Genomic DNA, 56,914 nt, shown 5'->3' with positions numbered 1-56,914 from the left:
CAAATCCCGGCCGGTACCCTTCGTGCTGCAAGATGCGGTAGAAAAAGAACTGTCTGACCTTGAGAAGAAAGGTGTAATCGAGCGTGTAACTCAGAGCGACTGGGCAACCCCACTCGTAGTGGTCTTAAGAAAGGAAGGTGACAAAACAAGGTTGTGTGTTGACTTTAAAGTCACGCTCAATCCGGTCCTAAAAGCTGATCACTATCCGTTGCCCCTACCTGAGGATTTGTTCAGTGCAGTTTGTGAGGGAAAAGTGTTTTGTGTACTCGATTTATCATCAGCATATCACCAGGTGATGCTTAGCTCTGAATCCAAAGCGGTTGTTACAAGAAACACACACCGGGGGCTATATCGGTACAACAGACTTCCCTATGGTATAGCAAGAGCTCCGGCTTTGTTCCAATCCTTAATCGATAAAGTCTTGATGAGAATGTAGGTTGCTACATTGACGATGTGACTGTAGCTGGCTGGAAAATAGGTGAGTGTGAAAAAACACTTGATCTAGTTTTATAGCGCCTGAAAGAGTACAAAATTACCGTAATGGCAGAGAAATGCAAGTTCTTCTTATGTTCAGCGTCTTACCTGGGTCACAAGATAAACTCAGAGGGGATACGTAGATACCACTTAAAGCAAGGTGAAAGCAATCACCTATGCTCCTGTGCCTACGAATATCATGGAGTTAAAAGCTTATCTGGGGCTACTGAACTACTATGGCAAATTTTTAGGCAACCTAGCGTCGGTGGCAGAGCCATTGTACAAGCTACTTCGAAAGGGAGAGCGTTGGGTTTGGACGAAGAAATGCAGCGACGTGTTTGAGGCCACGAAACAGCTGCTTATCAGCAGTCGAGCGCTCACGTGCTACGATGTACGCAAGCCGCTGGGGTTGCAATCTGATGCATCAGCGTACGGCGTTGGAGCAGTTATTTTTGATGTGTTGCCGAACAGCGAAGAGCGCCCGATTGCATTTGCTTCGCGTACCTTGACACCTGCAGAAAATAAATATGCGCAGTGCGAAAGAGAGGTCCTAGCTCTCATTTTTGGATTGCAGAAATTCCACAAGTTCTTGTGCGGTAGAAAACTTGAGTTTTACAAGGACCATCAGCCACTACTGGCAATTTTGGGTCAACAAAGCCACGCCATCGCTAGCAGCGGCCAGACTGCAAAGGTGGTCTTTATGTCTTCTTGACAGTTCACATTGAAGTACCGCAAGGGAACTGAAATTGAGGTAACTGATGCTCTGTCAAGATTGCCTAATCCTTGTTCTTCCAAACCAGAAACAGCTGAATGTCTATCTAGCTGTTTTCGAATGCACGCCGCCCACAGCGCGAGATGTGTCAAAACAAGCTACACGAGATGGCACACTTAGCAAAGTTCTCAAGTACGTTAGGACGGGTTGGCCAGCAAACGTCGTGGATGCATTGGAACCCTTCTATGTCCGGCGTCTGGAACTCTCAGCCGAACAGAATTGTCTTACGTGGGGGACAAGAGTAATTGTACCTGAGAACCTCAGGCCCACGGTGCTATCCTTGCTTCACGAGGGTCACCCTGGCTCTAGCCGAATGAAAATGTTGGCAAGAAGTTTTGTGTGGTGGCCCAGTATGGGACAAAGCCGTAGAGGAGTATGTAACGAAGTGCCATGTCTGCCAACTCGTACAACCGGCAGCCCAGCCTATACCTCTCCCCCTGTAGCCATACCCGTCAAGGTGCTGGCAAAGATTGCATGTTGACTATGCGCAAAAGGAAGTCACAACTTTCTTAGTGGATGCATACTCCAAATGGGTTGAAGTTTGGCATATGCCGTCAACTACCACCTCTCAGACTATTGGTAAGTTTCGGCGCCTTTTCACAGCCTACGGTTTTTTTTAAAATTAGGGGGTTTTACGTGCCAAAACCACTTTCTGATTATGAGGCACGCCGTAGTGGAGGACTCCGGAAATTTCGACCACCTGGGGTTCTTTAACGTGCACCTAAATCTAAGTACACGGGTGTTTTCGCATTTCGCCCCCATCGAAATGCGGCCGCCGTGGCCGGGATTCGATCCCGCGACTTCATGCTCAGCAGCCCAACACCATAGCCACTAAGCAACCACGGCGGGTGCCTACGGGTTTCTCGAATAGATTACAAGTGATAACGGCCAACAGTTTGTGTCGCAGGACTTTGCAACATTCTTGTCTTGTAACTGTATCAAACATACCAAGACTCCCTCGTATCACGCAAGCTCCAACGGAGCAGCCCAGCGTCAAGATCAGACAACAAAGAAGGCTCTTTTAAAGAAAATGTTCTCTCTTGCCGAACATGGAAAGCAACAACCCTTGCAGGAAGGATTCGACAGTTTTTTGATGTCTTACAAGAATACCCCCCATTCTGCGACTGGGAAGACCACAGCCGAGCTGTTTCCTAGGCGTCAGCCGCGAGTTGTCATTTCTCAAACCGAGTTTTGTGCAAGACGTGTGATAAACAACGGTGCATTAAGCAGCAAAGAGACAAGGACAAGGGCTGTACATGCGTTCGCCGTAGGTGAAAGAGCGTTTGTGAAGTGCGAGGGCACCGCTTGGGATGACGGCATAGTCGTGGAAGCTGTAAGCCCTGCGACCTATCTCGTACGCGTGTCGGGTCAAGTCCGACTTGTGCACGCCGATCGCCTCCGCCCCTCTTTTGCACGACCAGCCTCGCCTTCGCAGCATGCATCTCCGTCGAGTCAGTAGTCTCTAGAGACATCGACAGGGCCAGTAATGGAGACCGTATGCCAAGAACAGACACCTGCCGGCACAAACGCACCGGTTTCGCCACCTCTTTCGACAGCCGATTCGACTGTGCCACCCGATGCTCCAGAGGATTCGCGGGAGTCTTCACTGCCAGCAAGCGACGCCGTGGTGCCTACACGCCGTAGTCAGCATACGCGTCGGCCACCCGATTGATTCAGACCATCAGACTTCAAGAAATGACAGTATAATGTTGTTTAAAGGTGGATGAGATGTGATAGCGCGAGCGCCTATAGCGAGCCGCTGTTGTGATAGTCATTCCGCTCTCCTATAAGCTGCGCACGGCGCGCTAGCAGTGGGCTATAAGAACACGATGCTCTGTGAAACAGCTTTTCTGCTGGACCTTCGTTGTTGCTCGTCGTTATCACAGTTTGCAAGTACGTCCACTGATGCCTCGACTGCCAGCGCCGAAAGTTGGTCGATAGTTACACTGTCGCACCTTTACAACCGTTTCTTTGTCCATCCCGTCCTTTTTATCTGCTCGGAATCGACCTTTTCCTTGTACCGGTGCTGGAGACCGCTCAATTATCACTACAGTGTTTCACCTCACACCTTATGCAGAAACCGCTGCACTGCCATCTGCAACTACTCAGGACGTTGCATCATTCGTAATGTGACATTTTGTTCTTCGTCACGGAGCCCCCTCGGGAACCAGCGCATTTCTGTCTTAAATCGTGACGTCGCTTCTGAAGGAGTGCCACATTGTCCTCCGGGCCACTAGCGCATACCATCTGCAGACAAACGGGTTGACGGAGTGTTTCAATCGTACTCTAGCGACATGCTCGCCATGTACGTCGGGTCCGACCATTCTAACTGGGACGCTGTGCTTCCGTTCGTCACGTTCTCTTCCGTTCATCAGGCGTGCGATGCGCTTACCAATTGAGCTACCGCGACGCCGTTTTCCCATCCACTTTCTTGGGTATTTATGTTTATCTAATAAAATGAAACATGGGAGTGTTAGCCAGCGCCACCACTGAGAAGCCTTGGCGGAGGATGTAGAACATCCTTTCTGCCGCACACGTCACGTGTACGTGAACCTTTTCGGTGAAGGCCACTGGTCAATAAACTCACACATGCTACCTGAAGGTATCAAAGGTGCTGGATTAGACACCCTCGTTATGTAATGAACAAGAACATGCACGTAAACTTCTAGTAAAAGTTCACGTACGCGTGAATTTCTACTAGAAGTAAAATGCATCACAAAATAAAGTACTTCAAAGGAAAACGCGTCACAAAATTTGTAAAGTACGACTTACACACAACTTGCAGACATGATAGCATCGGATTGTAATTTGAATATACAAGAAAACATAAATATGTCACGCGGAAACTCTAAAAAGCTATTTTCTAGCTGCCGTTTCTTTTTCGGTGAGCAAAGACCGAAAACTTCCCTCAATCTAGTAGCTAACAGCTTCTAGTGAAAAACAATAAATTCGAAAGGGAAAAAAATCCCCGATGAATACGATACACCCTAATGCTAAATTTGAGCGTAGTTCTACACGCGCTTTGGTTTCGTGATATATTGGCTGGAGGGTACAATCTGTCTTGTGCGGCACATTGCAAACAGAGTGAAGTGCGACGTGCCTCGCTCATTGGGAGATCGCGAGAGGCAGCGCGTGGGTGATGCATGGGCCCGATTCACCGCAGCCGGCGCTGACAGACCTCTGCTCATGCAGCGCTTTGTTTCCATATTGGTACCGGTGGACGCGCTCGCCGCATGCCATCGGCGAAGAGACGACGGCGCGCTAATCTCTCCATTCGTAGCGGTCGTCGCCGCAGAAGCTGTCTTGCGCGGCACTACGTTTTCCTCCTCGCGCCCTCCTCGCTATCGCCGTCTTTCATCCTCCGCTGCGCTCCGCGTTGACTATTCCATCCTTCGCTGTGATCGTTCGCTGGGTTATGCCGAGGGACGGCGCCGACGCGAAACGCAGTAACGGGGGCCTAACAGCTGCGCTCTAAAGCGTAGGCGGTGGAGTTTTGAACCGACGACCCCGCGCAGAGACGCTGCGTGTCTTAACCATTGGGCCAAATACCCACGCTTGTAGAAGGTGAATATATCTGAACCATACAAATGCGTTGTACCAGTGTACAAAACAAATGTTATTGGTGAGCAGTTTCTATGAAGGCTTTCTTGAAAGATTTGGTGATGGTGGAAAAAAAGCCGTCTGTAGGACCACATGTAGAGGCGACTTGCAACATTGTAGACATCAGAACAATTCCGATTTTCCGAAAATTTTATGCTGAGCGCGCGACATCCCCAACATGTTTCAGTGGTCGCGGGATACACCTTCCATTGGGGCGTTCGTTCACCGACCGAAATGCCACCGATCTCTAGGAGCTCATGCGCTTCACGTGTCGCAAGGCAGACAGATACGCAGTGAGTTAAAATAGAACGTTTTTGTCGAAAAGGAGAGAACTGCTTGTGTTTATCGTTTGGAATGCTCACCAGAAAAATACAGAACTTTAAGCCACCAGAAGCAAATAACCCGATGTTTCCTGTTTCTCTGCCAGACAAACAAAACCCCTGATTTCTCCCCGGTATTGCTATTTAGATATAATGCCCAATTTTTACCCACCGAATTAAATATAAATAAATAAATAAATAAATAAATAAATAAATAAATAAATAAATAAATAAATAAATATACACGTGTCTATATAAAACACGAAAGTGCAGGACCTTAATTATATTGAATAGCTATCGACCTACTTGATTTTCTGTGAGTTATTCATTAGGTACGTGTAGAGATGTAAGCGATTGAAGAAAAAACAGAAAGTTTTCAAAACTAAAAGTTTTTTTCGTTCTTTTTCGACCAGGACAAAATAAAAAAAGAAGAACAGCGCTTCCTGTAGACTTCGACGTATCCTGCTTCCTGTTCGACGTATATAAAGGTTTGGTGAAAATAAGGAGTTTGGGAGCCTGCGAAGCACCTGGATCCATCCACGTGGTAGCAAGGACTTTCCTTCAACCAATCCTTGAACCCCCTCATCTGTCGCATACAATAAATGTCGCCTCTTTCAGCGGTATGTGAAAGAAACTGGTCCGAGTTTGCAAATGTGCATGCAAAGCTACGCAACAGTCTCGCAGGGGATCGCGTGCAAAAACTTGCGCATGAGCATTCGAACCTCAACGTCAGGTAGGCTTCGTCCACTGAACAGTGAAGCGTTGAGACGTCAAGCGGAAATGAATCGGACACACGTTGATACAAAAGTTGGTCTTGACACTTTGGTATGACATCAGTGCCTTGACGTGAAATCGCGCCTAGATTTTGAACCCGGAAGCTCTGCTGGCACTTCTGCAAGGCAATAATGTAACAATTATGTTCTTTTCAGAGTTTTAGAAATAAATGTCTCAGGTTTTTCATAGCTCTGTGCGCAATCATCCTTCTTTTTCAATTTTCCGTATTTCTCTGAAAAAAAAAACACAAGAAAAGTAAGCTTTTTATCACGCTTCTCAAAATTTCATGAAATTTTACATCTGTGCGCATGTACCACCGCGTGGGTGTGTGCACGTTCTTCGTCAATCCTCCAGAATGTGTATGTGCCACGATGACTAACGATGTACAGAATCCTTAAATGTAGCAACATGTGTGTCTGTTCTTCTCTGCACGTACACTTGCTATCACCGTTATTCCCTCGACAAGCGCCACATCGCCTTCGGCCTCGTAACGTTGTCGCGTTGAAGTCTCTGGGACATGAAGTACAAGGTACTCGATAAATATATCTGAGGTAATAAATACTAAAAAAATTTTACTCAATAGAGCCCTAAATGCCCGAATTTTGAAGGTACCTCCTGTAGAGTACAAAATACCCATAAAAGTATTTCGTTACTTTCAGGGTACCTTCAAAATAGCACACATTGCACAAACAAAAGAATGTCGTGACTCACAGGAGCCTTCTCGTCAAACAAAGCAAGCAGCCGAATTTTCAAAAGATTGGCTCGCCCCTTGAAGAAAGCTGCTTTTAGGAACTTACTGCCTCCTTCGTTTTGGAGATATCACCGCTTTGAAGAAGACAAGTCCACCTGTCGAAACGTTGGCTCCTGCTTTCACCTTGTTCACGTTTTGCTCATCGTCTTGAATTTCCATCTCCCGCATTCCCCGTGTTTTCCCTGGATTCCTATGTTAATGAGCCACTCCATAGGACAGCAGCATTGTGCTTAAGCAAAAGCACCGAAAGGAAGCAGCCACTTCAATACCCCTGTGACTTCTTGGTCTGCACTGTCGTACTAAAATTAGGGACATATTTGTTGTACTACATTTGCATCTTATAGGTCTTGTCCTTGATGACGAGTTGCGGAGGGAAAAGCACTCGTCTTCTGCCCGGTCTCGCTACTCGTTTTCCTTCAATGCAGAGCAAGTCAGCTCCAAAGCAAACCCCGACCCCTCGCCCAAAAGGCGGTATCGAAACGCGGTAGCACACAGCCGTCATAATGATAAACGACGATCAGCCTCTTTTTTCTCTTTTCTTTCTTTCTTTTTTTTTCTTGCACGCTGATTTGTAGCATCAGTCAGAAACTTGGCGCACGATGACCTCGGGGCGATGGCTGTGAAAATGCCAGTGGATGCTCCGAGTCGAAGTACCGAGCCAATCCATTCCTGCATCTGCAACTAGTCAACTTCGGTTGAAGTATCTTGAAGAGTAAACAAAGAGCGTAAGTTAACGCCAAAAAGTATTGAAGTTACGATGCTAAATAAAGCTTTACAAAACTATTTCTCAAGTACCAAAAATACTCACAGAAGTATTTAAAGTACACTATCTTGTGTAGAGTACTTTAAGTACGTACAGGTCTGTGTCTTCTACACTGCGTTCGCCTGATTTGACCTCTTACTTTTTTTCATTTCGGCACAGCTTGTGAGCGGTGCAGTTCGAAAACATAGAAATCACATAACTTTTATGTTGCGATCTCTACGTTGGATAAAAGTGAACGTTGTAAGAGGTTGCCTGCTGCGGATAGGACGAAAGCGAAGGAGTTTGTACGCATCACCGTTAGTGGCGCAAACGGGATTTAATACACACCGCTTAACTGAACCTTCGCTTCTTATGGATTCCACCAGATGCGATGGATCTGCACACGTTTTTAGACCTTTTCATTCGTCCTACCTGGAGAGCCAAGCCCTCGTGACAATGAATCGCCGCGCATCATAGCGGACCCAGATGGTAGCATCGCGGCACACGAGTAATCCAAACTCTTGTGCGCAAGGTGTTCGTACGTCACAACACCGGCCTCCTCCACAGTGTGCCCATCGAGCAGTTTTCAGTGTTGCTGCTGGTTCCCTCGCAAGAAAACGAGATGGCCCAACCGACGAAATTTTACAAAAGCAAGTATTCGTAAACAAAAGCAACGTGTGAAGAGCTGCAAAGGACGCACTGAAAGAGCCTTTCTATCTATAGCGTTTGTGCAATGTTACTAAAGGTTGGGGTAAAGTGACGTAAATGCAATCCATTACATTTTAGTAATAGCTCAAGTACTTGTGTGGGGCATGTAATTAGCGACAGCAATCAATTCCATTTCTGACAAAAAAAAAAAAAAAACATGTCCCTGGAATTTTGATCAGTTACTTTTTCCTTTAGCGTGTACACGTCTGCGTATAGGCAACCCTAACACAGCAACACGAGTACTCTTTCCTTTTTTTTTTTTTTTTTAGCGCGACAGCTTACTTCGGCTCTTCCCTTCACTTGCTGTCTGTCCGTTTTCCACCGCCGTGTGGCCAACACGAATACTAGATGTCACTATTTGTCACGAGAAATAAAATAAATAAAAATGTCCGATGATCGGTTTCGAAGCCATACGTGGCCCGCGCGCCGTACCTTGGAGTTAATCTGCGGTGGGTGAAACAGCATAAGCGCGAGCAGAGATGGCTGATGACTTCACGCATGCTGTCTTCCCGCGCGCTCTGTATCGCGTAATCCATGTTTTGGAGACACTGTGAAGCGAGCGCCAGTATATGAAGCGTTCGCTCGCCACTGCCGACGCTTTTAATTTGAATCGGATTTTATTAATATACACAAGGTTGTTTTTACGAAATGAAATATATATCACACCTGCATTGCGACAGCGAGTGGTCGCGGTCACCAAGTGAGATCTGTTTATGCTGGCCCGTGTGCGTATCAGATGCTTTTTAATTTACGTGATTAGCGAATGTTTACTGAAATATAAACGGCCGATAGAACTACGAACACTGCTTCGCGTATTTGTCGAACACCTTGCTATCGCTGTCAATGCATCACCTTCCGAGCAAAACTGCACCAGACATTTAACATTATGCCATATTGTGCATTGAAGCAGCGAAATCAATGGAGCGTCAAAGTATTTTTTTTGTCTTTTTTTGGGGACACAGATTTCAAAACTGCCCGTGCCATCCTCAAGATGCGTTCCAAGTTGATGTGCCTTGAGGACTCACTGCCTACAAGTCGTAAATTACAGGATGTTGCGCATAGCGCATCCTGCCCATTTGCAGGGTAATCAGCAGGATTCCAGCAATTAGTCGATTACAAATTTCGATTTCTCGTGTAAAAAAAAACGACCGCTGATACGATCTCGACCGGGTAAGGTGGGTCTTCGCCGCAGCAATCAGGAAATGACGTCGAAGCCGCGCATCGTGATGATGAAAAAAAGTAGAAAAGATTGTAATCACTTCATTGGTACATGGTTGCGACACTTATCCGACTCTCGAGCGGTTCTGATTAATACGGGGGCCAGGGCGGCCTTAAATATAACCCATTGCGGTCTTGTGGTCGTCACTGTCTTCTTAGGGAGCCTGTGGAAGTATTAGTGCTTTCGTCAGGCTCTGCCGTCGACGACCTCCTGCTTTTCGGGTTTCCTTCTCTTCATAATTCCCTTTGTGCCAGCTCGGGGATAAAAGGGGAGATGCTGTTTCGGAGAACAGGGCAATTATGTCGATATGGGGACGCCCGCTTGAATGCTTCTGACACTTGACAGGTCGATGTCCAGGCTTATCGTAACGGCCTTTTCTGGGACGAGGCAAATCAGCTTGTCATGGTAACGTACGCCTGAATGTCCCTCACACTTGACAGGCCGATCATAACAGCCCGTCCGCCGCCTCAGGAGGTCTCGAAGGGGTTGCAGTATCCAAGCACCTCGAAGAGACTGGTAGACTTCGTGCCTCTGCTTCGTTTCGCCGATCGTTCCAAGGCCTCCCTGGTGACACCTGGCAATAAACCACGCCAAGCCCAAGGCACAACAAACAGAAAGCACCCAACCACGAGAACTGCCAAGTTCGCACGTTCTTCACATATAACTCTACAAGAATCGTACTTACGGCCCTCGTTCGAGATTTTTGAAACCTAACAAAGCAGAAAACCAGACTTCAGTGCGTATTTCAACCAGCCTAACGTTTTTGTGTTTCCTTTTTCCGAGAAAGCCACGGCTGTCGAGAGACTGAGAACGTATTGAAACCCAGCAATAATGGCGCAATCATAAATTCATAACGAACAAACAAAACGCGTTCGAAGAAAAGCAAAGAAGGAGAAAGGGCCCTTTACAAGAAAAAAGAAACCTATGGATGCGCCTAATTCGACAACCATAACCTCTTAATGTACTCTCGATTGGATCGCTGTCTGAAGGCCTTCGTGCCTCTCCGAAGGCAGCAAAGGGCGCCTGGCACGTATATGCTGCCCTCTGTCGTCTTCTGCCACTTTGTGTGCCCGCGGCTTGCTTTTTCGTCCCTGAAAAGGAGGCCGTAAACGCGGGAAGAATGGCCAGCCTCCTTTTTCCATCACTCTCACGGCGCATTCTAGGGCAGTGATAGTCCGGCTGATCCTGTCAGGCATATCTCCGCCCGGTTTAACCTTCCAGGTGCACCCCTACTGGAAGAGCCGCGTTCTGATTTGTTGTTAGGTGACGCCTTCGTTTTCTCACCTGCTGCAATGAGCCCTTTGAAGTGCTCTGTGATGGACTGTTCTCTTATCTTACGGGCTGAGGTGTGGCGACTTTTCCTATTCTTTGCTGAACCGATACTTGGCTCGCTTGATCTTGCGCTGTTTAACCATTTTTTGCCATGCTAGGCGGTCGTCCCTTAATGCGCCTCAGAAGTTCCCAAGCGTTGGATTCCTGCCCTGATGGATCGCCCTGCCATTCTTCTCTCCTTTGGCGATTACGGAAAGGCGTCCAAGTACGGAGGTACGAAAAGAGTACGCGTTATATGCAGACGATATTACCCTATGGGCAACCAGTGGCTCGTTAGGACAAAAAGAACAAATCCTGCAAGAAGCCGCGGCCGTTGTTGAAACCTTCGCTCGCAGCAGCAGAATGAGCTGCGCTCCCGATAAATCATAATTTATCAGGATCCGAGGTCGAGGCCGTCAAACTCGCGAGCCGGTCAGCCTCTTTCTAGGAGATAGCCAGATAAGGGAAGTCCAGAAAAAGCGTGTCCTCGGACTGTGTCTGCAAAGCAACAAACGAGTAGACCACACCATTAAAACCCTTAGGACTACGGTGAAACAGATCTCCCATATGATTCGTAGAGTAACTTATCTCCGAAAAGGTTTCAAGAAAACAGAGACGATCCAGATCGTTCAGGCTTTTGTGCTAAGTCGTCTCACATATAGTCTCTCTTTCCAGGATACCAACGAAACAGAACTAAAGGCCCTAGATGCGTTGATCAGAACTTCGTACAAAGGGACTCCCGGCCCACCACAGGGAACCTCTACTGAACGCCTGCTGGCCCTCGGGATTCACAATAACTACGAGGAGCCACGGGCAGCGACGCTCATATCTCAACGGGAGAGGCTTAGCTTAACCTCCTCTGGCAGAAAATTACTTTGCCGCGTGGGTTACCCTACTCGTCCACAGTATGCGGGAGAAGAACTCGAATTTCTGCCCAAAGTCCTTCGTGAAAGGATCATAGTAGCCCCAATCCCTATAAGAACGTGAGTCCGAAATACCACCGGGGTCGTAGAAGTGCTCGAGCTCGAAAGGTAATGCAGCGATTCGGTGGAAACCTGGATACACTCTACAAAGATGTCACTCGATGTGGCGCTTACAAGTACGCCTTCGCAGTAGTAGGAGCGGCCGCAGGTCAAGGGCTTGTGACTTGTGCCACGGCTAGAGTTTCATCTGCGAATACCGCAGAAGCTTCAGCCATCGCGCTAGCTATTAAAACTAAGGACGCTCTGGGACAATCGTCGATAACTCTCACAGATTCCCAAGTCGTATGTAGACTCTTCCTCACCGGGAGGCTACCACACAGCACCACTCACCTATTAGGATCCAACCTAACGCAGAAACACATGATCATCTGGTGCCCGGGTCACGCAGGACTCGAGGGCAATGAGAGAGCGGACGGCGCAGCTCGTGCTTTTGTCAACCGAGCGGCCGACCACTCTGACGGAAACCCCTTCTTACCCCGAGACATCCTTGAGCACCAGCGACGCGAGCGAAGATAGAGAGATTCTTGTTTGCGGGAGGAAAAAATTGGGGTAAAGTGCAGCGCAGTAACTGTCTCTCAGTTGAGGACACCTCAACCGCGCTGCACAAGTGGGGGAGGGAATTGAAAGAGGAGTGAAAGAGATGCGGCGGCGGCGGCCCGGACAGCGTGCGTGGGCAAGTTGGTGGCCTTCGCTTATGTGGCGCGGTGACGCGCCTAGTCGTGATGAAGCAGTGCTTCCTGCGCGGCGAGAGCCACGTCGCACATCTGACGTACGTTGCCGTCGATAGCTGGGCATTGGACGAGCAGGGCACGAAGTGCTGCAGCGAGAGCGGCTATCAGCGCGTCTCGGGGGTCGCCGCTCGGAGCGTTTGAAGAACCGAGTGATGGCTCAGCCGCGGCTGTCTGGGTGTTGCGGCCACGCAGGACGTCACTGTAAGATCGGCCCTGCGGGGGGCGAGCAGACGTAGACGGAGCGGCTGTATGCGGCTCGGTCGATGCGGCGTCGGCCAGCTCTAGTGCTTTCTTGCGCGAAAGGGGCCGCTCAGACGGAGAAAGTACAGTCCACCACACGCTGAGCTGTCCAGGCGGGACTCTTATGACTGGCGCCGAATACAGACGCACACATTTGCAAACCTTTATTTGAAACATGCCATTCACCCAACGCTGTACAGCGTTCGCTGTCCTTGAAGCGGAGGCCGGCCAACTCTCGCCCACATGACGTGGGATTGCCAGAACAGGCCACCCAAAATTAATACACCAAAAATGGCCGGCAAGCTTTCCGGATGGGAGCAGTGGGAGACTTGGCTCGCCAGCGAGGATCGGGAGATGCAACTAGCGCTCCTCGACCAGGCACGGCGGACCGCTCAAGCCAGTGGGGCCGTGGACTAGGGGCTGAACCCACTCGCTTTCAGCACTTTTTTTAAATAAACGTTTTGATATATACTTTCTGGCAATTTTAGACACTTTGCATATTTCTATTGATTATTCTAATAACCAGGTCATCTTACTTTGTTGCCATAACTATTTTTTCTCTCGAACGTATACGAATCAAGAACGACTCGGACCGTTGCAAATTTCATTTTATTTTGTTTTTCTCCAGGACTGCAGAAACGGAGCTTGACTGGTTTCCCTGAAGTTGAACAAAAACTTGAGCGAGAAAAGTTCAGCACGACACAAAAATTAACAAAACTCCTCACAGTGCAGGTGTACTTCAAGAAACCTTAAAGCCTAAATTACGCAAGTTCTTGGTCTGACGCAGCGATCATAAGAAGCGCACTCTGATAAGAAGAAATGCGTGACGGCTCGGTAACTCACGATATTAACGCTCACGTGAAGTTAGAGCGTATACAACGTGCTTGAAGTGGCAGCTGCTGGAATAACTATCCTGCCTTTGCTGCATTTAACGAAAAATCAGGGGAAATTAGGAAATGACTGCACGTGCCCGCTTTAACGACCTGCCACAGCTGCGAGAAACACGGGAACGACGCACGCTTGTCATGTACGACGAATGCTACAGCTGCGTTTGCCGGCTTTGTTCTACTTGTCGTTTTAGTTTTGAATAAACTGCTGCATTGGCGTAAGTATAGCGTTTGGAAAAAACACCGGAATATACATATATATATTCCTTCCTGTTTTAACGCGGACGCTCCGTGAAAAAACAACGGCCTTTTGATCAGTTTAGTCATCACTCACTTTCGATATCTCTCGGCGAAGTGTCTGTATTCACTAACATCCTGACCTAACGCACCGTGGGCGTAGCTCGTAGCTGCGTGCATTTTTTCGCTTGGGCTGACATAGCGCCCAACGTAGCAGGGCTCGTTGTGCACGTAGCTGTAGATACTGGGTGTCGCAGAAAATAAGTTCGAAATTTCTGAAATATAAAGAAGCTATGGTTAAACGATTTCTTCGGGATTGCGTTTACCACAGCGGCGAACATTTTGAAATAGCTTGACATAGTAATCACAAAATTGTAAAATTAAATGCAATTAATTTTTTAATCGTAACACTCAGATGATTTACCCTAAGGCAAGTCCGTCGTTAGAGGCGATCGAAACGAATTCCCGATATGAGAAGAAAAAAAAAAGAAAGAAGAAAGTGAAGGAAAAGAAAACAGGAACAGATAGTTTTACCAGCGTAATCATTTCCGACCAGTTCCACGTAAAAAAACGAATCTGATCGGAGCTGTACTACGCAACGACTCTTTCAATTTTCCATTCTTCCCTTACTTCGTCATTGGCTGACAGGATGCCACGCCTACGTTATCATCGGTATCGGTTGCGATTCGTGATAAAAGAAAAGAATAGAATAAATGAAAAAAAAAAGCATCCTTAGATAGGATGTCGTAGCTAACGTTAGTCAATCTGTTCAATGAAAACATAAATATTTAGAAAACATGGTGCAATGTGCGATGTTGAGACCCACGGCGTTAATTATGCGCGTGCGCCTCGTCAGACTTCTGACGACCGAACACCGTAGGCCTTACAACCGTTTCTCGCATCGTGATTTCTGATCTCCCTCTCTCCCCCTCTCTAACAGCTTGGATAACATTAGCTGGAACACACGGTGTATAATACGGCTTCTGCGAACTGCCGAGGAACGCACCGGTCATGCCCTCAGACCAGCAGACGCCCACGAGTCACTCGATGCTCCGTCGCGCGAGCATGACGCGAGCGCCCTCGTCAAACTGCGATTATTGCTCGCGCCATGTTCGACCGACGGTGACGCGAAAGCAGTCACGTAACTTCTTCATCGCAGCGGTTATGAAAAGCTAGTATCCGTATTTCATACATCTTTCTGGCCCACATCTTGACACCTGCATCGAAAATGAATTCTTCGGCGCAACCTTTCTTGTTCGCACGTGAAGAGCCTGTTCATCTGGGCTCTAATTCATTTCTTTTTCAATATCTCGCGCACATCTGTTGTCAACAGGGCCGGGACCCGCCGTGGTTGCTCAGTGGCTATGGTGTTAGGCTGCTGAGCACGAGGTCGCGGGATCGAATCCCGGCCACGGCGGCCGCATTTCGATGGGGGCGAAATGCGAAAACACCCGTGTGCTTAGATTTAGGTGCACGTTAAAGAACCCCAGGTGGTCGAAATTTCCGGAGTCCTCCACTACGGCGTGCCTCATACTCAGAAAGTGGTTTTGGCACGTAAAGCCCCATAATTTAATTTCTTTTTTTAACAGGGCCGGTGACGGACCGCGCGCTGTATCTCCCCCGCGTACGCGCTGTTCCAATTTTCCTTTCTACGCATCTGCTCGTGCGCAGTCACACAAATTCTCGTCTTATTTTCTGAATCACTGCACCATAAGTACGCCGCATGTCAATCATAAACAAATCCATAATACAATAGAAAGTACCGGTATTTATCGCACCGACGACAGTGCATGCGCTAACTTCCGAAGTCCCCACTGAGATTGGTCACGCCGAAATGAGAAATTATCTTCTCCGTTTTTGTGCCAAACTTCTCTAAACGCGCCAAAGTGGGATAATTCATTGAAAAGAATATCTCCTTCAGTCACGAATTAGGACTGGTTGTTGATAAGTGCGTCCAAAGGAGTCGAAGTGGTATGGCGACGCTTTGTGCGTTTGCTAGTGTGTATTGATGATTGCAAAGCAAATATATATCTTCTTATTGTGCAGTCAGGTACGCTACGTTTGTATTCAAAAATATACAATTCTACATGTGCGTGTTAATTACTGGATGCATGCATTACAGAGCAAAACAAAATAAAGCTATATTTTTAGTCATAATAATTCTTTCGAGGGAACGTGACAGGTGGAACATCCCGTCAAAAGAAACATGATAGTGTCTTATACAAATTGGTCGTTTGTATACAACGCTCACATCTAAGTGAAGTAGAGCCATTCTGAGCACACGCGGAGGGTTCGAGGGTTCAATTTACCTAAAGCTCAACGTTCACGTTTTTTTGTTTTGTTTTGTTTTTTGCCTTGCCGCCACTGGAGAGAAATGGCAAAGAGAAGTCGCGTACACTAATGTGGGCATGGTGTCTGAAGTGGATATGAGTGGTGACGGATTAGTCGTGCGGCTGGTTTTATTATTGTTAGGTTTGGATACAAAACAAACATGTGGGCCGAACTCATCTACGATTACTGCTCAAGCATGCAAATAGCTGGAACGCACTGTGTATAATTAGTACTTTGATAGTGACTCACATCAGAGCGACTTCAGGCAGAATGTGTGGGTTTATTGACCAGTTGCCTTCGCCCAAACAGTTCACGTACTCGTGACGCCTGCGGCAGAAAGGATGTTCCACATCCGCCACCAAGGTTTGTGAGTGGTGGCGCTGAATAACACTCCTAGGGTTAGTTCTAGTAGTAAAAACACAAATTTCCAAGAAAGTGGTTGGAAAAACGACGCCGCGGTAGCTCATTTGGTGGAGCATCGCTCGCGTAATGCGAAGACGTGGGATCGTTCCCCACCTGCGGCAAGTTGTTTTTTCATTCACTTTTATTTCCATTAATTTGTCATTTATTTAATTCACTTAGTGAGCAGAAGTAGTTTCCCCTATGCTGTCGTTGGTTTGTTGGCTTCTTATGATTAATAAAAATCGGGCCCCTCGGTTAACCCCCTTTATTCTTGTCCAGCCAAATAAGGGAATTTATGAGCCCGAAGTTTCGGAGCCCATTCGGCTCCTTCTTTAGGGGTTATTCTTCGGGGGTGGCAGTGTGCAGCTTTTAAAAAGTCCTTCGTAGAAGGGACGAGGGGGGGGGGGTGAGAGCGAAAGCCGGGGAGACATTTGCACAGGGAGCCTTTCCTTGACAGACTGGAAGAAATCAAAGGGTATGGCTGGCGGTGACGGTGCTGGTCGGAGGGAAGACCGATGCGGGGGGGGGGGGGGGGGAGGGGGGAGTGCTTGACCGGTGGGAAGGTTCTTGAAGGGGTTGAGGGGGAGGGAAGCGAAGACGTTTAGGTGTTGGTGACTTAGATGGGGGCATTATCTGGCTGGATAGCTAGATAACTGGATAACCTGAAAGTAAACTGGTCTCCCAATCTAAAGAATGCTATTCGTAATAAAAAAAAAAAAATCAAGGGAGGACAAAGAGCTACCATCTCCTGGTGGCAGCTGGTGACTACTGCTAGGAGGGACACGGCACCTACCGGCTGTAGGAGAGAAATGGTGTACAGAAAAATAATAGTGAGTGAAGAACTCGAGAGAGGAGAAAAGAGAGGGGGGGCATAGTGATGGAGAGGAGGGAGAGGGAATAAGGACAAAAAGAAAGGAACAGAAGGACACTAAATGAAGCGTGCGTGCCAAATTCTTCGGGCGGCACTTAGCGCTTGGCAGATGGCCCTTAAATTAGCACAGACATTGGAGCAAGACGTTTGGCTATAATAAGGACTGTCGCCTTCGAAAATAACAGATGGGCTCACTGTGTCCAATCATGCTTGGATGCAAGACCAGCGGGGAATGTTATCTCGTGCGCTGTAACACATAGTAAGGTCCAGTGAATAGCAGTAGCGCAGTTCATTGCGCTTATTATGAGTGACAACTGAAGTTTAAGTGACTCAGTGTTTCAGTTGCACCGCAGGAAGCACCGACTGGCCGCCCCCGTCGGTGCAACCGTACAGCCACCATGGAACATCCCACGCGAAAGTTCAATATGAACTGCTGTACTTGTTTACCGACAGAAAGCAGAAAGAAACAGAGAAATAAAAAGAAGGCCTTGGTGATTGTACGTAAAGGAACACGGAATCCATCCTGTACACCGAGAAACACGGTATTATTATCTCGCCTGGCTTTTAACTCAAGGCGACAGCCAACACGCTTCATCCGCCAGTTGCCTCTTATGTGCGCAGGAAACGTACGTCATCTGAATGGATGAGTTTATTCGGCTTAAACGCTGCACAATGGAAGATTGACGAGGCAAAACCAGTCGGCCGAGCCACTTTTGTTCGTTCCTGCGAAAAGACCGCTCAGACCGGATACTAGTACGACTAATCTACGGCGCATTCAGCGTGTAACGAGAAAATGTGGCAGATGCGCGAGAATAGTAGTGCCGAGTAGTATTAGTGCTTTAAATGATTGCTTTTGCCGCGACAGATGGATTGCTCCGTTTGTTCGTTGTTTCCGATACGCCGTCGTTGTCTCCAGGCTGCGCAGTCGTGGCTAGTTTTACTCTTGTAGTATGGCTAAGAAAAAAAATAACGGATTTTTTGTCTACCACCGCCACTGGCAACTGTATAGTCTATCCCTGCGCCAATGTGCAGCTACTAGCTGGACGCGCTAACCACTGCGCTGTCGTGCTGCTCCCACCATCCTCTTTCTTTATTACGTGAGAGTAATACCGCACCGCTATTCGCCGAGCGCTATCACGTGGTGCAAAATGACGTCAAATGTTCAATTGCACCGCTGCGATGCCAAGAGTTGCAGCGGTGGCGTAGAGGTAGAACACCCGCCTCGCGTGCAAGAGGTCCGTGGTTCGAATCCCGGTGCCGGCAATTTCCCACCGGATTAAAAAAAAAATCCGCGTGTTGATAAAATTGCATAAACAGGCCTGGAGTGTGGCCTGATCCCGGTGACCAGAACCAGTAACGCACTCTTTCACCAGAGCAGGATTGGCCACCCTGGTGCAGCACTTGGCCAAACCTCCTTTATGAACACAACAATCAAACCCCGGCCCTCAGTCCCCAGCAGCTGCGAAGCAACTGACCACGGCGGCGGTCAGACCTGCGACGCTGCAGAGGGTGCTAAGAATCCCTGGCTCCGGACAGGCCGCCATTGGAATATGAACCTGGCAACGTTTAACGCTAGAACGTTATCGAGTGAGGCGAGTTTAGCAGTGCTGTTGGAGGAATTAGAGGGCAGCAAATGGCATATAATAGGGCTCAGTGAAGTTAGGAGGCCAAAATAAGCATATACAGTGCTAAAAAGCGGGCACGTCCTGTGCTAGCGGGGCTTAGCGGAGAGACGAGAACTAGGAATCGGATTCCTGGCTAATAAGACTACAGCTGGCAACATACAGGAATTCTATAGCATTAACGAGAGAGTGGCAGGTCTTGTTGTGAAACTTAATAAGAGGTACAAAATGAAGGTTGTGCAGGTCTACGCCCCTACATCCAGTCATGATGACCAGGAAGTCGAAAGCTTCTATGAAGACGTGGAATCGGTGATGGGTAGAGTGAAAACAAAATACACTATACTAATGGGCGACTTTAATGCCAAGGTAGGCAAGAAGCAGGCTGGAGAGAAAGCAGTGGGGGAATATGGCATAGGCACGAGGAATAGCAGGGGAGAGTTATTAGTAGAGTTTGCGGAACAGAATAATATGCGGATAATGAATACCTTCTTCCGCAAGCGAGATAGCCGAAAGTGGACGTGGAGGAGCCCGAACGGCGAGACTAGAAATGAAATATACTTTATACTCTGCGCTACCCCTGGCATCATACAAGATGTGGACGTGCTCAGCAAGGTGCGCTGCAGTTACCATAGGATGGTAAGAACTCGAATTAGCCTACAGCTGAGGAGGGAACGGAAGAAACTGGCACATAAGAAGCCGATCAATGAGTTAGCGGTAAGAGGGAAAATAGAGGAATTCCAGATCAAGCTACAGAACAGGTATTCGGCTTTAACTCAGGAAGAGGACCTTAGTGCTGAAGCATTGAACGACAATCTTGTGGGCATCATTAAGGAGTGTACAATGGAAGTCGGTGGTAACTCCGTTAGGCAGGATACCAGTAAACTATTGCAGGAGACGAAAGATCTGATCAAGAAACGCCAATGTATGAAAGCCTCTAACCCTACAGCTAGAATAGAACTGGCAGAACTTTCGAAGTTAAGGATCAGGTAATAGCAGATTTGTTGAAGGATGGTGGGCAGATTGTTCTAGAGAAACTGGCCATCCTGTATACGCAATGCCTCATGACCTGGAGCGTACCGGAATCTTGGAAGAACGCTAACATAATCCTAATCCATAAGAAAGCGGACGCCAAAGACTTGAAAAATTATAGACCGATCAGCTTACTGTCAGTTGCTACAAACCATTTACTAAGGTAATCGCAAATAGAATCAGGAAAACCTTAGACTTCTGTCAAGCAATGGACCAGGCAGGATTCCGTAAAGGCTACTCAACAATAGACCATATTCACACTATCAATCAGGTGATAGAAAAATGTGCAGAATATAACCAACCCTTATATACAGCTTTCATTGATTACGAGAAAGCGCTTGATTCTGTCGAAACCTCAGCAGTCATGGAGGAATTACGGAATCAGGGTAGACGAGCCATATGTAAATATACTGAAAGATATCTATAGCGGCTCCACAGCCACCGTAGTCCTCCATAAAGAAAGCAATAAAATCCGAATAATGAAAGGCGTCAGGCAGGGAGATACGATCTCTCCAATGCTATTCACAGCGTGTTTACAGGAGGTATTCAGAGACCTGGATTGGGAAGAATTGGTGATAAAAGTTAACGGAGAATACCTTAGCAACTTGCGATTCGCTGATGATATTGCCTTGCTTAGTAACTCAGGGGAACAATTGCAATGCATGCTCACTGACCTGGAGAGGCAAAGCAGAAGAGTGGGTCTAAAAATTAATCTGCAGAAAACTAAAGTAATGTTTAACAGTCTCGGAAGAGAAGAGCAATTTACAATAGGTAGCGAGGCACTAGAAGTGGTAAGGGAATACATCTACTTAGGGCAGGTAGTGGCGGCGGATCCGGATCATGAGACGGAAATAATCAGAAGAATAAGAATGGGCTGGGGTGCGTTTGGCAGGCATTCTCAGATCATGAACAGCAGGTTGCCATTATCCCTCAAGAGAAAAGTGTATAATAGCTGTGTCTTACCAGTACTCACCTACGGGGCGGAAACCTGGAGGCTTACGAAAAGGGTTCTATTCAAATTGAGGACGACGCAACGAGCTATGGAAAGAAGAATGACGGGTGTAACGTTAAGGGATAAAAAAAGAGCAGATTGGGTGAGGGAACAAACGCGAGTTAATGACATCTTAGTTGAAATCAAGAAAAAGAAATGGGCATGGGCAGGACATGTAATGAGGAGGGAAGATAACTGATGGTCATTAAGGGTTACGGACTGGATTCCAAGGGAAGGGAAGCGTAGCAGGGGGCGGCAGAAAGTTAGGTGGGCGGATGAGATTAAGAAGTTTGCAGGTACAACATAGCCACAATTAGTACATGACCGGGGCTGTTGGAGAAGTATGGGAGAGGCCTTTGCCCTGCAGTGGGCGTAACCAGGCTGATGATGATGATGATGATGATGATGATGATGATGACAACTTTACGGGCGCGGCGCCGGCTCGTTTGGACCGTCGAGCGTGCTTTGCATCAATTGGCTCCTGGTTGCAGGTACGGTATTCAACGATATGAAGTTAATGACTTTGGTGAAGCGATACGAAACACATCATTTTGACACTTGTATTCCAGTATGACGGGGCTCAGCGCAGCAAACTGCACAAATCGCACGGAAGGTGGCAAAGCTTTTTACGCGGTGCCGTGCGGATGGACGACACCAGCTGGCTCCGAAAGGGACCAGGATATGCGAGGTGCATTCGCCTTGTTTACAAAGGTAACTGTGGCTTGTTTACACTAAAGCAGCATTTATCTCGAGTAACACTCCTGTACACGCTGAATTGCGTAGCCCTGGCATAAGAGATGGTTCACTTGTGCAATGTTTGGTGTATATGTGCAGCGCGACACAGACGCGCGACAAAGACTGAACGACACGTCTGTGTCGCGCCCCACATATACGCCAAGAATGTTAACTTACCAACTCGCCCAATTCGTTGTGTTGCTTGTACGATTGTTCTTACTATGTGGCTCTCGAACAGTGTGTTCAAAACAGATTAAATACTAGGAGATACAATTTGCCCTTTGCACCCTTGGTTTTTCTCTACTCTTTCTTTTTTGTCGGTATTCTGATTTTTAATGTAAGGTCGTTTGATGTGCTGGTGTTCATTGTTTTGTAGTAAGCGAAAACATCGGGAGTTCCCGCTGATGAGACAGCTGTGATAGCTTCAGCATTTACCGGCCACAATATGTTACTTGTTCGATCAGCTTTAGTCGACGTGAAGAATGTAAATTTCTTTCTGTACGTTAATAAGCGCTTTGTTGCAGTAAATTAACATGAATAGATAAAAAAAATGTGTTTTCATATTACAGTCTCAATTGTGCGAATAATTACTTCGCAAGTTTGCCATCTTATGTGATTAGTACAATAAAAATAACCAGTTGTTACTCTTAATAACTTCTTGCCTTTCCAGTGGCTTTGAATCTTGCCCCCCAAGCCTCCGAGAACCAGCACTCATCCCCTGCTGCCACCAGCCATTGCTCATCCATTCCCTTGAACGAAATAAACCTGATCTACAAGCTCGTGCATCTTGAATATTATTCCAGTTGTACATTTGTTGCTACAAACCAGCTGTTAAGTTTGCGGTATGAATCGTAAAAGATGAGCTTTGCATAAAATATGCGCACATGTGAACATTTGAAATGCGTTTAAATCTAAGTGTCTGCACCGCCAAGTGTCTGCCCCGCGTATGTCGAAAACGTGCAGCTGCTGTGAACGACGGTTAGTGATGATAGACGGTCACGGTTAACGGTCACTGACATAACTGCAGGTACGATAGTTCTCTTGGCGACGAGCATTAATAAGCTGGTTTCGGACGTCAAAATGCGCTCACACAATTGTCCACCGTACGTGCGTCAAGTTTTCTTTAACACCTTAACACCCTTTAAAACATCTATTGCGTTCCGGCCTACGCGAGCAAAATTCATATGCATGCTGAAAAACATTTCACCACTTTGTGTTGCAAGGTAACGTGCGTTTGCACGCGAACTTTTCGGCTGTTCGACCCACGGGCGTAGTCAGGATTTTATTTCGAGGGATCGAGGGGGTCTTACTCCTTACAGTTACGTTCGTGCGTGTATTTGTACACGTGCGACTATATCATCATCATCATCATCATCATCATCATCATCATCATCATGTTTTATGTCCACTGCCGGACGAAGGCCTCTCCCTGCGATCTCCAATTACCCGTGTACTGCACCAACCGATTCCAACTAGCGCCTGCGAATTTCCTAATTTCATCACTCCACCTAGTCTGCTGCCATCCTCGACTGTGTTTCCCTTCTCTTGGTACCCATTCTGTAAGCATAATGGTCCAACGGTTATCTAAACGGCGCACTACATGACCTGCCCAGCCCCATTTGTTTCTCTTGATCTCAATTAGAATTTCGGCTATACCGGTTTGCTCTCTGATCCAAACCGCTCTCTTTCCGCCTCTTAACGTTATGCCTAGCAATCTTCATTCCATCGCCCTTTGCGCGGTCCTTAACTTGTTCTCAAGCTTCTTTGTCCGTCTCAAAGTCTCTACCCCTATGTCAGCACACGTAAAATGCACTGTTTCTACACCTTCGTTTTAAATGATAATGGTAAACTTCTAGTCAGGAGCTGGCAATGTCTGCCCTATGCGATCCAACCCATTTTTATTCTTCCATGAATTTCCTTTTCATGATCAGAGTTCCCTGTGATTAATTGACCTAGGTAAACGTTCTCCTCCACAGACTCTAGAGGCTGACTGGCGATCTTGAACTCTTGTTGCCTTGCCCGGCTATTCATCATTGTCTTCTGCATATTCATCTTCAACCCCACCTTTTCGCTCTCTCTGTTAAGGTCCTCAATAATTTGTTGTAACTCGTCTGCATTGTTTCTGAGTAGAAGAATTTCATCGGCAAACCGAAGGTCGCTAATATATATTCGCCGTCGATCCTCACTCCTAAACTTTCCCAGCTTAGTACCTTGAATACTTCTTCCAAGCATGCAGTGAATAGCATTGGAGAGATTGCGTCTCCCTGTCTGACACCTTGCTTTATAGGTATCTTCCTGCTGTTCTTGTGTAGAATTAAGGTAGCTATAGAACCTCTGTAGATATTTTCCAAGGTATTTACATAAGCATTCTGTACTCCTTGATTACGTAATGCCTCTATGACTACTGGCATCTCTACTGAATCAAATGCCTTTTAGTAATCTATGAAAGCCACACAGAGAGGCTTATTGTACTCTGCGGATTTCTCGATGACCTGATTAATGACATGGATTCGATCCATTGTAGAGTATCCCTTCCTGAAGCCAGCCTGTTCTTTTGGTTGATTAAAGTCCAGTGTTGCTCGTATTATATTAGAGACTAGATTGGTAAATATTTTATATAATACTAGGAGTAACCTAATGGGCCTGTAATTTTTTAATTCCTTAACGTCTCCCTTTTTGTGGATTAGTATAATGTTTGCATTCTTCCAGTGTTCTGGGACCTTTGCAGTCGATAGACACTCCATATGAAGAGCCGCCAGTTTTCCAAGCAATATGTCTCCTCCACCTTTGATAAATCGACTGTTATTCCATCTTCTCGCTCCACTGTTCCTCGTTTCATGCATTGCAAGGCCCTTCTGACCTCATCGCTAGTTATAGGAGGAGTTTCTGTATCCTGTTGATTACTGTTTCTAATGGAGGTATCCTGACTCCTCTGGGTATTGTACAGGTCAGTACAGAATTCTTCTGCTTCGTTTACTTTATCTTCGAGATTGCTGATGATATTACCCTGCTTATCTTCCAGTACATACATCTTGGTTTGTCCTATGCCAAGTTTCTTTCTATGTACATAGAAACTAAATATTTCGGGGGGTTGGCACCCCTCCGGCTTTGCCAATCGTCCGAGTGTAGCCTGCATTAAGAAGTGTCATCTTGCTCAGCGCTTGCGAACAATTGCCGCGTTTAGCTCGCGACCAGGAGACAAGAAAGCAAATGGACCACCGCGCGACATTTGCCTCCTGCACGCACGAGGCGTGGCTTCACTGCAGAGCTGTAACATAAAGCGGACCTATGCGCAACTCTGCTCCCTTCGGGAGCATATGCAGGGACACTAGGTGCGGGGTTCAGTGCAGCAACGCGAAATGAAGTGGCTTGCGTCAGACAAGCAGATAACTTTGAGGCCTATATTTCCCAGCGGAATAACCTGTTTTAATGCTAAAGCATGATTAGCCGCGAGATGTTTCAGTGGCGCCCTCTCGCGTGTGACGTCAGAGGGGGGACTGCGCGGCCGCGTCGCGCTCGCGACGTCAAGGCAGCTTGGCGCTGTCGGCCAACTAGCTGTGCTCGAATTTTTGAAATGTGAGCTGTAAGGAAGGAAGGAAGGAAGGAAGGAAGGAAGGAAGGAAGGAAGGAAAAAGTGGAGAAGGAAAGGCAGGGAGGTTAACCAGTTTAGCTTAACCGGTTTGCTACCCTACACATGGGAGTGGGAGGGGGGGAGAAAGATGGGGAAGGGAGAGAGAGAGAGCACATAGCACAGCACACACATCGTCAGTTAGAGTCCATCACTCTTGCGTGGTACGTGATATCACTGTCACAGCCGCTTGTCCAAACCCGTCTCTTTCAAAAACCGAAGTAGTCCCTTCGTCGCCTTCAGCTGCGATGTCTTCTGTCGGCAGCATGTGAAAATAGTTCCGAGGGACAATGGTCTAGTGTCTAGGTGCGCTAGAACGGATGCCAGGGACTGTCGCTGAACATTATATTCAGGAATAATTGACCGAGACCTCTGTTGAAGCGTGCACGGGGCCTACATGAAACGGCGCCTGACAGCAACTTCCCAGCTGTTTGACAGGAAAGACATGAGGGATGTCAGTAGACGGAATGCTGAAACTCTACAGAGCTCTCTTTCTCGGTTTTTTTACGATATGTCTACCTGTACTGAACAACACCTGCAAGACAAATATTCGTGTTCTGCAGGCAGCACAAGCTCAAGCACTCAGAGTTCGTCTTGGTTTGCCCAGATGCACGTCAACAGAGGCAACTATTGCGATTGCTCGGGACCATCCAATGCGAACTCACATTACGGTGGAAGCCCTGAGAATGCACATCTGACATTTTGCACGTGCCCCGTATCACCACGTTGCAACACTACCTTCAGATAGGCACCAAGCATAATTCTCTAAAACTATCGTCAAGTACAACGACAAACTTCTCTCGGGCTTCACCGCTGCATCTAAAGCATCGATACCCCCTTGGTGTCTTATCAGCCCCATATGTCCATCTCAGTGTACCAGAAATTGGGAAAAAGTCTGAAGCTGTCGTAGCCTGTGCTGAAACAACTGTCTCTGCTTCTTCTGCACGAGAGGTATGCGGACAGTGTACATATTTATACTGATGGTTCCGCAAGCATCCAGTGTTCGTCCGGTGCTGTGGTTTTCCCAGCAAGAGCTATTACCATCAGCTTTAGGACTGACCACCCAACACCATCGACATCTGCGGAACTAGCTGCTCTTCGCGCTGCACTTTGTTTCGTCAATCGGGAGCCACCTCGACAATGGTCAACCTTCAGCGACTCAAAGAGAGCCCTACAATCTGTGCTATGAGCTCTGCGTCGCGGGCCATTCGAACAGCTCGTATTCGATATTAGATGCCTACTCCATACATCACAGGAGAAAGGACACCACGTGACGTTTCAGTGGCTGCCAAGTCACTGCGGCGTCATAGGAAACGAAGACCCTGATAATGCCGCTCGGGCAGCTTTTGAAGACACACAAGAAGAGGCCATACCACTTTCACGGTCCGACGCAGCTAGCAGACTAGCAGAGGAGGTCGCCGCGATGCTTAATGCATGCAATGCTTTAGCATCATTTACCGAAAATTCTGTCTGGAACGTCTGATAGAAGGGCGGACAACATTAGTGGGCAAAGCAAAGCTACGTAATATTGTGCTGCTGTGCTCACCCTTCTCAAGATAACATTAATTAAACTTAATTGCTTCCATCGCGACACAGCTCGCCATCGCAGGTTAGTCGGCTCAGCGTAACTTTATTCTACCTTTGCTTCTACCATCGGTAGTGAACACGTATCGCAGGCGAGGTTCGTCCAGCGATGGGAATCAGCGCTACAAAAACATGTGACAACCTTTGCATAGATCACCGTTCTCAATATATTTTGTTCTGTAAGCGCGTCATAGGTATTTAAAACTAAAACAAGAAAGTTAAGAAGTGCAGGCTGGCTGGTACTTGACCGTATAAGTAGCTGAAGTGACCTAAACACACTAGAAAAAAAAAAAAAGAAGGGCAGCGTGGGGAGGAGGAAGGGTACATGTACAAAGGGGCATGAAAATCTTCACAGGCTTTCCTCCGTTTTCTTTTTTTATACGACTATATTAATTTCTAGGCTGATCAAGTGATGCCTCCCGAGTGTTCTACGGTAGTCTAAAAGTGCGTTGAATAGAAATAGCCAAATGATGAACTAAACAAACAATATCCCGAAGGGTGTATGAAAAGGGCCCGTGGTGTATTTTCTGTGCATAACCTAATGCCATAGTTTTGGAAGTGTTCTAGAGTGTTTTAAGTGTTTATGCCATAGTTCGGAAGTACCTTATTGTTTCTGCACCAGTTTGAGAGTGAAAAATGCTTTTTGGAGGTCAGTGCAGTGGTGAACACTGTTGACAGTCTCAAATAGCTTTAAGTCGTCGGCACACAAAGCCATGCTGTTCATTTATTAAAATGTTCTTACCACTAACAGAAAGCAAGGAATGCAATACCAATTCAAACACTTTCGACGTAGTGTAGATGATAGATATAGGCCTTCAGTTAATAACTGTACGTCTAGCACCCGATTTATGCACGGGCGTTGTCCATGCTACCTTCCGAATGCTAGAACACGTACTAGACTTTAGAGAACTATCGAAGATGCTTGTGAGAACAGGAAACAAGTATGCTTTCATACGTCTTCAGCGTTTCAGACATCGGTTTCACCCGTTGATTGAAAACTTGCTTTCACTACATTTCTTGCATCTTCAGAATCGTAGAAAGTGTACAGCTGCAGAAAAGATTAAACATTTTCAATTGTATATTGACTTTTGTCAAGTTTACTGAATGTCGAATCCATGCGAAAATATGAGAACATAAACGGCTTCATGTTTTCAAAAACTTGAAAAGCACTTACCCAGCCACTTGAAAATTATGCCTGGTGCATGACATTGTGAAAAACAATGAAAGGAGTGAACCCGCTGCCTACAACATACTGACACCGAATGCGTCACATCGGCCAGTCCCGAACGTATAAGAGAGCAGCTCCAACACGGATTCTTCAGTGGGCTCGGCGAAAACGCAGGAAGCGGAGCGTTAACCATGCGTCCCATATTATTGTTCCAGGTGGCTTTGCTGCCGATCGTCACTGCTTCTTGGACATCGCAGAATCACACCTGCGCTGCGCGTGCTCGTGGAACAAGCGGCAACTTCGCCCATCTGGCAATCAGTTGGACGTCAGGCTTTCTACAAGATGCCGGCAGCGCATGCGTCACATCGGCCAGTCCCGAACGTATAAGAGAGCAGCTCCAACACGGATTCTTCAGTGGGCTCGGCGAAAACGCAGGAAGCGGAGCGTTAACCATGCATCCCGTATTATTGTTCCAGGTTAGTTGTGTTCACTCAAACCGCAGCGATGTAAGAGGCGTTGTTGTGCCGTGTCCACGGACTTTGATTGCATTAGCCTACGAGTGCTATCATGTGTGCAAATTGTTACTTTGTGGCGATGTAGAATTGAATCTGGGTCCTTCCAATGCTGATATGCTCCAGACGCTGATACAGGGCCAAAAGGCTATTAGGGATGATCTGGCAGAGCTTAAAAAGCGGTTGGAAGACGCCGAAAAAAGCGTCAATTCATTCTCGACTCGAATGGCCCACCTTGAAACAAATGTCAGAGAAAGAACACAAAAAGTAGACAATTGCGAAATCTTTAGCAATTCTGTTGAAAAACTTCAACAAACACTCATATTGCAACAGGCAAAACTTGTAGAGCTGGAAGATTGGAGTCGCAGATCTAATCTTGTGGTTTTCGGCATAGATGACCGAACCAATGAAACTGAGGCTGATCTGCGACAGAAAGTAATCAAGGAGGTGTTCGAGGACAGGCTTGGTGTAAAGTGTTTGTCTATTGCTAGGATACATCGCCTGGGAAAACATCCTGGAAAGCGCCCTGTAATCCTCTTTTTTCAAAATTATATGGAAAAACAAGAAGTGCTACGCAACTGCCAGAAGCTTAAAGGGAAGCTGAAAGGTTTTCCAGAAAAAATGAGTGAAGAGCAGTACGCCGTGGTTTTCAACCCTCTGAATTCGAATATCGCATCGAAATTGAGTGAAAGAAAGCGCAAACATATTTTATTTCGACGAAAAGTGCAGCAGCAGACACGCCCAGCTCGCGCGCCTCGTTTCCGCCTGTGATTGGTCGGGCACCTTGTGACGTCAACAATGGTGTTCGTCCGGACCGACTGCTGCCGCTACACACGAAGCACGGTGCAAAGTAGTTTGGTGGTGTTTTGCTGAGACGGTCATGAAAATTTTCGAGAGCTTGCGCTTCCCTGAGGAGTTCGGCGTTAAGTCCAAACTCTACGAGTGCGATATTGCGCGCGACGGTGACGGGCGACGGCTTCGAGCGACAAAACGGGCCGTCGCTTGAACAAATCGCTCGGTGCTGTCGCTCGATCGCTCGTTTCTAGAAATCTAGAACTCGTCGCTCGAACCCAAAATCACGGATTATTGATAAACTCCGGTAGTAATCGTCACGGAAGTGGTTAGAGCACAACACTTGTTCTTGAGCGCTTGAAGTTGTTTCGCTTCACAGCAGCCTCCCACTTAGCTGAAAGCTTCTTGTCTTACAGGAACTAATGGAACATCGGAACATCGTCGCGGCCGCTGGTGTTCGTGCAAGCGTAGGCTGCACAGAACGCCGGCATGATCGGCCTACAAGTTCAATTGATGCTGCGCACGTCAACTACCACTGCTATATACACACAAATAAAGGAATGTAGGGTCGAGCGAAGCAGATTAGGACGGCACGCACGCAGAAATAAGCCCGGTCAGGCACGGTCGCGGAGGCTGCGAAGGAGCGGAACACCAGTGTTGACGTCACCACGCCGCCGTTTCCGGTCTCCGCTCGTATCGTCAGCGTCAGCAGCAGCGCGCGGCGCTCGACGGGGGGCGGAGCTACAGCGCAATTTTAACCGACGATTGCGTCGCTCCTAAGTGAAAAATCCCCCCCAAAATTTTACCTTAATGGTTTATAAGGTTCCCGCATCCGTATATGAGCGCCTTATTGAATTTGGACAGACTCTTCAGCTTCCCTTTAAGGGAACGCAGATTTCCGTGCAAAATGACTTCTCTGTTGAAACATTAAGAAAACGAAAACTGTTGTGGCAAAGTGCTAAAGCTGATAAAGAACAAGGAAAGAAGGTCGCACTAGTGAACGATAAGCTTCGCATTGATCCCCAATTCTACGCATCGGATGAGGTTTCGAACACACGTGCTGTTGTCCGATCCGGGAAAGATCCTGCACAAAGAGCGTAGCTTTCACAATCTAGTCTTACGAATCTTCGTGCGCTCTCTTTTAACTCCATAAGTGTTGCGAACAAAATGGAAAAACTAGAAATATTGCTTTTGACTTGCGACCCTCATGTGGTTGCTATCACTGAGACGTGGTTGCATGATGGCGTACACCATGATGAAGTTATTCCGCCCGACTATCAGATACACAGGCATGATCGAGGTACACGTGGCGGAGGAGTTGCTGTTATTTTTAAACTCGGTATTGATGTACGTCTGACAAACCAGATTAGTGATCACGAAAGCCTGTTTCTGAACGTCACTGTTAATGCTGTTACATTTATGCTTTGTGTTGTTTATAAAGCCCTTGAAATGTCAGAATCATTTCTCGAACAACTTTACGACCATCTTCTTCTAAACCATCCCCGACACGTGATTATTACGGGATATTTCAACCTTCCAGCTATTAAATGGGATAAATTAGTTTACGGGCAATCTAAATCGAGTGATGTTATTTTAGACACAATGTTAGCTCTGAACCTTGATCAAATTGTCTGTGAACTTACGTGCAACAGTGCTGTCTTGGACTTATTCTTTGTAAGTGATATGTTCTTAAATGGTGTTATTAGTACTGAACTTGGTATGTCGGATCACAGTTTCTCGTTTTTTTCTTGGTCTTATCGAAGGTCCGCAGGGCATTCGAGTACTCATTCAGTGTGCGTTAATGACTTCGACTGCGCTGATGATACATCTATCACAGATTACTTAGACACTGCACTAAACCACACTACACATGGTGATCTTCATGCGTTGTGGGCACAATTTAAAAAGGCAGTCATATTTTCCATAGAACAATATGTCCCATTCCGGAAGGTACGTAAGAACCGTAAAAACCCATGGATCTCTCGGGATATTATTCATATTAAACGTAGACTCAAGCGACTTAGAGAGCGTAGAGACGTAACACCCGAGAACTTTAATGAACTGAAAAGAAATTTGGTATTTAAAGTAAATGAAGCGCGGACACATCACTATCAACTCACTCTCCCTGCATTCATTAGAGATGATCCTGCTAAATTTTGGAGATTTCTGGGTCAAGGCCAATTCGAAACTGATGGCTTTATAATATCGCAGGCTTTTAATATTTATTTTCAGAGCGTTTTCTCTCCGTCAAGTGCTTACGTACCCCAACCCACTATGCTTGATGATATGCACATTCCTATCGTCACAAGGGAAGGTGTCTTAATTATGTTAAAGAACTTGAGCACCAGAAAGAGTATAGGACCAGATCAAATCCCGAATACATTTTTACAGCGCTATTCTATACAGATAAGCGATTTCTTGGCAAAGGTCTTTAATGCATCCTTGCGTAGTTGCGAACTTCCGGACGACTGGAAAATTTCACGCGTAATCCCCATCTTTAAAAAAGGTGTTAGGTCAATAATTTCTAATTATAGGCCGATTTCTTTAACTTCTGTTTGTTGCAAGTTACTAGAGCATATTGTGGCTCAGAATATCCAGTGCTTTTTAGCAGATAATAACGTCTTATTTCCTTGCCAACATGGCTTTCGGAAGGGAATGTCCACGACGACACAACTGGTAACAACTATTCACGACTTTTTAGCAGCTCTAGATCGTTCTGGGCAAATTGATATACTTCTGTTGGATTTTTCTAAAGCATTTGATAAGGTTCCGCACTGTGAATTACTTCTAAAATTAAATAACCTAGGATTGCCGCTATATCTTATCAAATGGGTTGAGGCATATTTAACTAATAGAAAGCAGTTTGTTGAAATCAAATATAGTGTATCTAGGATGCTCGGCGTTACATCCGGTGTTCCCCAGGGGAGTATTTTGGGGCCATTATTATTTCTTCTATATGTAAATGATTTAGTGCAAGTAATCCCGGACTCAGTGTCTATTAAACTTTTTGCGGACGATTGTATTGTGTTTAAAGAAATAACCTGCCATGAAGATCATAAGCTATCACAGCGAACTCTCAGCCACATTGAATGCTGGTGCGCAGAATGGGACATGGAACTAAACATTAACAAAACAGTGTTATTAAATTTAACGCGGAAAACGAATCCTAGCGTGTTCACTTACACTATCCATGGCTCTAACATTCAAGCAGTAAATAAATAGAAGTGTTTAGGGATTACTCTTTCTAGTGATATGACATGGGAGGCGCACATCTCTGCAATTTGCGCAACAGCTTTTCGCAAACTATGTTTTTTAAAAAGGAAGCTTACAAAGGCAACGGTGAATGTTAAACTTCAAGCATACAATGCCCTTCTCAGACCTAAATTGGAGTATGTATTCGTTGTATGGTATCCCCAAACGAAAAAAAGATATACACTGCTTAGAACGCCTGCAAAGGAAAGCAATCAGATTTATATTTAATAAATATAAAAGGCTGGATTCTCCAACTAAGCTCATGATTGCGCATAACATTCCCACACTAGCTGCACGCAGAAAAATCAGTCGACTAAAATTCTTGCATAATATTTTGTCTGGAAAAATAAATATATCTGTACCCTCATATTTAAAGTCCATCGCAAGAAGACCAACACGTAACACTCACAAACACTCCCTACAACAATTTTTTTGCCAAAACAGAGGCTTTTGAGCAGAGTTTTTTCCCACGCACAGTTTCGGATTTTGTTTGTTTGTGAGGCTTAAAATTTTGACGAAGCCCTTGAACTACACTTGTCTTAAATATCAACCTAGCCAAACTGTTATTTCTGGTGCAAGTACTGTTGTAACTTATTTATGTGCTGTTCTTTTTATGTGTGTGTGTGATAAATACCGTCCTAGTGAAACCGATGTATTGTATTGTGCGAATGTTGTTGAAAATCATTTCTGTGCTGTTCTTTTCCGATTTCATTGTAATTCCACTCCTGCTTGGGCCAGATTGGCCTGCAGTATTGTGAAATAAATAAACAAAATAATAACACCTAACCACTTGCCTTCTCACTCATTTTGCTAAAATATTCTGCACGTTATTCGAAATTTCAGCATAGTTCCAATAATAAGTGTTTCAAGATGCATGCGACACATTTTAAATATAATTGCTTTCATCAGTGCTATTGCTGTTGTGGGGTTCTCACCCGTGCTCTTGGGACAAAGGAACGACAACACAGTAGTGCAAACAATTACAAGGGCATTTATTGCACCTTTCATAGATCAATGCCTGCTAGCCGAGTTGCTATCCACAAAACATGCCGATGGGCGCGCGACAAATCACTAAAGTCCGACTCACCGCGACCGGATAACGAGCGAATATGTTCGCCCCATGCTGACACCAACGCCTGGTCGTTCGCGCGTACGGTCGCGCGAACGGAGGCGCGTTCGAAGGAGGCCACGCGAGACGGTCTTGCAGAAGCATGGATCGGCGCACGCGCGGAAGGTCCGCGCCGCTAGCCGAAGCCGAGCCAAAGTGGAAGCGCCTTCTCCTTTCCGCGCCCAAGTAACGCCGCTGTTAGGTGGCGTTAGCAGAGCCACACTCGCGCCATCTCTCGCTATGCGCTTCAACCACACCAACTGCAGCGGGTATCAAGCCACGCGGCGAAGCCGGATTACAGGAGACGGGAGCTATGCGAGAAAACAACACATCAGGGGACGCGGGAGAGTCACGCATCCCCACACTGTTGATGCACTATCTTGCTGTACACAATCCTGTAGACAGCGTCTGAAAGGATAAAGCACTGCTGAAGGAATTCCACCAGCACCACAAGAAAGGGAAGCTTTGAGGGGCTTCATGCACTTGAAAACAAGGTATTCATTTACTGATAGTGCACATACCGTGCCAGACTGAGAACGAAGGTTATTTGAAGCATCTTTTAAACATATAAAGAACAGAAATGTTCTGCAAAGGCATCAGCAGTTCTCCAGACAACATCACCATTTTCAGAAAAAAGCCATCTTCGGCGCTCGCTTTAGAAGAGCGAGAGCGCGCGAAGCTCCAATAATATTTTGAATTACGTGTCACGCTGGCTTCAACACAGTCAATGTGGTCGTAGTGATCATTCCAACAACAACAACAACAACAACAACAACAATAATAATCCTAGCGGTAACATGGCACTCTAGACAGCTTGCAAAGATAAATTATGCAGACCCCACGCACTGTGCGAATCTATGTAAACGAAGCTTTCTGTGCTGGTTGCTTTGCTTGATAACAATTAGCGGTGATGTTGACGGCAAAAGCTTAATTTCTTCAACGCTTGGTCTAACAAGAGAGTGGCGAGTTGATGTTAAACGTTACCTTGCCTGCACCACTGCTCTTTGTCGGCGTAGTATACAAAGAACACACAGGGAGAGGTGTTTGAGGCATTTTTGTGCCCCATATTTCATAACCCCTGAGAGGGTTGAGCATCATTACCTCACATGGCATACCGCATCGTGGCAGAAGTACTGAAGGGACCCTGAAACAATTTTGACGATTTTCTACAAACGTACTGAGTCGTTAGAGTACGTCCTTCTGATCATTAATTGACGCATCTAAGTGCTCCGCGTAAAGCGTGTAATTTATTATAAGGTTTTAAAAATGCACATTGCTGCCGATCACAGCTCACTGCTCGGCGGCATTTTAAGCCACCCCTACCCATATGACGTAAATCACCCATACGACGTCAGTGGGGCGAGCTATACGATTGGCTGACGAGGGCGCGTGATGGATAATTTTTCCACCTTTATGGTGAACAAATGATGTTCGTAATAGTTGGAATGTTAGTTAATTTGTTTTTATAAAAGGAAAGTAACATAAAGAGAGTGCACAAGAACGAAGTTTCAGTACACTGAAGCACTTCCGGCACACAAGTGTCGTCTGCTTGTGTTACAACATGCTCCGTCTTTGACGAGAGCTCTGTCGTCAGTGTCGGTCTGTCTTTTCGCGAGCGCTATGATTCGACTTTGTTGCGTTGTGGACTGCAAACGTAGCGACTGGCAATATGTCAAGCTGCGAGATCGTGTCCCTCTGCAAGCCAGTAGACGAGCGGACTGGCTGCAGCGCATCGGACTGCCGCTATCCGATCGGCGCCAGGATTTGCACGATTGCGGCCGTCCCTTTACACCGGAAGACTATACTAATGCAATAGCGTTTCGCGAGTACGGTACGCAAGCGCAAGGGGACAGGGCCTGGCCGCGTCCCCTTGCGTATCGTTTCAGGGTATGAACAGAAGCGCAAATGTGAATGGTCTGCATGGTGCAGCCACCTGGTGGCATAGAGCTCAACCACACACAGTATCAGTAACAAAATCTATTCTTCTTTGCTGCTGGTGTAAATTTTTCGCATGAGTGTAATCGTTAACACGTTGTTTTTTGTAAACGTTTAAAATGTTTTACACTCGGTTAGAGCAATTATAGCTCTTTCTTTGGCTGGTTAAGCTCTGCGCCAACGGGTGGCTTGACCGTGCAGACCGATCAGGCAGCTCACGCACGTCTACGCTAAAGTTCTTTGATCAGCTTGAGTTTATGCCTCCACCGTTCCGTCGAGCTAGTGAGTGATTACCGGAATACCAGACACGTTCGGCGCTACGACAGAATGATCGCAACGCACGCTGCTTCGATAGCTCTCGCTTAGGGTCGACGGCCAAGCGGCTAGCGGAGAGGTTTCGCGCGGGCGGGGGCGGGCTCCAAAACAACCGGAAGTGGACGATGTGACGTCGCATCGTGACGCAGAACCAGTGAAGGCGGAGCTTAGCCCCGATCGCTCGGCGAACGAGTTGAGGGGGAAAAGCATGGCTAGGGAGGAGGGTAACTTGTAATCGCTTGTAGGTCCATTAAAACCCTTTGTATCCCAGGTGCCACAAACGTGGCAGTGTTATTTTAATTTTTTCGAGGTAGAAAATATGCTCTAGGAACCCCGTGTTCCTAGCTGCCACGAACGTGGCAGCTGGTGCTTGCACTCACTGTCAGTAGATGGCTCCACGGGGACCGCACAACAGCATTTTGAGCATCGAAAACATGGACTCCACGTGCAGCCGGCCAAGGCGGTAAGTGTGCGTTATTTTTCTGTTGTGGTAACCTGAACTCTGATAATTTAATATTGAAAACACTGACAGCAGTTTTGCGGAAGTCTAGCGAATATACTTACGCAGTTTCGTGTTGCTACGACTGCTCCTTGTAGAGCATTTCACTTCGTTCAGCTTACATACACATTTGTGGCAGCCAGGAAGCTGGGGTCCGTCCTTCCAGAGAAATGCATGAACGAGTATGATTTCATTGAGCGCTTATGTTAGAGTATTTGCGGCACCGAATTTAATTTCCATCAAGTGAACCTTCATACTCGTTGTCAAGCAGCGACTTGTGTTGGTGTATTGATTTTGAAGAACGTTTTTTTATATGCAGGCAGCGCTTGACTGACAAAGAAATTCAAGCAATTCTTTTCGAATACCCTAGTGGAAGTGAGGACGAAAACTTGGAGGGGTCGGATTGCGATGAAGAATACACGCCGCAGGAGAGAACAGTGCAGAGTGTCAGCGAAAGCTCTTCAGACAGTGAAGAAGAAGTGCAGGTCACATCAACCAAAAAGAAGAAGCAAACAAAAATTTGGCACTGGGTGAAAAAGGACATCAATATCAATCGGGGAGAGGAAGAAAGTGTTTTGAAGCCTACGGACGGTTTAGAAAGAGTGAAGAGCCCCTTGAGCATGTTCCTCAATCTCGTTGACTCTGACCTCATTGAGTTCCTCACTTTCGAAACGAACAGATTCAGGACCCAAGAAAATCGCACGCGAATCCTTCCGGTGTCAGTCCTCGAGATGCGCACGTTTATTGGCATTGTCCTTTACATATCTGTTGTTGACCTTCCTTTTAGAAGGAGGTACTGGTCAGCGAACACTCGTCAAGCGGATATCGCCGACTGCATGACAAGAAACAGGTTCGACGAAATCATGTCCCTATTTCATGCAGGGAACAATGATGAAGCGCGGGAAAAAGGAGAAGAAGGCTATGACTGTCTCCATAAGGTGCGACATGTGCTTACGAGCCTAAATAACACATTGTCACGAGCTGCCAAACTTGAAACTTGCGTTGCTGTAGATGAAATGATTATCGCTTTCAAGGGCAGACATTCTCTGAAAGTTTATATGAAGAGTAAGCCTAAAAAATGGGGCTACAAAGCTTGGGCCCTGGCAGGCCGCTCTGGATACGTATATCGGCTTTACATGTATGGTGACAACCTAATCGAAGACCCCCCGAACACCCCGGAAGACGTAGGCGAAAGTGGGAAGGTCGTTTTGCGACTCACTCATGATTGCCCTCCGGGAACAGAAGTATTTTTCGACAACTTCTTCGCTTCCATCGAGCTTTTAAATGAAATGAAAATGAGAGGACTTGGAGCGGCTGCCACCATCAGAAAAACAAGATGTGGGAACTGCCCTCTGAAAACTGAAAAAGAATTGAAAAAAGCAGAGAGAGGATCACTCGACTTCCGCTCAGAAAAGAGCACAGGAATTGTCATCTGTGCCTGGAATGACAACCGCACAGTGACAGCTGCATTAAACATCCACAGCATTGAACCTTTTGATACATGCAGGCGCTACGACAGAAAGACCAAGACTTATGTGGATGTGCAGAGGCCGAACATCATTAGGGTGTACAACCAGAGCATGGGTGGAGTAGACAAAGCAGATATGCTTCTGTCATTTTACAGAAATGACATGAAAACAAAGAAGTGGTACAAAAGGATATGCTTTCACCTTATCGATCTTGCGGTTGTGAACGCTTTTCTGCTTTACCGCGAAGCGAAATCGGCAGATATGCAGGTGGTTGACTTCAAGTTCCGGGTGGCACTTGGATTGATGCGCTCACTCGAGGGCATGCCCGGATTGAACCGGGATGGTGATGATCCTGTGCCTGCGACTGTTGTGTCACCAACTAGTTCATTGAAGGCATCAGGCTCAGCAGCTGGAGTTGTTTCAAAGAGAGCCCATCATGTTGAACATTCTGTGCGGCACGACAATGTTGGCCATTGGCCAGTGAAAGTGGCGCAAAAAAACGCCCGCATGTGCAAGTTAAGCTCATGCACCAAGCGCACAAGGTTCTTTTGCAAAAAGTGTTCTGTGTATTTGTGCGTTGATGCACAAAAAATCAACTGCTTTGAGAAATTTCATGCATCCTAAATTTTCGGGGAATTTCTACCCCCCACTCCTAGCTGGAACGTTTGTGGCATAATAAAATTTCCTATAATATGAAGAGGAATCGTTTTAACTTTTTTCACGTGTCTTTCCATGAACATGAACTCTTTAAAAATTTAGATTTCAGCAGTGTTCATCTCGTGAGACACCTGTGGGATATAAAGGGCTTTAATACGTAACGCTTCACTTAAATTGTGGTGCAAATGTTCTACTTAAGCTGTACCCTACGCGTCTACAAAATTTTTCCGAACCGTTTCAGGGGCCCTTTAAATTTGAATTGGATTATGGGGCTGTACGTGCGAAAACTACAATCGGATTATGAGGCACGCCGTAGTGGCGTTCTCCGGAATGATTTTGACACCGTGATGTACTTTAACGTGTCCCAAAATGTAAGTACACTTGCGTTTTCTATTTCGCCCCCTTCGAAATGAGGCTGCCGTGGTCGGGATCAAATCCGCGACCTCTAGCGATGCCTTGGCCGCAAAGCTACCGCGGCGGGCACAGAAGTGTTTATTTATTTATTTATTTTTTATTTATCTATTTATTTAGTTAGTTACTTTCAGGGCCCGGAGGCACTACAGAAAGAAGTGGGGGAAACAAACAATTTGTGCAAATAACACTGGATTTCATCAAAGGTATGTGGAATGGCGTTCTTGAAGTTAGTAGTGTCCGTGATGGCGGTGATGGCAGAGGGAAGATGGTTCCATTCCGTGCTTGTTGGAGGAATGGAAGAATCACTGTAAAGTTTAGTCTTACTTTTGATGGTCTACCGCTTCTGTAGTTTCGCCTGGACCCTGTGGTGTGCTTTAATTAATGTGGCTGTGCTTCGGCGCGCCCGGCGTGATTTCTCCGTTTGACATATTTGCATGGTGTTTATTTTTCAGAAATAGCAGGAACGTACAGTACCGTACCTTGAACTTAAGCTTATCCAAATTCCATTATCCAATATTATCCAAATATTAGTAAGGTTCCCTTGCCTTTTCACGTCACATCCTTCCTTCTTTGTGTGGCAACTGCCTCTTGCCCTACCTCCCCTCTACAGTTCTATCTACGTCCTCTTTGGACTCGCTCTTTAGTAGAAAGGGAAGCGCTGCAGTTTCGGCACTACTTTTGAGGGGCTCACGGGTAAAACAGCTGTCAATAGGCTAATGTGGCGACGTCCAGGGAGCTCCAGAGGGCATTGTGCACATTCAACGTGGTGGGTTTAAACGAGTTTCTCGCGTCGCCTTTCCTCCCTGACTCGCTCTTGTCACGTATACACGCTCTGAACCGGGAGACGGCTTTCGGCAAACACTTGAGGTCGAGAGAGGAGGTGGAGCGGGGAGGGAAAGAAAGTAGAAAGAAACAAAAATAAACGACCCGATATGATGACAATCTTGCGTCGAAATATCGCTGCAGCTCGTTCGACGCGTGTTAGGTGCTTCGTTGGCAGTCGGCATCACTTCGTTTTGCGATTAATTGAGCACGTAGTGTCGACTCTGTGCATTCTACATGACTTCATCGTCACTATGGTAGCCCCTTTTCGGGTGTGCGTGTACCTAAACAGTGGGTACAAATGTTCCTAGTGTACAGACAGACTTTTCCTTTCGTGCAGTGGTGCTGCTGGTGCAGACTACTCATGCTACCGAGTCCAGTGATGATCTCGTTAGCACATTATTAATGTTAATCATTGTCATTGTTAATCATGTTATTGAAGCGATAAAGTTTATACGGTGTTTCGTATGTTAAGCCAATGTGTCTGAACCATGCCTACGTTTCTGCAGCCCTTCTTGATTTTCCCGTTTTCGCGGCTTCATGTTCTTACTGATATATAAGACCATGGAAATTAATTATTCCCAGTCGAGTAACATTACGCACCTGCTGCTTCTAATTATCCTATTACGTTGGTATTTTGGTGCAAGAACTGCCTGGTTATGCAGAACAACATTGAAGCTACTTCAGTTCACATTTCTAGATGAATGGAATTTTTCTTGTTACACACAGCATCTAAGAACTGCAGACCGCATAATTATATTAGTACTCACTGTAAAAGCCAAATAATTTTCCTCTGTTTGCTTTATGCAAATCTTGACATGCTCGGCACTTATCGTGAAGTCTTGCCGAGAGCATTTCTGCGATTTTTATGCGCATTCTGGCTGTACAGCTTCTTTTTTCCTAGTGTTACGTTTCGCCTACGACGCGCGGTATAGCCGGCGCGGATGCAACGGACGCCGGGGCTTCGTTCAAAGCGGCGGACATTTTGGCCCGTTCAGCGCTGCCGCAACGCCTCCCCGCCAAGCGCGTCCAGGCATGTTTCAATGCCACGTGTCTTCGTGTGCGCGTGTGTGTGTGTGTGCATGTTGGTACCCACGCTTGTCAAAGCGCGGCAGCCGGGGAGAGGAGCTCCCCAAGTGTGAAGCGAGGAGGTCTGACCGGCGCCGGCCCGGCGGATGCGTCACCTTCTAGTCTCGACGTGCCGGAGCGCCGCCGTCACGTGGCCTCATCCAGAGACGTTCCTCCTTGCCCGCGACTGCGAGAGTATAAAAGCAGCTGCCCCCGGACGCCAAGGGGCGTCTTGCGCTGGAGTTTGAGGTATAGTGGCGGCGCCTGGTGGCGGCGCGGGAAACGACATCTGGGTCGTACCAGCTTGGGTCGTATTGAGCCCTGGCTGTGGCGAAGCACGTTTCTAGGCCGAGTTTTGCGTCGATTCGCACTTTTTTCTGCCCTGTTGCGAGTGCGAAAAGGCTCGTCACTTCTCACAGACCACGCCGACCACGCTGCGAGCTAGCCGCAGCCTATAGTTTCACGAAAACGGACTCTCCGTGAGACGTAATGCTGGAAGCAGAAGGAATCGGCGACGCCGATCCGGAGGGACCTAGCTCAGCATCGAAAAAGCGTCACCATCGATACTGCTGCGTCGTGGGCTGCCATGAACAAAAAGGCCTGAATCCCAACATCCGATTCTATCGTTTCCCTTCAAGGCCTCACGAAGCGGAGCGTCGGGCGCGCTGTATAACTGCAGTTCGTCGCGCTGGGTAAGCGAAACTTCGCGCCATGCTGACTGCTTCACCTGTCTTGAAGCTTGCTTGATTATAGATCTGCGTTCTAAAATTCGGTCTTTTGCACCTACAGTCCCGACGGCAGACCTACATAGCAGCAGGCATGGCTGGTGATTCACGATTCGAAACCCGGCTACAGTGACAATTACCAATTCGACCGGTGCGAAGTGGTGAAGTGCCCAGGTGTGTGCAAATGACCACAAATGGCCGGGCTGATTAGGTGACAATTCAATACCCCACTACGAGCAGCACAGGTTAGAGAGTTAAATGTGCTCATACTTGACCTCAAGCCAGCATGTTGAGGCAGCGCAGCTAGGCAGTATTGAGTACAGCAGATCGATGTTCGAGCGTTGTCATTAAAAGCTACATCAAGCGAGCAGCGCACAAGCTCGCGCTGCAGCGCGATTCGCACGTACGTGCGAGCTCATATGCATTGCATCAGTTATTACCAGTTACTAAAAGGGACAGATGGCCGCTACTACAACGCAGGCATAACTACTTGTTTAGCGACATGCAGTCAACAAAGATTGCAGGAGACCCGCCGTTTCGCGGCATGTCGAAAGACCGCTGCCGTTGCGGCGCGTACGATCGTGCGCTCGAGCAGTTCGTACATCGCGGCATGCTGAAAGACCGCTGCCGTCGCGGCGCGTACCGTCGTGTGCTCGAGCAGTTCCGTACACATGATGTCTGCTTATCGCTGCTGTGGATTCATTTATAGCAAGCATTTCCTCGCGTTTGTGCGCCTGAATCTAGCAGCGTGCAAACCTTACCTGAAGTTCCACTTCGTACGCGACTCGCTTCACTTGCGATTGACACCGCGCTAAAACTTCGCCGCTTAATTCTTGAACGGCATACACGTATTCGGCACTGCATAATTTCTTGCCTTTACGCAGCGTGCCACCCCTGAAAAAAATCTCCGGCGCCCGATATTCGCTGCAGGCCGCGATACAACACAACCGAAAGTGGTGGGTCCATATTGTAAACGTGCTTTCCGAAGCAGACGACCGAGCTTGGTACGACCCATTTTAGGACAGAGGGCGCTTTTTAGCACCTTTTTCGCAGCGCCCCCTGGGCAATGCAAGAGCCCCAGAGAGAGGCTCCGATTTCTTTCGTCGAGTAACGTGCTCTCCCGTCTCTCCACTTCGGTCGACCTGACCGCCCGCTCTTTTGCGATGCTAGAATAAACAAGTTGTTCTGTTAGCAGTCGACTCATGCTTTGCCAGGACCTTCAGATGCTTCCAGTTGTGCCCCAGGCCGCCAGGCCAACGCTACCCTTGGGGCTTGCGACGCATATGCAACACCTGGTGCCAGCGGTGAGATTGCAACACTAGTTGGAGTTCTGCTTTCTTTTTGGCAAATGTATAGCTGCATCCCAGTAACCATCAGTGCTTGTCTTCGCGTTGGAAATACACGAAAACATCCTGCTTCTATCACAACGTAAGTATAATTTTGTTTGACATATTTAATCATCATTTAATCAATGCAGCCATTACAGAAACACAGTGCATAGTTCGGCTTATTAAAGTGCATAATTCGGTTTTGAACACCAGAGGAACTTTAGTGTTTTATTAACATGATTACCAATTAGAACAATAATGTCCTAACTAGATGTTCACCAGACTCAGAAGCACGGGCAGTCTTTGCACTAAAAGCATCACTGCATAAAGTCAGCTTCGCCACAGTACAGTTTGTTATGCGGTGAAGCACAATAAAAGGGGAAATGTTCAATTATAAAAAACAAAATTGGGACGCTCGCACATCGCTAGAGATGTGCGCTAATTCCACAACGTAGAATGAGCTTTTGCTAACAGGATAAGTAAGACGTCAGAACAGTTCATAATGCATTCGTTGAATTAAAGGCGCAAGAGACACATATGTGCCGTTGTAAATTCATTTTGACATAATAAGCTGAAATAAAAATCCTTGTTTTCTCTCGAAACTACAGAGGTGGACGCACTGCAATGGACACACTCCGGGCAGACCTTTCCTACACTTTATTTTGCAATCGCACTGGCGAAGCTATTGAGGTGCAATCGTGGCGCCATGTAAACACAAGACTGATGTAACCCACTGCATCTACACTAACGGCTGCCCTCGCTACCTGTGTTGCCTCTCCACGGTAAAGGCAATCCGTTCTATGCGTTCCTTTATTTCGAGGGCCTATTTTAACACACCCGCGCCTTCAAACTTCACGTGGGCGTTACATCACGTGACTTCCGGTTAGTTATTGGCACTTTTTTAAATCCTCCCTTCTCCTTCTCTCGACCTCAAGCATGCGCCGAAAACTGTCCCCCCTCTGAACGACCCCCCGACGCGGTGTGCCAGGTGGTGGCGGCAGCGGCAGCAGTGGTGGCGCAGCAGTAGCAGCATGAAAAAAAAAAGAAACAAAAAAAACACAGATCATATCAGCACTTGTATTCCACTATGACGGGGTGCAGCGCACCAAACTGCACAAGCCGCACGGAAGTTGGCACAGCTTATTACGCGGTGCCGCGCGGCCGGACAGACGTGCGCCGGCGACTGGTATGGCTGCTGCGTATCAGCCGAGAGCGGCCGGCTCCGAAAAGGGAGCAGGATATGCGAAATGCGTTCGTCTTGTTTACAGAGGTGATTTTGCCATTCACCTCGCAACTCTTTGCCATTCATCTCGAGTAACGGCCCTGTTAACGCTGAGATGCGTACGGGTGAGTCAGTGAGTGAATAAACTTTCATTGGGTCGAGCCAAACGCGATAAAACGCGCACGTTCAACGATGGAACTGACAGATCTAGTGGGCCGGCTCGATCGTGGGCGCGCTGGACGGCCAGGATTCGGTCCTCAAAGACGGGACTTCGCAGGAGCGCGTCCCACTCTTCCTTGGTGAACTTCGGGCCCAGCGAACCGCACTCCCAGATCATATGAGGCAAAGTAGCAACCTCACCACAGGCCACGCAAGAACAATTCGGATAAATCTCGGGATATATGCTGTTAAGGGACGCCGGATTTGGGTAGCAGTTCGTTTGCAGGAATTCTGAGTGTGACTGCCTGCGGCCTCCTTAGCTTGGAGTGAGGCGGCGGGAAAACCCTTCTTACTAAATAAAAGAATTTAGTAAGATTATTGTGCATGATAGGAGCGTTGTGTGCGGGGAGAGAGTCGCCCGATCCGAGGGCAGCGCGGTCGGTAAAGCCACGCGCAGCCTCGTGGGCAGACTCGCTGAGGTTCAGTGGTTGTTCGCTTGTATGATTTTCGGCATATACGTGCGGCGCGACACAAAGAATGAACGACATATCTTTGTCGCGCTGCACATGTACGCTAAGAATGTTAACTTACCAACTAGCCCAATTCGCTGTATTGCTTGCACGATTGCATTGTTCTGACTATGCGGCTCTCGAAGAATGTGTTCAAAACGGAGTATGAACTATAGCGAATAGAATTTGCCTGCTGCACCCAGCCTTTTCTCTCCTCTGTTATTTTTAAAATTTTTTGTCGGCCTTATGATTTTTCATGTAACGCTGATTGATGTAGTAGTGTTCATTGTGTTGTAGCAAGCAAAAACCTCGCACGCTCCCGCTTATCAGGCAGCTGTGATAGCTTCAGCATTTACTGCCCGCAATATCTTGCTTGTTCGATCGACCTTAGTCGACATGAGGAATGCAAAATTCTGCCTGTATGTCTTATAAGCGCTGTGTTATAGTAAATTGACCCGAGTAGTATGAAAATATCAAGAAAAATGAGCTGGCATACTACAGTCTGCAATGTGTGAATAATTACATTACGAGTTTGCCAGTTTGACGTGATTAGCGCAATAAAAATACCCTGTTGTTACTCTTAATAGCTTGTTGCCTTTCCAGTTGCTTTGGATTCTGTCCCCAAGGCTCCAAGAACTAGCACTCTTGCCCTTCTTCCAGGAGCCATTGGTCATCCATTCCCTTATAAGAATAAATTTGATCTAGACACTCGCCCATCTTGAATCTTTCTCCACTTGAAGCTTTGCTGCTACGAAGCATCTGGTCAGTCTGCGGCAGGAACGAATCGTAAAAATAAGCTTTGTATAAAATGTGCGCGTTTGAACAATTGAAATGCGTTTAAATCTACGTGTCCGCACCGCATATCCCGAATACATGTAGCTCCCGTGACTGACGGGTCTCTGACAAAACCGCAGGCATGACAATTCTCTTGGCAACGATCACTAATCGGCTGGTTTTGGCAGCCAAAATGCGGTCACATAACTGTCCACTTTACGTGTGTGAAGTTTTCTTCAAACACTCTATGAAATATTTCTTGCCTTCCGGCCTCGGTGAGAAAACTTGATATGCATGCTGGAAAACACTGCACCGCTTTTTGTTGCTAGGTGCCGCGCGTTGGCAGGCAAACGTTTTGTTCCAGCCACGGGCACAACAGGATTTTATTTCAGGGGATCCAGGGGGGTCCTGCATCCTATATGGACGCTTTTGCGTGTGTTTGTATAGGTGTGCGTATATACAGTTATAACTCGTTCTAACGAAACCCGGTTTTAAGAAGTTCCCGATCTAAGGAAGAAATTTCCACTGCCCGGTAGGTACCCATAGGGTTCAGTGTCGTCATCAATCCAAATTAATGAAACTATAACTTGTCCGAACTCGACTTAACGAAGTTTTTCCTGAGGTAAATGAGTAAAAAAAAAGCCATTTCTTTCAAATTCTGACGCAGATGAGTTATTCCTCGAGGGCGCGCTATAAAGCTATCACGTTAAATCATCTAGGCGCCAATGTCGTGGCCCTAGCTTTATTCTGACGAGGCCGCATGCCGCACGCATGCGCGGAACAGCGGAATCGACACCGCCTCGATATGGGCGGAGATGATTACTTTCGTTATTTCATGGTTTACGCGACAGATGGCTGGATTAGCAGTAAGTACAATGTCGCGGTAGCTTTTCGTGTCGCTACGTTAGAATTTTGAATTTAGACGGACCGAAAGAAATGCTTTCTCGATTTTACGAACTTCCCGATTTAACGAAATAATTCGAGCGTGGTCATCTCTTCGTTAAGTCGAGTTTCAATTGTATGCACATACAAACAAAATTTCGGTGGGTTGGAACTCTACCCCATTCCGGCTACGCCACTGATTCTAGCGTAGCCTACATTAAAAAGTGTCATCTTGCTCAGCGTTTGTGAACAATTGGCGCATGTAGCTCACTACCAGCAAACAAAAAAAGAAAAGCAGATGGAACACCGTGCGGCATTTGCCTCCTGTGCGCGTGAAGAGTGGCTTCACTGCAGAGCACGAACATACTGGCGTACCTGTGCGCAATTCAGCTCCCTGAGGGAGCATATGCAGGGACACTAGTATGCCTTAGTACGCCTGGGCTAAGAGCGCCCTTTTAGGGTAACAGGGTGCGCACATTTTTTGCCAGGGAACGTGGCGAATGGGACAGCCGGAGCAAACCTAGCCGGCACTGTAGGATTTGGAGGACCATCCAATCGCTGGCAACCAGTTGTGCGGGTTTGTAGTCGGGCATGAAAACGGTGGTAGCTGGCCCACGCCGTCGCCCAACTCACCCACGCTTGGGACGTGGCTGTAGGGAGGAACTTGCTCACATCGAGAACTAGGAGCACGGGATTTATTTACAATATTTACATTATGACAGGAGATACATTTCAACAGCCTAGCATGACTCCAAAATGGAGCATGAAAGACGAAGCACCAAGCACACAGCAGACGAGCACAAAACAGCCGAAAACTTCTGCTTAAGAACCCTCTGTCCTCCCTAGATCCCGAAGTGAGGAAACACTGCTGTTCAACCTTCGTCCAATCGGACCGTCCACAGTCGTTAGAAGCGTAGTCGACCCGCCTTTGAGGGGGAGGGTTCACGCACTTTCATCTACACTTTGGATTCCCACAACACACCGAGTTGAGCGGGTCCTCGTAGACAGGTTGTCACGCTTGACCCCAGAGGGCGCCTCTTGATTCCAGAGCTGACTTCTCACGTAGCCGCCACGACTGTCAGCAGACTGTAACAAATTGTGGGGCCCGTGAAAACGCACCGCAAAACACCCTTTTCCAGGAGCTCTCTTGCTGCAAGTAGACCGTGAAGGTGACAGCGAACCAACTAACAATACACGGTTCGCCAAACGTGGCTTTCCTTGTTGGCGCCGTCGGTTCTCTGAAAAAGGTGCATGGTTAGTTAACTTTGCTGGCGTCGCCGGTTCTCCGAAGACGCGCATTGTAGACTCTACAAAGCCACTCGTCGCAGCGGGTCGGGAAGGGTTCGAAGGTCGCTAGCCCCGCAGTTCGTTCGAAACCGCTGCAAAGGGCTGCGAAAGGTTTTCAGATATGTACTCCAGCAGGCCTACCGTAATAGCGCGCGCAAATCTCGGAGGCCACGGCCATTGAAATGCAATATCCGGTGGCGTGGCCGGAGATGGTACAAAAAGTCACGTGGTCACCGAGACGGGTTCGTGCCACTGCTCGCGCGTTCGTCGTTGTCCTCTTCCAGAGCTGGCTCCGATGCCGGTCATCATGCCAGTGTTACATACTGCCCCTCTTTCTGCGAATGCGCTGACGGCAATGGCTCACCGCCAGTCGGCGCGGTGATTTCGCCGAGTTCTGTCATGCGCTCCGATGGCCGAAGTAGGGATGGTCGATTAATTGTTTTATTCGGTTAACGATAATTCATTCATCATTTGACCATTTATTCGATTAATCGCTTTCGATGCAGGAATTTTCATCGATTAATTGAATGGAAAATTTCAAAGGGCACTTTAAAAAGTTTTATACACAGTTATGTGCTTTTGTAGGACGCTATATTAGTGTTTGATAGGTGGGAGTAAGAAATACAAGCGTATAATATTTCATGAAGAAAAATCTTTAATTTGTTAAAGATTATATAGAGTTGGCACTCGTGGCCTTTGAAAAGATAATGTATGTTATAAAACGGCACTAAGAGCAGAATTAAACAATATACATGACACTAGTGAATCCGCGTGCAGTTCAGTTAAACAAGAAATAAGAAAAATGGCAAAAGTGAAATGTGAAGTCTAACTAAAGTATACAAGAAATCGCAGTAAGCACAGGGGAAAAAATTACTGGTTTAGGATTTTAAGCCACACACTCTTTTCTATGCATATCATCCTCATCATCCTCGTTACGCCCACTGCAGGGCAAAGACCTCTCCCATACTTCTCCAACTACCCCGGTCATGTACTAATTGTGGCCATGTTGTCCCTGCAAACTTCTTTATGTCATCAGCAAACCTAACTTTCTGCCGCAGCCTGCTACGCTTTCCTTCCTTTGGAATCCAGTCCGTAACCCTTAATGACCATCGGTTATCTTCCCTCCTCATTATATGTCCGGCCCATGCCCATTTCTTTTTCTTGATTTCAACTAAGATGTCATTAACTCGCGTTTGTTCCCTCACCCAATCTGCTCTTTTCTTATCCCTTAACGTTACACCCATCATTCTTCTTTCCATGGCTCGTTGCGTCGTCCTCAATTTAAGTAGAACCCTTTTCGTAAGCCTCCAGGTGTCTGCCACGTACGTGAGTACTGGTAAGACACAGCTGTTATACACTTTTCTCTTGAGGGATAATGGCAACCTGCTGTCCATGATCTGAGAATGCCTGCCAAACGCACCCCAGCCCATTCTTATTCTTCTGATTATTTCAGTCTCATGATCCGGATCCGCGGTCACTATCTGCCCTAAGCAGATGTATTCCCTTACCACTTCCAGTGCCTCGCTACCTATCGTAAACTGCTGTTCTCTACCGAGACTGTTAAACATTACTTTAGTTTTCTGCAGAGATTAATTTTTAGACCCACCCTTCTGCTTTGCCTCTCCAGGTCAGTGAGCATGCATTGCAATTGGTCCCCTAAGTTACTCAGCAAGGCAATATCATCAGCGAATCGCAAGTTACTAAGGTATTCTCCATTAACTCTTATCTCCAACTATTCCCAATCCAGGTCTCTGAATACCTCCTGTAAACACGCTGTGAATAGCATTGGAGAGATCGTATCTCCCTGCCTGACGCCTTTCTTTATTGGGATTTTTTTGCTTTCTTTATGGAGGAATACGGTGGCTGTGAAGCCGCTATATATATCTTTCAGTATTTTTACGTACGGCTCGTCTACACCCTGATTCCGTAATGCCTGCATGACTGCTGAGGTTCCGACTGAATCAAACGCTTTCTCGTAATCAATGAAAGCTATATATAAGGGTCCATTATATTTCGCACATTTCTCTATCACATGATTGATAGTGTGAATATGGTCGATTGTTGAGTAGTCTTTGCGGAATCCTGCCTGGTGCTTTGGTTGACAAAAGTCTAAGGTGTTCCTGATTCTATTTGCGATTACCTTAGTAAATAATTTGTAGGCAACGGACAGTAAGCTGATCGGTCTATAGTTTTTCAAGTCTTTGGCGTCGCCTTTCTTATGGATGAGGATTATGTTAGCCTTCTTCCAAGATTCCGGTACGCCCGAGGTCATGAGGCATTGCCTATACAGGGTGGCCAGTTTTTCTAGAACAATCTGCCGGCCATCCTTAAACAAATCTGCTGTTACCTGATCCTCCCCAGCTGCCTTCCCCCTTTGCATAGCTCCCAAGGCTTTCTTTACTTCTTCCGGCGTTGCTTGTGGGATTTCAAATTCCTCTATACTATTCTCTCTTCCATTATCGTCGAGGGTGCCACTGGTACGCATTATGCATACGCATAACGCATAAGCATTAACGCGTACATTATGCACAGCAAAGGGACGTCAAATATCTGCCATGTTTTGGTGAAACTGACACCTTCTTTCAATGGCCACATAATCAGCATGCGAGAACAGACGCTCGGAAGCTACATTTGCCGGAATCAACATGAACTTCATATCGCTACGCCAAATACATGCTACAAACCGGCGCGAATGCTGTGCCACGTCTTTAGTGGGATGAGAGTGACATAACGATCAACGAATGGGTTGCTATAGTAGGGCTTGGATTGCGAGGACATTTCAAGCTTCCGGCTGCGGGCGGCGTTCGCGGTGAGGAGGAAGAGAGGGGAAGCGCTCTGCTACGCATCACTCGGGACTTGCAGAAACAGTCGACAGTCGCTCCACCACAGCCGCACAGTTACCGCTCGTGCTCCGCGCCATTCTGGCACGATTTCAAAACATTTTGCGCCACCCCTGTCAGTCTAGAAAATGCTTAATCGAAGACGTCTAGTCGATTAAGTCGATTAAATGCAAGATGGACATCAACGAAGATTAATCGTTTTGCGGCATACTTTTAATCCATTAACCTTTCATCGATATTACCAACCCTAGAACGAACTTTCGATGGAGGTGGTACAAAAGGTCACGTCGTTAGAGACAGACCGCGCCGGTGGCTGGTCTACCGTATTTGCGCGATCCTACTGCGCCCCCGATTGTGAGGCGCAGTTATATTACGGCCCAAACATATTTTAAAAAATAACTTGCTGCCGATTCTACCATGCACATCAAATAATGAAACCTGAGTCGACGCGTACCGCGTTGAAACAACGTTCTGGAACACACAAAGGTACACAGACGCACGTACAGCTCAATTTTATTGGCTAGTCACTATCGTAGTCCGGCGACACCTCTTTTTTGCTGTCTACCGACCGCAGAAAGTTATCGTAAGTTCCATCTAATGCATTAGAAAGGACACATTTACAACAAACTGGAAAATGGTGACTGCAAACCAAGACAGACAGACAACGAACTTTATTTAATACTGAGGAGCTACTGTCAGGACCTCCTAACGGGAGGCCATTGTAGCCGCTGGCCACGCCCACGTAAAGGACAGAACGCAGTGACGCTCCGCTCTTTCCTGGCCCCTCTGGATAGCCTGGGCTTGCTTTCGGAGTACCGTGCTTCTGATGGCCTCCTCCCATTCGGCTTCGCTGGAGAGGAAGTCGTTAGGCAACGCGGGACATCGCCAGAGCATGTGAGCCATTGAGCAAAAGGTTCCAGTCCAGTCGGCACAACTAGGGTCCACATCCACGTACATCCTACTGAGGAATCCCCGCGACGGGAAGGATCCCGTCTGCAGCATTCTAAGTGTAGCTGACTGACCTCTACTGAGCTTCGGGTGAGGCAGAGGATAAATTCTCCGACCAAGTTGGTAATGTTTAGTAATTTCATTAAATGTGAAGAGTGGATCGTTCTGCTGAGTCCCTTGCTGCCCCTCCGGAGCCTCCAGACAGTCGCGGCGCGTGAGTTCTCGCGCACGGTCGTCGGCAAGCTCGTTGAGGTTTGGAAAGCCCTCGAGAACGTTCGTCCCCATGTGTGCGGGGAACCACGTGATATAATGAAAACCGGGGCAAGCCCTTTTCTCTAAAATAGAGGCCGCTTCTCGTGCGAGGTTACTCGACTCGAAAGCTCTGATTGCGTCTCTCGAGTCGGTGTAAATGTAGGAACGGTCTGGGTCACACAAGGCCAGCGCAATCGCAATTTGCTCTGCTATACTCGCGGTGGCCGCTCTGACCGAGGCCGAGGAGCGAAGCACCCCCCGCCCGTCTACAACCGACAACGCGAACACTCTCCTGTTCCCGTACTGCGCCGCATCGACAAAGACCACGGAGTCTCTTTCATCTCTAACTTTCTTCAACATGGCTCGTTCACGGGCTTTACGTCTACCCTCGTTATGCTGCGGATGTACGTTCCACGGGAAGGGCCTCACTAGGTAGGTCGCCCTCGTTTCTCGTGTCAGTGTTATACGCCGGTCCTCCATTATCCTAGGAGCCATGCCAGCCTCGTCGAGAATTCGCCTGCCAGCTTGGGTCGACGATAGCATAACCACCTGGGCAGTGACCTGTGCCTCTATGATTTCGTCTATGCTATTGTGCATACCGAGTTGATCTAGCCTGTCGGAGCTCGTGGCAATAGGCAAGTCTAGCACTTTCTTGATGCTCTTGCGCATGAGTGTATTTAATTTGGTCTTTTCCGTTTTTGTCCACACTAGAGCTGACGCCACATAGTTAATATGGCTCGTGAGGAACGCGTTGTACATCCGAAGGAGGTTGTCTTCACCTAACCCCTTCTTTCGGTTGGACACCCTAGCAATTAGCCGCAACGTATTCTCCGTTTTGGCTGTAACGTGGGTAATTGTTCTGGCATTACAGCCCCTCGCGTCTATGAGCAGGCCTAGGATCTTAACTGAGTCGACTCTAGGAATTTTCTGCCCATCATTCGCGTATAATACCACGGGTAGCTGGTTGAAGGGTGTGAGACCCCGAACCCCTTGCCTTGTGGGTCTGTAAAGCAACAGCTCCGATTTACTCGTAGACAGCTTGAGACCCGTGTCCGCGAGGTAAGCCTCCGTCTCGTCCAAGGCCGCTTGTAGAGCTTGCTCCATTTCAGCTAGGGAGCCACCTGGGCACCAGATCGTGATGTCATCTGCGTAAAGTGCGTGACCTATGCCCTGGAGGCCGCCCAGCCTATCTGATAGACCATGACTATATTGAAGAGCAGTGGCGAGATGACTGATCCCTGAGGGGTACCCCGAGCTCCCAATCCGTACACGCTCGACCGAATCTGCCCCACCTGAATAGTAGCAGTTCTATTCATGAGAAAGGACCTGACAAAGGCCCGGAATTTGACTCCCAGGCCTATCCCGGCCGTGGCTTGCAGAATGTATCTATGAAACACTGTGTCGAACGCCTTAGTGAGATTCAGGGCGAGAATCCCGCTCACGTCCCGGGTGCCGCTATCAAAGATTTGCTTCCTTAGCATTAGCATAACCTCCTGCGTCTATAGGCCGGGCCCAAAACCAACCATATTATGTGGGAAGAGGTTTCTGAGCTCTATGTACCCGGAAACCCTGTTCAAGATCGCGTGCTCCGCTACCTTGCCTATGCACGAGGTTAGTGATATTAGCCTCATGTTGTCCAAATGAAGGGGTTTTCCTGGTTTAGGGATGAGTGTCACTATAGCCGACCTCCATCCGTCAGGCTCCTGTCCTGTCTTCCATACCCTGTTGACCTCCTTAGTTAGTAGTTCCACTGCTTTATCATCCAGGTTTCGTAATAGCCTGTTAGAAACTTTATCTGGACTCAGAGCCGATCTGCTGTTTAATTTGTAGATCACCGCCCTGATCTCCGATTCTGTGAAAGGCGCGTCCAGTTCCTCTACCGTCGCGAACTCTATCTGCAGATAATCCTCTTCCTGCGTCGGCCCTATAGGAAGGGGCGATCGCATCCGCGATCGCATTCAAAAGTGACTCTTCAGTACCTCCCTCCTGTTTGTGCCAGTGTATGACTTTACTAAGTGTTTGCCTTTGATTATGCTTTGTCTGCGCGTCACCCAGGAGGTGCTTGAGGAGGTTCCACTTCCCTCCTGAGCGCATGGACCCGTCTACTGCCGCGCAGACCTCGTCCCATTGTAGCCTATTGAGCTCCGCGCAATATCTCTCGATCTCTCTATTAAGCTCCGCAACCTTTTTCCTCAGCCTACGATTTAACCTTTGTGTTTTCCACCTTATGAGAATTGACGATTTCGCCTCCAACAGATGCGCTAGGTGCGGATCCATCCTTAGGACCTCCGCTTCTGTTTGTACTACCTTAGTAGCCCTCTCGACGTCCTGCGTTAGCGATTCGATAGCCTCCTCAAACGAGGAAAATGTGTTCGTTCGCTCCTTCCTAAGTTTCCTGAACTCCTCCCAGTCCGTGACTCGAAATACCCTGGCCGGTCGGGCGTCCACCGTTAATGTTACCGCTACTATGAAGCGGTCACTGTCCAGGTTCTCCTGCTTATTTGCCCACGTTACGTTAACTACGTTCCTTACACAGGCCAAATCAGGCGTTGTGTCTCGCGAAACTGACGTGCCCAGCCTAGTGGGGAACCCTGGGTCCGTGATTACCAAAAACACAAGATCATCCAGGATCTTCGCCAGGTTCTCTCCTATTACAGTCCGTCTGATGTAGCCCCATGCATTATGAGGGGCGTTAAAGTCCCCGGGAACTATCAGAGGAGAGGGTTTGGCTATCGACATCGCCTTCCTAAGCAGGGAGTTAAACGTCTGTCTTTGGTCCGACGGCGGGCTGTAGACATTAAGCACAAAGACGCTTTGCTTGAGACGCCCGTGCGGTATAACCTCCACGAAAAGGGCCTCCATCTTACCCCGTCCAGATTGGATTGGATGTTCAATAAAGGCTAGATTTTTTTTTGTTATCGTAGCTAGTCCTCTGCCTCCCTCGTTCCTGACCGACACAGTGTTGAAGCCAGAGAGGGTAGGGTCGTCACATGCAATAACAATATCTGCGGTTTTTCCACCTCATTCGCCAAAAGTTGCCGTAGCGGAGCCTTGCGCCTTTGAAAACTAGCGCAGTTCCACTGCCATATTACCAGCTCTTTGTGAGCGCCCGCCATGATGCTACAACATACCTTGCTCCACAGCCGGAGCAACCTCGGAGTGATTCACTGCCTTGCTTTACGCTCGGACCTTGGCGTTGGCCTTAATCACTGCTTTTTCTAGTACGGTCACTCTTTAGACCAAAAGCTTTACGCTTTCCTGATTTTCTCTACTTATCCTAAGTAGTTCCTCCAACATCTTTCTTTGCTGGACCTCTCCCTCAGACGTTTCCGAGTAGCTCTCGTCGTTAGAAAGGGGGGCCTTACGCTTTGCTTTAGTGAGTCCTACGCGGGGTATATGTTCGACTACCTGTGGCGTCTGGTCGCTCGCCTCTATTTCAATGGACTTTGGGTTTGCCTTGGCGGCTTTGAGTCGGCGTACCTCCTCTCTAAGCTCCTTAACCTCCTTAAGTAATGCGTCCACGTGCGACCTACTACTATGCTCTGGCGAAGCCGACCGTGTTACCTCCGTGGGTCTCTGTAGCTCCTTCTTCTCCTTCCATTTGACACGATCCGCCCAGGTAGGCTTCTCCTGGATCCTCACGCTGGACACCGAGCGCCCTCTTGATCTCGAGCGCTGCCTGATTGCACCGCGCTTCTGCGCAGCTGGCGTGCGAGAGCGGCTTCTTTCGGTGCTGCGCTCCTGCACAGCTGGCGTACGCGAGCGGCTCCTGCCACCCGCCGTGATGACGTCGGTTCCCAGCTTCATCTGCTCGGCGCGTCGACGCCGCTGCCGCCATCTTCTTCTGACGATATATGGAACTTGAAATTTGTCCCTACACTCCTTGGCCGCTGTGGGGTGCGGGCCACCGCACAACGTGCATTGCGGATCGCACTGGTGATCTTCCGCCGCGATCGTTTGCCGCAGGTGCGACACCACTTGCTTCCCGGGTTGGGACACACGTCAGCCCGGTGTCCCAGTCCTCCGCAACGCAGCAGACTTCCGTGTGGCGTCGGTAGAGCGTGCAGCGAAACATGCTCGCGCAGCATGCCACGTAGTTGGGCACCCTCATTCCCTCGAAAAGTACCACCACCGCTGTGGTGTTCTTGATCCACCTGGCCTCCAAAGCGCCCGGATTCCGATTATTTACAATCCTCGCTCTGAGTTGAGCCTCGCTGACTTCCACGTCGAGTCCTCTTATGACTCCTCGGCACGTATTCTCGGGTGGGGCCAGGTACGCCTCCACCCCAAACGTGCCTTCACCGAGCCTGATTTGCTGCACTCGGGCGTACGCGTCCGCGATTTTCTTGTGAGGAGTACACACGACAAAAATGTTCTGAACTCCATTGGGACACATCGTGTCCACTTGGATTGCGGCCGGAGCCAAGGATGCCGCCATGGCCAAGGCTTGCTCAAAGCGTATTTTACTGACCTTGTTGACATTCAGGCCGTCGCGTGGTCTGACAATGATATGAAAAGTGTCCCTCGGCAGTCGAGGCAGCCTCGAATCACGCGTCGTATCGCGTAGGTGGCGCGTCGTATCGCGTCGCGTGGTGCGGCGGTGCGGCCGCCGTCCCTCCGTCTGCCACTTGTATTTCCACCGTCTTGACCCGAAGAATATTCTTCCCTGCACCTGCTGGGCCGGCGGCCGTGCGCCACCTTTCATCCCACGTCGCATGCCTCTTCATGAGTAATCTCTTCTCCTTCCACAGCGTCCATCCTGGATTCAAAGTCCCACATGCACGGGAGTAGGCCTAAGCCTACCCTCGCCGTGTTTCGATCAAACACTCTCAGAACGGCAAAATGTCCTCCCACCGACGAAAATCCGGTATCGGCAGAGTCCTCTTGACGTGCCACGTCGATTAAGGCATAACTCGCCCGGTTTCGTACGGAGACCCACTCGAAAACATTGATGAAAGCTGGAGCCGATGTCAAAGCGTCCGCACTAGTCGACTTCTTCTTCCTCTCTGACTGCAAACCAAGGCTCAAAAAAAAA

General features: G+C 47.6%; 2 protein-coding genes across 2 annotated transcripts; both read left to right on the top strand.

Annotated features, from left to right (window-relative positions):
• The first annotated feature begins 36,413 nt into the window (after positions 1-36,413).
• Positions 36,414-37,573, top strand: LOC129387341 (piggyBac transposable element-derived protein 2-like). The gene is made up of 3 exons (XM_072286217.1): positions 36,414-36,487; positions 36,768-37,496; positions 37,558-37,573. The coding sequence occupies exons 1-3, from the start codon at positions 36,414-36,416 to the stop codon at positions 37,571-37,573; spliced, it is 819 nt and encodes a 272-aa protein (XP_072142318.1).
• Positions 37,574-37,597: 24 nt separating this feature from the next.
• LOC126540118 (piggyBac transposable element-derived protein 3-like) lies at positions 37,598-38,653 on the top strand. The gene has a single exon (XM_050186907.3). It carries the CDS (start codon positions 37,660-37,662, stop codon positions 38,614-38,616), a length of 957 nt encoding a protein of 318 aa, XP_050042864.2. The 5' UTR covers positions 37,598-37,659; the 3' UTR covers positions 38,617-38,653.
• The last annotated feature ends 18,261 nt before the right edge of the window (positions 38,654-56,914 follow it).

This window comes from Dermacentor andersoni, chromosome 2 (assembly GCF_023375885.2).
Source record: "Dermacentor andersoni chromosome 2, qqDerAnde1_hic_scaffold, whole genome shotgun sequence".
Lineage (NCBI taxonomy): Eukaryota > Metazoa > Arthropoda > Arachnida > Ixodida > Ixodidae > Dermacentor > Dermacentor andersoni.
Note: the sequence above shows the minus strand (reverse complement) of the source record. Positions and strands in the feature narration are given on the sequence as shown.

Coding starts and splice junctions, on each gene's coding strand:
- LOC129387341 (XM_072286217.1), top strand. CDS start 36,414: ATGGCTCCACGGGGACCGCACAACAGCATTTTGAGCATCGAAAACATG. Junction 36,488..36,767: donor ACGTGCAGCCGGCCAAGGCG/GTAAGTGTGCGT, acceptor ATTTCCATCAAG/TGAACCTTCATACTCGTTGT.
- LOC126540118 (XM_050186907.3), top strand. CDS start 37,660: ATGTATGGTGACAACCTAATCGAAGACCCCCCGAACACCCCGGAAGAC.